General features: G+C 37.8%; 2 protein-coding genes across 2 annotated transcripts; one reads left to right on the top strand and one right to left on the bottom strand.

Annotated features, from left to right (window-relative positions):
* The first annotated feature begins 34,452 nt into the window (after positions 1-34,452).
* Positions 34,453-42,336, top strand: LOC5563640 (histidine-rich glycoprotein). The gene is made up of 3 exons (XM_021853650.1): positions 34,453-34,620; positions 34,774-35,004; positions 41,773-42,336. Exons 1-3 carry the CDS (start codon positions 34,606-34,608, stop codon positions 41,989-41,991), a joined length of 465 nt encoding a protein of 154 aa, XP_021709342.1. The 5' UTR covers positions 34,453-34,605; the 3' UTR covers positions 41,992-42,336.
* A 16,093-nt stretch (positions 42,337-58,429) lies between these two features.
* LOC5563641 lies at positions 58,430-59,519 on the bottom strand. The gene is made up of 2 exons (XM_001647845.2): positions 59,314-59,519; positions 58,430-59,234 (listed from the first exon to the last, which is right to left on the bottom strand). Exon 2 carries the CDS (start codon positions 59,222-59,224, stop codon positions 58,643-58,645), a length of 582 nt encoding a protein of 193 aa, XP_001647895.2. The 5' UTR covers positions 59,225-59,234; positions 59,314-59,519; the 3' UTR covers positions 58,430-58,642.
* Between the last annotated feature and the right edge of the window lie 1,429 nt (positions 59,520-60,948).

The following is a 60,948-nucleotide window of genomic DNA, read 5'->3' on the forward strand; positions in this document are numbered from 1 at the left end:
TTATTCATGTCTATTTTTTTTTTCAAAACACCTTTTTCTTTTTACCTTTATTTTTGTGATTAAAAAAAAACTTTGAATGGTTCGACACTACAAGTGTAGACTTGCGAAAGGTTCACTTTATTCAACAAACTTTGAAAGGTTCGTCACCTCAAGTGTCGGCATAATTTTTCTCTACATAGATATTGTTCATATCAAATGAAAATATTATATTTACATATAAGCATGATTATATCTCACAAATAATTATTTATCATGGTCTAATCGCTTATCAAAGTGACCCAAGAAACAATTGTAGGCGATTAATAAACTTGCCTGCATAACTAAAGCTTTACAGCAGCCGTGGAAGTTGAACAAAAGTATAAGTTGTACAAAGTGATGATCAAATGTTGCATATATTGTTAGCAGCACTTTTGTTCCTCACTTTCATGGCATTTTAATAGCAAGTAGAACCAAAGTTGAAGCAACGTTGGTTGATAATTTAGTATGGTTGTATAAGAGCCTCTCTATAATAATTGAAAATGTGCTGTTTCTCAAGATCCAGACTCTGTTGTTCCATATGCGACAAACAATTGAATAACAAGCTTTTACAATTTTTAGCAACACTTGTTTCGTCACTTTTCAACAATACTTAAATGGGACAAAACGGCAGTGAAAATATGTTTGCTTTGAAAAGCTTTGAATTCAACTTTTCAACCACCAGTAATATAAAAGCTCTTAAACATAGTTGTAGGTACATCCTTGTTCAAACCTTGTAGAAGTGTGGTAGTAACCATTATTACCGACTAAGATTGAAATTCTCAATCACAAGTATTTTTCAACTTCCCAAGAAACAATTACTTCTTCGAGAAAAGTTTCTGAGAGCTGTTTTACTGATTGTTTAATAATTGTTTTGATGAAATTAAAACTATTAATCAAGCTTTATTCGCCCAGAAATGGAGAATCTATTCAATAATAAACCATTTGATTAACGCAGTATTGTACTTGCTTATTCAATGACTTTACTTTGGCTATTAAACATTAATAAGGGTCAAGGGTTCCGACGTGTTTGTGTGTATAAAAATCCCAGGATATTCACTGAGAAAGTTGAAAAAACAAGCGTGAACGGAACTGTCATTTTGTATGGGACGATCCATAGCGTTTTTCAACAGCCTACTTGATGGCAAGACGAGGTTTCCGGGACCACTAGTAACGAATAATAACTAAATCGTGGAAGAATAGTTGAAAAAGTCCTTATTACTTATGATCATCGTCATTCCAAAAATAGCCTTTGTACAGTGTTAATTCAACAGTATGTTTTGATAAGGTGATTATTCATCTGTTATTAAACTATAATAAAACTGATAGCTTGAATAAGTCTTACGTTTGAGACCATTCACAAGCAATGTTCAACAAAGATGTTTACATACACCGTAGGCAAGCAAAATACTTAGACAATGTTTAAACAACATATGTACGATAATTTGTTCGATTATCTTATTATATCTTTAAATACTGCTCTTTATCTGCTGATCTATGTAACCTTGGTTAGAGCAGTGGAGAAGCGGATAAATAATTCGATACTAAAATGCTTAAAAGTTATACTAAAACCATATTCGGTCTATTCACTCCTTAGAATGCATATAACCGGTTTATACCTTCATAAGTATAATCGGTGTTTAAGATGCGCAATGCTTTAAAACGCTTTTATATTTATGCTTCCGTTACAGTTTTGTTTACTTTTCAGACCCAAACTAGAGCATAAAGAGAACCATAATCAAGTTAACGAAACAAATTGATAAAAAGACATTTATTTATTCAATATTATGCTGAACATTAGAATTTGCACTCTTCATGTAATGCAGCGTTCTCAATGGAGTTTAACATGCGCCAATAGTTGCTTGACCATGTTAAAATGCTCGATTATCTTCTTCCCGGTGCCGTTCTCAGCGCATACTACCAACTCGCCTCCATAATATTGCACTTTTCCGCTTGTAAGAAACCTTATTCCGAATTGCTGGTTGTTTTGAGAAGAAAACGGCGAACGCGTTGGTGGTTATTAATTGAGCAGGTGAAATCTCAGGCAGATCAAGGAAATTGCTGAAAAAGATAGCTAAATTTTTAATTGGTGGGCATGATGGTGGATGAAGTGATGGCTTACCTCCGGAGGGCTGAAATTTGTTTATTTTATCACTCCTTCCTGGACTCCTTATCATAGTTGTTGAAGTTTTCACAATTATCTTTAAAGGTAATACGAGAGCTGAAAGTTTTATTAATTTTGGCTAGGAAAGGCCCTATTAAACTTGTGAAAACGTTCTTTTTGCTAAAATGGCGTGAGATCCTGCAACAGAAACTATGAAAAAAATTCACCAAAGTATAAGAAAGGGTAGCCCAAAAATCATTGAAATTTATATTTTCTGAAAATGCATGGTAAAGTATAAAAAATATATTCGTGACGCATATTTGATAAGCTATGATATGCTTAAAATCTAAATATGTGAAAAATGTAATAATTGCTAATCTAACTAGTATTTCCAAAGTTCTCCGTGAATGTCACAAGTGTTGCAAAACATTGTTATGCCTGAGAAGAACTATATGGGACGCAACTTAAAGCAAGAATGAATATAAGATATCATGCACTACAATTGACCGTTCAATTCAAATGCATATTGAGCATTTTGCACCTTATTAGACTACTGTGCACAAAATTTTTGCACAGTGAACATTTGCACACCTCACACATTAGTTTAGTAGCATGCTTGGATACTAACTTTTTTCTTCTTTGTTTTGATTTTGGGTGCCAAAAACTGACCGATCCACCGGAGAATTTAATTCATTCAGTACAGAAATGCAATCCGAACATTGCCATAAACGCCACCGAAAGAATACTACAGAGCTCAGTGCAGAATGACGAGTTAACTTCGTTTCTCAACGTGGAGTACTTGGGTGAACCGTTAGAGAAAGACGTAGATCAAGTTGCTGAAAGTTCTTCCGTTAGGAGGAATGCCAAACCTCTAAACGATTATGTCCTGAATCTGCGGGAAACAGATCTGATTCTGGAGACAATTAGTTTGGATCCAGCAAACAATATCTTTTCCAAGGAAAACTTCCCAATGAGCTTTACAGCTGCTGGCTATTGGCCGTTCGAGCTTTCAAAGACCATGCAAAAGGAACAATGTAAAAGAAGTCTGGTAGTGGTATTTAGCTGGCAATACGGTGGAGATTTTTTTACATCAATCCTAATTGCTTTCTAATGAACATAACCATAAAAAAATTCATGCAATTTATTTGACTGCTTTGAATTGTTTTGAAACGTCAATAGCTTTCAAACCATACGCCTGCTAAGTTAGTGAGTGTGCAAATTGTATCCAGCACATGAATAATTTCTCTAGAATCTAAAAATTGGTGGAATGGTCAATAGGCTAATATTTTCAAAGATGAACGATCACTTCGACATCTGGTGGCTAGTAGGAGAACCGTCATAAAAGAGGTTGGGTTGAGAACGCACCGTGTGCAGCATATGAAGGAGCACACATATTACACTTTTTCTCGAAATAGTTATGTTGTAGACGATCAGAGAGCATTGAAAAACATGATAAACTTTTTTTCCTTCCAAAATGTACAGATCCGGTCAGTGCTCATGTACGATTTGTGGGATAAAATTGGAAAATTGGTGTTTGGCTACATAGGTTATAAACTTCCGGATTCTTTGTTTGTGGTTAAATTTGTTATGAAATCACGCGTATCGCATGAATAAAGGGTCGAAATGATTATGCCAATGGAAAATAGTTTAATAATTAATTGATTATGAGCTAATTTTTGGGTCAAAAAAATTGAATTTTGGACGTAAACAAACATTTTCAATGACATTTCTCTCCTTCTTCCCTAGCGACCTCTATGATGGTGGCGCATTAAATTTGCCTATACTGAAAGGCAACTTTTTCCATCCGTGAGAAGCGAGAGAATAGAGGAGAAAACTGCCAAAAAAAATGTCAACAAAGCAAGCATGGTGTGAAAAATGCTTATAATTTTGGCAAAAAATTTGTTTCCATCACAAAATAAAATAAATTGCGATTTTGAACTTTTATAAAAGTGTTGATGAATTCATATCGACAATATGAAGCGTGTACACTGTGCAAGTTATACCGCATACTGAATTCTGTGCTCCATTCCATACATGGAACATAATGATTTATTTTTTGTCCGGCACACATAACATTGTGATCCGTCTTGTTGGGTGGCTCGAGAGGGTACTTTAGTAGGTGTTTTGAGTGGGTGGCAACACTATGATTACGTGCTCAATGGACTTTCACCTTAAGCGAGCTAAAAACAATAGCAAAAAGACATCCATGCAATAACAGATTCCCGGGACAAGAATCTTAATCGAATATCTGTGAGATGTGTATTAAAAATTCCTTCGGTAATTGCCTAACGTTATGTGTTTTACGTAATATTCTTGAAACCTAATTTGAAATATTTCCATAACATTGAATGATTAGGAATTTAGCAAGCATATTCGGATTCAGGGAACCTAAATCCAGTATGAAAGGTTTTCGTTATTATTATTGTCTTTATTAAGGAGCCCCCAGCTGGTTCAGCAGGGTTGTTTTCAAAACAAACAATCATTGCATCGACAAGTGATCAGTTTCACCTCGAAATGTGGTCTTCTGATTTTATATTCTAATATTTATTTTTACCAATAAGAAAGATCAACAGTCACTCAGGTCAGAGTCGAATGGATAGGACTATCGGAATCAACTGGATCATAGCCAACGACAGGTAGAGAGGATTGTACGACATTTCCCAGAAACACATTCCCCAGACAACATTTCCCAGTACGCCATTGCCCAGAGTAAAACGTTTCCCATAATTAGACATTCCTGTGTAAAATAAAAACTGAAACGAACTATAGAAAAAAATATAAAAACAACATTCAAGGAATCTCATCAATTAAAACTAAAAATGAGACAAGGGAAGCAAACAGTATTTTGTGACTTAATTCCGATTTATTTTCGTTGGGATCTGTAATAATGATTTGGCGATTTGTTAGGTGTTGGGAGAATTCTGGGGAATGTCGTTCTGGGGTTTGACTTTCTGGGAAATGTCCTACAACCGGTAGAAAGTGTTTGAATTGGTAGGTAGTATTGTGACCGAAAATATATAAAAATCAATAAAAAGAGAACAAAAAATAATTCACAATACAGGAAAAATCCACAAAACTTTATCGATGTATAGTATCGATTTCACTATTCAAACAAAAAGATCACTTGAAGGCTTGAACGTTTTCATTGGCTGCCAGCGATTTTAGTGAAATTTACACTCTACCACTTCTTGGAATTTTCTATTCGCCAGTCTGTACATACAGTGTTTGTACTAAGGTCATGTTTGATAAAAAAAAAATCAGAACGAGAGTTAAGGTGAAACAGTTTGGAATCATCTTATAAGATTGCACTAAAACTTCAGAGGCACAACTATCACGAAGAAAGCATCCAACAATAGTGCACATTTTATTTTGGCTTTGTGCACTATCAGAAAGCTTAAAATAAGGATATCAAACACATTTGTCAACTATTTCTCCACTTTAGTGCCTTTGAAAACGTGAGTAGGGGCACAAGTCGGCCATTGTAGCGGCTATCTTTGAATTCAGAGATGTTTCACCGTAATGGGATTGCCCATAGTACTTTTTTGCGCATTAAATTTATTGGCATCGATAACGTTATAGAAAGCCTACATGGAAAACACCGAAAAATAATCAATTTCACCCGAAATTACAGTGCTTAATTTAATTTTTTGAAAATTATTTACTGCGCTCTAATGTAAGTTCACTTTGAACACCCGAATTACATGGTGCAACAAATGATAATATAAAGATTTCTATTGAGCCTAGTGATCATAGGGCAGGATTGATAAGCTTAAACGAAATACGTTCAAATTTACATAGAAGATGCTTAGATAGCGTATCATTAGATTAGTTAGAGCGTATGTATTAAATTTGTTCATGAATGGTGCATGATGTGGCACACGGGATTTTTTTAAATATGAAAACATGCCTTAGAAATGGCACAAAATTTTCAAATCACAATTTTCTTTATTTCTCTTGATGATATATTTTCAAATTGCCAAGAGGATGCCATATTTTTCAAGTGGGGAGTGCAGAGTTGATAGTTTTTTTTATCCATTACGGTTTAAGACATACCGTGTAGCCGATCATGAGGCTTATTCGCTTTGACAAGATCATAAAAATCAACACCAGAGACAGAGCAAAAGAGCACCGCAGCAGCAGCTCCAATAAAGAGCAATAAACCTCCATGTGCAAACATTGAATAGCCCAAGGTGGTGGCGGGGGTGGCGCAAACCGTACTCAGATAAACGGTGGTTAACGTCTGAGCATTAGTCTAATTCGATGCCCTATTATAATTGGACACGGTCGATGGGACGCCTTGGCGAAGACCGCACGCCAATGCAGTTTGGGTTACATAAAGCATAACGAAGAGACTGTGTTATGTTGCTCATATGACACAGCAATTTATCTCCAGTGTTTGTCACAATAAGGTGGACCATTTTTATATGGAGAAATAAACTTGTAAAAATCTTAAATGACACCTCCCAAATTTGTTAACTTGGAGTTCAAGAAGCAGCTGTCAAAAAGTGAGCGGAATCCATCAACTCTGAGCGAGGGCTAAACGAGCTTGCAGTTTGTATGAAGAATTCTAATTACATTTTATTTAGGTCCAGCATCTTTGTTTCTCAACGAAGAAAAACGGTTTCCTGCAGTCTTTTCTTCATTGATTGGAGAATCTTTGAATAAATAATGAAAATTAATAATAATTAACAAAAATCCTCAACTACAGCGCCACACGAAAATGTAATTAGATTTGTTTTGCTCATATATTTGGACAATTTTCTTCATACAAACTTCAAGCTCGTTTCGCCTCCCATTCGAATTGACAGTTTCTACTCAAGTTTTCACAATAGCTTATGTGAGTCTAAATGAACAAATTTGGGAGTATAGCTAAGGGTTTTTGTAGTTTGACTATAATGGGCCGCCCTAATGTAGCAAGTATAGTTTTCCGAAACTCCCACAGGGATTTGTAAATAGTTGAGCTGAAGATTGTGGTTTTGTGCATTAAACTGGGTTAAACAGTAATTAATCTAATTTTCCGAATGAAAATTGAGTGCACACGGGCGGCAGCTCTGATGCGGTTTCACGCTTGTTGTTGCGATCAGCTCTTGCGAACTGGCGGCGACGACGACGACTATTGTGTGAGGGCATAGCTGCGATCAATAAGACGCTTACTTACTTACAATTTACTTTACGAAATTGTTTTCATTTGATTTAGGCATTTATTTTTAACCTATATGCAGGGTGTATTTGTGATGCTCGGAAAGAATAAAAAAATAAATGACACTAGGCCACATCCTTACAAGTGCTTGTATAATTACACTTATATCATCTACTTAGGACGAACGCTCTCAAACACTTTTTTATAGATATAAAAAATCAGGGTTTATCTTCTCCTTTTTGGAGTTATGTCCCTATTGGTACAGAGCCTGCTTCTCAGCTTAGTATTGGATAAGCACTTTGAAAGTTATTAACTGAGCTTTCTTTGCCATCGTGTGTGCCACGAAGATACCCTTCGAAGTCGAGGAAATTCCCAACTCGAAAAGACAGGTGTGAATCTAACCTATCACTCTCAGAATGATTTTTCTGAATACGGTCTAACTTCATTGGAAATATTGACTTCCTGAATACTTTCTTAATAAGGTTTGATTATACTGTGTTCTATCTTATTGTTAACCTTTACGTTACCGGCCTCCGACAAGGCATTTTCAAATGGCTGCCATTTCGTCAATTCCCATTCGATTTTTTTGAAACCACCGTCAGTTTACTTTAAAAAAGTTTCAGTTATTTGTCATAAATGGAGAATGCTGAATTCGGAACCATGCCGTAGATATTCCGGATTGTAGTGGGGTCACGAGGGTGCCAAATTCGGTAAATGTGATTAGTTATTTATTTATTGCAGTTACAACACTAAAGTTTTTATGTAAAACGTGAGATAATGGTCGATTGTCATCATTTCAACATAATTTGAATAAGTGGACCGTTCCGGAACATCGTTGCCGGTTCCGCCAGAACCAGTTTGGGGACATTTCCGTATCATGTCCAAAACATACTGTGCGACGTCTCAATCTTCATGAATTGGGGAGAACATGTCAATAAAGGAACAATAAACTAAATTTCAATGGATTTGGCCACTCCAGAGCACCTGACACAGGTTCCGCCAGGGCCTCTTTGAGGACATTTCCGTTTTTTGTCGGAAACATACTGTGCGACGTATCAATCTTCGTGAATTCGAGAGAACATGTGAATAAAAGAAGAAAAAAAAACCGGTAAAAACAGATGTGGCCACTCCAGATCTCCTGGCACAGGTTCCACGAGGGCCTATTTGGGGACATTTCCATTTTATGTCCAAAACTTACTGTGCGACGTATCAATCTTCTTGAATTTGGGAGAACATGTCAATAAAGGAAGAATTAACTAAATATCCATAGATGTGGCCACTCCACAGCACCTGACACAGGTTCCGCCAGGGCCTCTTTGAGGACATTTCCGTTTTTTGTCGGAAACATACCGTGCGACGTATCAATCTTCGTGAATTCGAGAGAACATGTCAATAAAAGAAGAAAAACTCCGGTAAAAACAGATGTGGCCACTCCAGATCCTGGCACAGGTTCCACGAGGGCCTATTTGGGGACATTTCCGTTTTATGTCCAAAACATACCGTGCGGCGTCTCAATCTTCTTGAATTCAGAAGAACATGTCAATAAAGGAAGAGTAAACTAAATATCCATAGATTTGGCTACTCCAGAGCACCTGACATAGGTTCCGCCAGGGCCTCTTTGAGGACATTTCCGTTTTTTGTTGGAAACATACCGTGCGACGTATCAATCTTTGTGAATTCGAGAGAACATGTCAATAAAAGAAGAAAAAGCTCGGTACGAACAGATGTGGCCACTCCAGATCTCCTGGCACAGGTTCCACGATGGTTTCTTGGGGAACATTTCCATTTTATATCCAAAACATACCGTGCGACATCTCAATCTTAAATAATTTTAAATAACTTGTCAATAAATAAAAAATAACACGGTAATAAAAGATTTGGCCACTCCAGAGCTTCTGGCACAGGTTCCATAAGGTCTTCTTTGGGGATATTTCTACTTTTGTCTCAATCTTTGTGAATTGTAAAAAAAACATGTCAATAATGGAAGAATCAACTTATTAGCATGTGATGTGGCCACTCCATAGCTGCAAGCACAGGTTCCACCAGGGCCTCCTTGGAGATATTTCTGCTTTATATCCATAACAAATCATGTGACGTGCCAATCTTCGTGAATTCGAAAGAACATGTCAATTAATGAAGTATGAACTCGGTATCAACTAGTTAGGTCACTCCTAAGTACCTGGTACTGGTTCCGCCAAGGCTTCTTAGGGGACATTTCAGTTTCATGTCCAAAACATATTGTGTAACGTTTCAATCTTCATGAATTCGACAGAACATGTCAAATAATGAGGAATAGACCCACGGGTAAAGCATAATGAAAATTCTGAAAAGTATTCAAATAAATCTAGGATAAAATACTTACAAACTGATGTGGCTTCTCTGTCAGTCTTAGGCAGGATCTTTCTGAACAGATGTTTACCACGATTTTTGGAAAACCTGTTATGCAGATCTTCATGAATACGCCATGGCAGGAATGCACTGAGCAACTAGTTAAAACTCAGCAGAAAGCTGAGAAGACAACTAACAAGGAATCCACCAGAACTTTGTTTAGAACATCATCAGAAATCCAACAAGAATCCTAAAAAGGTTTTAGCTAGATTGTTACCAAGAATCTATTGTAAACTTTGAAGAAAATTTTCTATTAATTACTCAATAAATTTGATGATAAAAACTTAAAAAGAATTCGCTTTTAATACACCATAAAAACATTCTTATGATTTATGAAACCCCTTTGGCTTACTGACCTTTGGCATATTTACTGCTAATAATTGTTTTGACGGTATAAAAAAGAACCAAACGTCAGTTCCGTCAATCGTACTGCTTACTAATGAATGGAGGAATTCCACGTACAACAGAATAAAAGTTTTGCTTAGATGTATGTTAAGGATTTCATCAGAAATTAAACAATAATCTAGCCAGAAATTATCTAATTGGGAACCCTTTCGAGATTTCATCTATTACCCGCAAAGGGTTTTCCTACAGATTAGTGTTCGGTCCATCAATTGTGTCGCTTGCCGCCCCTACGGGGGAGAGCGATGCAATAGAAATCAGACGTGTCCGGTTCGCGCAGTGCGAAGAAAAAGTGGTGTAATCCAATCATAAATGTTTGGTCCATCGATTGTATTGCTTGCATCCGCTGGAGCGAGCGATGGGACCGACAACACCCACTAACCCAATGTACTTTTCAAGACAATTGTGGAGATGCAGAGGTATATTCAGTCTTTGAACTCTCGATTCGTGCTCCTTGAGAATGGTTCGCTAATCCCAAGCCCCATTCATTAAATCTCTGTACATCTTCGACTGCTCTGGTCAATCACGGAGTGCAACTATGAAACGGTTATCTATGCTTGAGCTCATGCTCATTGACCGCAAAGGTTTTACTTACAAATTCTTCATGCATTTTTTCTTTTTTCAATTTTTGATGCTTAAAACTCAATAAACCAGTTCATTCGCCCAAATTCAAATTGTATTGCTCTGGAGTGGACAAATCTTCTTTTATTGACATGTTCTCTCGAATTCACGAAGATTGATACGTCGCACGGAATGTTTCCAACAAAAAACGAAAATGTCCTCAAAGAGCCCAAGAAACATTTGCCTATTTTATAATCATTTATTAAGCAATTTTTCACAACTACATACTGATTAGTTGCTTTATTATATTACTTTGCAGCTGCTACGCACATATTGTTCAAGCAAATCTGGCGAAATTATTAAGCTTCTTATAATTTAGTGACTGCAATCATATATTGTAATGATGTTTATTCAGGTTTCACTCAGCTTAATAATGTTTGATGATTTAACAACGCTAGTTTAACAAACTACATTATTGCAGTTTAATTCAGCATCATGTTTAACAACATTTTAACTATTTGCAAGTGAAGCCTTTGTTCAGGCGTTGTTCACACAAATTTGGAGAAGTTATAAAGCGTGTCGTTGTATATTGACTTAATTCTACAACTTTAAAATCGCTTTATAAGCATTCATCTCAGCTTTTATTCAACTGCCACAAAATTGATTAAAAACAAATAAATGATCAAAAATAGCTAACACTTTATACATCAAATGCAGTGTATACCTTTACCATGAATTAATAACCACACTTTTAATAATTACCTGAATACTGGATTCAAACTCGAGACCTTCCCATCGTCAGCGGTATACCTTGCCATCTGCGCCATCCTTGAATTCATATATCAGCCTTCCAGTGCCCAATATAAACCTCTTGTAGCTGATTATTGATCATGCTTGAGCTTCTATTCAACAATAACTAATCAACACGTGCTATGCTGATCAACAACTGAATAAGCGCATTACTTCGGCTGCTGTTCAGTACTGATGCGAGCTGAACTCAGTCGGCTATTTATAGCGCACAGTGAGAAAATTTATTTCAATGATGGTCAAAAATAAAGTCTGAAATGATTAATCGTATTTCATAATAATTTTTAACTTGTTAAAACTTTAATTGAATTGTTCATCTAACTATACTAAAATTCATTTATTAAATGTATAATATTTCTACTAGGTTAATATTTTAATTATTTGTCGTACTTTTTCCATCTATTAAACATTATACAAATATAAAATATATTTCAATCAATAATCCTATGTCAGAAGACTAATTCAAAATATTTTCTGAACATAATTGAGTATTGTATTGAGAAAGCATCAGTTATTATTGTATCCAACATGTTTTTATATATTAGTAAGTTAGTGGCGAATTCGCCAAGGGCGAAAAGCCGCTGAAATAAAAATAAATAATAATAATATTAGTAAGTTGAACATTGCAATACATTAGTAATACAACGCAATGTTTAGATATTTTGTCAATTTTTCAAAAATTTGGCTATGGTGTGACCTCTTTTGTAAGGCTTCTTTGTTGCTGAACAATGTGTTTAGTAATCGTTATTTTGGACTTCTTTGGATGACCTGCTCGGATGATATATCTATGTTGTATTAGGATTTTATAAAATACCTATTCAGCTTTTGATCATGTTCATGTTAAACATGGAAACAGCTGAAGTGCGAAGCAACCAAAACGTTAGTTCATCTCCTGTACATCTGTTTACACAATTATATTTGTTTGGTGGAATATTGGCTCTTTAATAGAAGGAAAAATGACTTGTTAAACTCATTAGTAAAACAATCTTGACTTCTCAGCTCTTTATAGGGCATTTTTTCAGCTGTCATCATTATTCAACAATAATTAACTATGTATGTTTATTTGTGACACTTGACTGTAAGTTGGGTAACCACTTTCATGTAACTGTTGTTAAATTATTATTTATACTTCGATTATCATTAAAAATGTTATGATTAGTAACTTTTTCCGATATCAATAACGTCGCAGATGATGATCACTACATTTGGAAAATTTAAATTTTGATGTTTTTAATCCAATGTGATTCGAACTTTACCCTCGTTGATCCATTACGTCGCCATTACGTCCATTACGTTAATCCATCTATCGCATGCACGTCTTGGATTTGATTTGAAAAACATTTGAAACATTTGAAAATAACATAAAAAGACATAATATGTTTTGCTTGAATAAGAGCATACTCATGTACTGTTATTCACATTGTTTATAAGTTTTACTAATCAAGCTGGTCAACATTTTAAGTATTAGACACTAAAACTTTTGTACGATTTGTTGTTAATCAAATGTTCAATATGCTACTAAAATGATGGCTACAACCTATAGAAGCTTTTAATCAGTCAATTGTTAAACTTCTTATGTGTTGTAGAACAAAAGCTACTATATTTGCATTTTCGGAGGTTTATTCAGCTCTTATTCAAAACACAAACTGCAAGTGGAATAACAGCTTTTTTATAAGCGAAAATTAATTTTATTCAATTAATGATTCAACTAAAAATTTGTTCAGCAATGGTTGCTGCTATGCAGCTTGTATTAAACACGTAAGTATCTTAAAAGCTACCAATTGTTCCTTGGGAGGCCCTGGCGGAACCTGTGTCAGGTGCTGTGGAGTGGCCACATCTATGGATATTTAGTTTATTCTTCCTTGATTGACATGTTCTTCCAAATTCAAGAAGATTGAGACGTCGCACAGTATGTTTTGGACATAAAACGGAAATGTCCCCAAATAGGCCCTCGTGGAACCTGTGCCAGGAGATCTGGAGTAGCCACATCTGTTTTTACCGGGTTTCATCTTCTTTTATTCACATGTTCTCTCGAATTCACGAAAATTGATACATCACACGGAATGTTTCCGACAAAAAACGGAAATGTCCTCGAAGAGGCCCTGGCGGAACCTGTGTCAGGTGCTCTGGAGTGGCCAAATCCATTGAAATTTAGTTTATTCTTCCTTTATTGACATGTTCTCCCGAATTCATGAAGATTGAGACGTCGCACGGTATGTTTTGGACATGAAACGGAAATGTCCCCAAACTGGCCCTGACGGAACCGGATATGATGTTCCGGAACGGTTCACTTATTCAAATTATGTTGAAATGATGACAATCGACCATTATCTCACGTTTTACATAAAAACTTTAGTGTTTTAGCTGAAATAAATGAAAAAATAATCACATTTCCCGAATTTGGCACTCTCGTGACCCCAGTACAATCCGGAATATCTCCGGCATGGTTCCGAATTCAGCATCGTCCATTTATGACAAATAACTGAAACCTTTTTAAAGTAAACTGACGGTGGTTTCAAAAAAATCGAATGGGAATTGACGAAATGGCAGCCATTTGAAAATGCCTTGTCGGAGGCCGGTAACGTAAAGGAGCTACTATCATTCCCATTACCAAATAAAATAAAGAAAACCAAATAAAATAAAATAAAATAAAGAAATTCTCGACCAAACAAATCAAATAGTTATCTTTCATAATACACCATGTTGAAACTTATTGGCCGAAATCCTGTAACATATGGGTCTCCATGTACGCAGTGTCAATCAACGTCTTACTTGGAGGATTAGATGTAGGCACTATGCGCGTCTATCGCTTAACCACTCATTGCCATATGTGCATCATAAATCATGTCCCAACTTACAATTGCTGCAGGCACTAAATTCGCTCAAAGCAGTATTAGGAAACCGTTTCAGGTTTGAAAGCAAAGGCTAATAATTTTATTGTTTCTACTTGAGCTACCATCCAATAAGCTTGGACAGCTCTATTAAAATATATGAAAACTGGCACACCTGATCCACGATACCCAAAATAAAACGACGAAAAGAAACCATGTTTTAAGACGAAAGAAGGCACGAATTTCAAAGTTTCCCATCTCTCTCCTTTTCGATCATTAATCTGCGAAATTCGAACAAACAATTAAGCAAAGGTATCAATGCCTTGCCCACTTTTCAAAGTTCAATGTTCGCAATTGCGTAATCTGCAGCAACCGAAGCCCACTGCTGAAATTACTTAATAATAATTTTCCAACGATGCTTTACCACTGCTGCCGATCAGATCGATCCTGTTGAACCACTGACAGACTGACTGACTGCACTGCACCACTTAGCCCCTTAGTGCGTGGCTTCGACCGATCGAACATGTTAAACGATCATGTTAACATGTTGGGTGCTGGCCTGGCTGGTTGGCTGGTTGGCTGACTGGCCTCAAGTATGTGTGTACCAAGTGGTGTCCAACAAATCTGTTCCTATTTTTCCAGTTTGCAACCTGTTCCACGCGCTCGCTGCTGGCTCATTTGTCTACTTCCTGCTCTCAGCGACACATTCCCATTCGATTGCATTCCACACTGGGCCAGGGACAGAATTTGGTCAGACAAAACTCAGACGCTTTAGGAGTGCATTGCTCCCGGAGTGCATTTTTGGATTTATTATAATTTATTTATAAATTTGATGAGTAACCTAATTGAAAATTTCGCCGCAAAGGTGGTGACTAGTTGTCAAAACTGTCACTAAACCGAGGCAGTATCTAGCCCAGGCTCTTCGATTCAAGTGGGGAAGCAAAGAATGCCGCCTATCGTGATCAGTTGTTCCGAATTTGGGGGTTTTAGGCAGGAAATCTTGAACTCCATTAGGGGAATCAAGGTTTCCTTCCAAATCGCAGAGAAAGGGGACTGTGGCGTATTTCCAGAAACTTTTAAAGATCGTGAACTTCTTCTCAAACATCTTGAAGAGAAGAAGCACATTTTTTACCCTTCTTACAATCATAAAGATTACATGAAAAACTGACTTTTGATCCGAGGCCTCGCTCTACTGAGTCTAGTCCCCGATGGAGGATCAAGCATACTCCGGTCACGCCCGTTGGTCTACATCATATGCTCGCTTCAACAGACTGATTTGTCAAGTGCCGAGGTCGGTCCGACGATTCCGGCTGCCCCAACGACTCAGAGCCATGTGCCGTCCGCTGTGTTGAGTGTCGCTTCTCCTCTCGCCATTTTCGATGTAAAAGAGACATCTGCTGGACGATTGTCCTGTTTACCACGTCCCATTTCTCTCCGTCAGCACACATTCGTTGGACGATATTGCGCACATTAAGAGGGCAGGATCCGTCATCGATTGCGAAATTTTCAAAAGCAGTTTTTTCGTTCAAAACCAAGAAAATTTACAGGAAAATGTGTTCACTGTATTCTGTTCTCCAACCGAAACACAGTGAACACATTTTCATCGAATAATGTTTAGTTTTGAACAGAAAAACTGCTTTTCAAGTTTCGATGATGACGATGATTACGATGACGGAGCGTTGATCGTTAACATGATTGCCAACCCAGTGCGCATCGTACCTTTGTGCTGTGTGTACACGAATTCTCTCTGCTCTTGGAAGTTTTCTTAAAAACTACCTAAAGCAATAAAACAGTACTTTTCAGTGCTACACAAACAGTACTTTTCAGTGCTAAAATTAAAAACGGTACTTTTCAGTGCTACTTAAACAGTACTTTTCAGTACTATTTTTTCTACCATTGATCCCTTTACGATCCTTGTTTGGACCCGTGCCTTCGATTTTTCGTTGGACCCGTTGGCGAAAGCTAGCGGTGGTAATCCTTCTTGGACACCGTCTAGGGAAAAAACCTCTCGAAGGTCACGTCTTTCTCGTTTATTAACTAAACATGGTATCAACAACTAACAAAAGGAAGGGTGAATCTCTGAATTCACTACTTCCTTCCAAAAAAGTGGGTTTTAAAACTGTCACTACACGTGGCAAGAATGGAAGAAAGGACGCTTCCCCGGAATGCGAAGTTTCTTCCAAGGGTGAAATGAATAATTGTATTGAAATGAGCAATCAGTTCGATGCTCTAGACAAATTTTCCGAACACCAAATCGAAGCAGCCTCTAGCCCAGGCTCTTTGATTCAAGTGAGGAAGCAAAGAGTGCCGCCTATCGTGGTCAGTTGTTCCGAATTTGGGGGATTTAGGCAGGAGATCTTGAACTCCATTAGGGGAATCAAGGTTTCCTTCCAAATCGCAAAGAAAGGAGACTGTCTCGTTTTGCCGGAAACTCTTAAAGATCGCGAACTCCTTCTCAGATATCTTGAAGAGAAGAAGCACAATTTTTTTACTTATGACGACAAAACTGAACGTTTGTTCAAAGTCGTCTTGAAAGGTCTCTCAAGTGACTATAAGTCACCTGAAGAGATCAAAAATGGAATAAATGATTTACTTGGATTTTCCCCAGTCCAAGTAATCATTTTGAAAAAGAGAACCCAATCTGGCATTGTTCGGAAAGGGCTTTCTCAAGAATATTATTTAGTTCACTTTAACAAAAAAGAACTAAATAATATTAAAGCTTTAGAAAAAGCTAAACTTATGTTCGATGTCCGTGTGACGTGGGAACATTTCCAGAAACCTGGAGGAAATTACCAGAACCCCACTCAGTGCCGTCGGTGCCAAAAGTGGGGTCATGGTACAAAAGTGTCGCATGGATGCTAAATGCATGATTTGCGGAGGTTCTTCTCACGCTAAGGACGACTGTCCTGTGAAAGAAGATACCAGAAAGTTTCAATGCGCCAATTGCAAGGGCCCTCACAAAGCTAACTTTTGGGAATGCATTTCACGCAAAAGAGTCGTTGAGGCTCGTGCCAAGCAGATGAAGGATAATATCCGTTACGATAACGGTCGTTTCCGGTGTCATGTCTACCAAAGTCAAAGTGATATGCCTTATGACTTTGGTACCTTTTACTTGTTCGTACCTACGGAATTTCTGAGCTATAAATACTGGCTACCGTAGGCACAGAAAAGGGACTTCCCGGACTGTGGACTGATTAACATATTATTTTATTCTTTATTTGCAGGATATAAAAGTGGCGACGAGGATCATGGAAACGTGTGTTGGCGATTATCGTTTTTCTTTGAGGTGGCGAGTTTGCCAATTTTATTTATTTGATTGTGGTGAAATTACCAATTTGAGTTGAACTAAATTGTTCTTCAGAGTTGACGAAATTGTCGTATATTGTGAACATAGTTGTTCTTTTGTGAAGCGATTGCTATATTGAGATGAACGAAATTGTTCTTTAGTGTTGACGAAGTTGTCAAATTTAATGTTGAGCAGAGCAGTATGAATCCAATGATTTGAATGTTTTAGTATGAAATAAATACTTTGAAGTTACAGTTGTGGAATTTGTTGGATATATTTTCGATTGTTCGTTGTTGTAATGTGAAGGCGGCATTTTAAAGAGTTGTTAGAAAGTTTCTAAAGGGGAAAGGACTGTCATGTCTACCAAAGTCAAAGTGATATGCCTTATGACTTTGGTACCTTTTACTTGTTCGTACCTACGGAATTTCTGAGCTATAAATACTGGCTACCGTAGGCACAGAAAAGGGACTTCCCGGACTGTGGACTGATTAACATATTATTTTATTCTTTATTTACAGGATATAAAATCCGGAATTTGCCTGGTAGAGTATCGAACAATGCTCATTTTTCAGTTAACGATCGCTTGATTAGGAATCATACCCACCAGGAAGATCATAATCATGCTCATTCACAAACAAATTTTAATCCGTTGGGTATCCGTTCGAATCTTTCAATTTCGAATGTATCTACCCACGGTAAATCCTTTGCCGATATCGTAGCAGGTAATTTGAACTCTTCCCCTGTTCGTTCCATGAGTACCCATTCTACTTGTTTCAAATCAAATGGAAAAAACCCTACCGCCACAGGTAACTCCTACCCCGCTTCATCGTCTACCGAAAATTCCAATGGGAAATCATCAGATGATATGTCTGCCTCTGATTTTAATTTTCTAACTGAACAATTGAATCTAATGATTGATGCAATGTTCAAAGCCACCACTATGACTGAAGCAGTCCAAGTAGGTGTAAAATTTACAAATCAAATTGTTATTGGATTACGTTTTTCTAATGGATCCAAATAATAATTTAAATATTTTAAATTGGAATGCTCGTTCTCTGAATGGTAAAGAGGACGAGCTGTTTAATTTTCTTACAGCTAATAACGTGCATATAGCAGTTATTACCGAAACTTATTTAAAACCTGGATCCAAACTTAAAAAAGATCCTAACTTTTTTGTTTATCGTAATGATCGACTTGATGGGGCATGTGGGGGAGTTGCAATCATCATTCATAGGCGTATAAAACATCAACTGTTTTCGTCATTTGAAACTAAAGTTTTTGAAACTTTAGGTGTTTCTGTTGAAACACAGTTTGGTAAATATACTTTCATAGCTGCCTATTTGCCTTTTCAATGCTCTGGACAGCAAGTTAATTGGCTTCAAACTGACTTGCGAAAATTGACTCGCAATAAGTCAAAATTTTTTGTCATTGGTGACTTTAATGCCAAACATCGGTCATGGAATAATTCTCAAAGTAATTCCAACGGCAGAATTTTATTTGATGAGTGCTCTTCAGGATATTTCTCAATTCAATACCCTGATAGCCCTACATGTTTTTCCTCTTCTAGAAATCCATCTACGATTGACTTGGTCTTAACCGACTCTAGTCATCTTTGTAGCCAATTAGTTACTCATGCTGATTTTGATTCTGATCATGTCCCTGTTACATTTCAAATATCGCATGAAGCGATTCTCAATCCTATCAGCTCCACTTTCAATTATTTACGAGCCGACTGGAATATATATGAAACGTATGTTGACTCTAATCTTGATGTTAACATTTCTTTAGAAACTAAAATTGATATTGACAATGCTCTTGAAACTTTAACAAATTCCATTGTTGAAGCCAGGAACATTGCAATTCCAAAATGTGAAGTAAAATTTGAATCCGTGATTATAGACGATGATCTTAAACTCTTGATCCGTCTTAAAAACGTGAGGAGAAGGCAATTTCAACGCACTCGTGATCCTGCTATGAAAATTATATGGCAGGATTTGCAAAAAGAAATCAAGAAACGTTTTGCAGATTTAAGAAACAAAAATTTTGAAAATAAAATTTCTCAATTGGACCCCGGCTCTAAGCCCTTTTGGAAATTATCTAAAATCTTGAAAAAACCTCAGAAGCCTATACCGGCATTGAAAGAGGAAAACAAATTATTACTAACTAATTGCGAAAAAGCTCAAAAACTTGCTATGCAGTTTGAAAGTGCGCACAATTTTAATTTAGGACTTACTAGTCCAATTGAAAATGAAGTTACTCAGGAGTTCGAAAATATTCTCAATCAAGAGAACGTTTTCGAAAATGCCTGGGAGACTGATTTGGAAGAAGTGAGAACTATTATTAAAAAATTCAAAAATATGAAAGCTCCTGGCGATGATGGAATTTTTTACATCCTCATCAAGAAACTTCCAGAAAGTAGCTTATCATTTTTAGTTGATATATTTAACAAATGTTTTCAATTAGCATATTTTCCTGACAAATGGAAAAATGCTAAGGTTGTTCCAATTTTAAAACCAGACAAAAATCCTGCAGAAGCTTCTAGCTATCGTCCAATAAGTTTGCTTTCCTCCATCAGTAAACTTTTTGAAAAGGTTATTTTGAACAGAATGATGGCCCACATCAACGAAAATTCAATTTTTGCCAATGAACAGTTCGGATTCCGCCATGGACATTCGACCACTCATCAACTTTTACGTGTAACAAATTTGATTCGTTCCAACAAATCTGAAGGCTACTCTACTGGTCTTGCTCTTCTAGACATAGAAAAAGCATTCGACAGTGTTTGGCATGAAGGTTTGATTGTAAAATTGAAAAATTTTAATTTTCCAACATACATTGTTAGAATAATTCAAAGTTATCTGTCAAATCGTACACTTCAGGTTAATTATCAAAACTCCAGATCTGAAAGACTTCCTGTAAGAGCTGGTGTTCCCCAAGGCAGCATTTTGGGACCAATATTATACAATATTTTCACATCTGACTTACCTGAGTTACCTCAGGGATGTCAAAAATCCTTGTTTGCGGATGACACAGGCCTCTCCGCCAAAGGACGAAGCCTGCGTGTCATCTGTAGTCGATTGCAAAAAAGTTTGGATATTTTTTCTTCATACTTGCAAAAATGGAAGATTTCTCCTAATGCTTCCAAAACTCAACTTATAATATTCCCACATAAACCAAAAGCTCTTTATTTGAAACCTTCAAGTAGACATGTTGTCACGATGAGAGGGGTTCCAATAAATTGGTCAGATGAAGTTAAGTATCTAGGACTCATGCTAGATAGGAATTTAACTTTCAAAAATCACATTGAGGGCATTCAAGCCAAATGTAACAAATATGTAAAATGTCTCTATCCCCTTATTAATAGAAAATCAAAACTTTGTCTTAAGAACAAGCTTTTGATATTCAAACAAATTTTCAGGCCAGCCTTGTTGTATGCTGTACCAATATGGACTAGCTGTTGTAATACCAGGAAGAAAGCTCTGCAGAGAATTCAAAATAAAATTTTGAAAATGATTCTGAGGCTTCCTCCCTGGTATAGTACCAATGAGTTACATAGGATATCCAATGTTGAAACATTGGAACAAATGTCAAATAAAATAATCAATAATTTCAGGCAAAAATCGTTACAATCTTCTATTGCCACGATTAATGCGTTATATGTTTAGGTTAAGTTAGGTTAAGTATATTAAAATTTTTTTTTCTCTTATAAGCAGGTGAAATCAACTCACCTGTAAAAAATCTGAACTGCTACGGCAAATGAAATGTAATATGTTGTTAACAAAATGTTAATAAAATCTTAGATTTGTTTTACCAAATTAGGATGATAGTGTTGTCTAATAACACAGAACACCTAGATATAAGAAATAATGAATGTAATGTTTGGAATGATACTAATAAAGAAATAAAAAAAAAAAAAAAAATGATTGCCAACGACGGATGTCATCTCGGCACGCTCATGCTCGAAGCGCAGACATTCGAAGACCACGTGCTCAGGGGTTTCGTCAATATCGCCGCACCAGGTGCATAACGACGATCTTGCGTGTCCAAACCTATTCAGGTATTTTTTGAAGCAGCCATGACCAGACAAAAACTGCGTCAAGTGGAAATTCACTTCTCCGTGTTTTCTGTTTACCCACATCGACAGGCACGGAATTAGTCGGTGGGTCCATCTGCCGTTCTTAGCGCTATCCCACTGCTGTTGCCATTTCCTCATGGTTTCATCTCTGGCTCTATTCCGAATTCCTCGCGTGCCTCAGTCCCTGTAGCACTCGCTGTCCTCTTCGAGTTGAAGGTTTATAGGGGTCATTCCTGCAATCACACAGACTACCTCCGATGATATCGTACGACACGCATGGCCATCAGTCTGAACGTACTGTTCAGCCAAGCGTGGTTCCTCTTCGTCTGCAGTGCTGTCACGCACACGGGGCCAGCGTATTTATGTGAGTATCGACGTACACACGCTCGCCAGTAGTCGCTTCTTGCTGCTGCTGATCGCTGAGTTGTTGGGCATGATCCGGGATAGAGCCGGCCCTCTCACATGCATAATCGACATGGCTGTTGAAGCTCAGCCGATCATCAATCATCACTCCCAGGTGTCTGACTTCCCCACAGAATTTGATGTAATTTTACATGATGTGTCATGTAAATTTCCGACAAATCTGGCGTCCCTTTTATGCGCACGATTTTACGCTGAAATTTACATGGATTTTTCTTTCTGTGCCGCTTTAAGTCGATGGTACACTGTCCAACCGAGATTCTCGCATGCTGCACTGCCTTTTGATTGATTATCATCACAACTTCGGATTGTGATGGGCTAGCACAAGCTTCTTCCCTCGCATCCATTCTTCTACGGCATCTACTGCTTCTGTAGCAAGGATCTCTACTTCTTCTAGTGATTCACCGATGACTACGAGCACCACGTCATCCGCGAAGCCGACGATCTTCACACCCCGGGGGAAGCTCAGCTTCAACACTCCGTCATATATAGCGTTCCAGAGGGTCGGGCCAAGAATTTAACCCTGTGGGACGCCCGCCGTGGCTGTTGTGCACCTTGTCCCAGCGTCTGTTTCGTAGATCAGTGTACGGTTTTGAAAGTAGCTCCTCAAAATCTTACAAAGATACTCGGGGACCTCCAATCTGTGCAACGATTCGGCAATCGCAGCTGGCACTGTTGAAGGCATTTTTTACGGCCGTTTTCTCCCTCCGTGTATTTCGTAAGCCTGTTTAGGATTACTCGCTCCAGCACTATGCCAACTGTGTCCAGCAGACATATCGGTCTATATGCTGAAGAATCTCCAGGAGGCTTGCCTGGTTTAGGCAGCAGCACCAGCTTTTGTCGCTTCCAAATGTCGAGGAAGCTATCCTCCTCGATACATTTTTGCAGCACGATCCTGAACATATCCGGGTTTTCTTGGATTGCTGCTTTCAGAGCTACGTTGGTTTTTAAGGCTTTCGTTACCGCGACCAGCTCATCGTTCGTTACCTGGGCTTCTTCTTCGTCGTCATTCTGAGCTCGGTAAGGTGTGGACGGCCAGCTCGTCGGTTCGTGCTGGGGAAATAGCGCTTCAATGATGCGCTTCATCTTCTCCGGACACCTATCGGGTGGTACAGCTGGGCCCCTCAACTTCGCCACTGCAAATCTGTAGGCGTCACCCCACGGGTTTGAATTGGCGTTGCGGCATAGCTCCTCCAGACAGGCTTCCTTGCTGAGCCTGATTTCCCGGTTGAGAGCGTTTTTTTTCGCCTTGTACGCTGGTCTTCGATCCGCTCTTTCAGCGTCGTTGCGGTCTCTCTGCATCCTTCGTCTAGCCCGAAAGCAGCTCGCTCGCAGATCGGCAATCGTCGAGTTACTGGTGACTGGGCGGCGACCATGTCACGGTTTACCTTCTCTCAGCATGGTTGCATCGCACGCTCGTGTTAATGCCGCTGTCAACTCATTCGCAGTAAAGTGTTGAGCGTTGCGCTCCATCCTCAACGCCTCAACGGACACCTCCTTGTCAACCTACGACGTTTTCCACCTCCGCTCCATCGATGGAATCACACGCGCTTCCAACTGCCGTCCGCTACTGATATTGTACCGAAGCGCTAGGTGGTCACTGTGCGTATACTCCTCGCTCACTCGCCAGTTCAAACTTCCTGACAGCCCAGGGCTACAGAAAGTTACGTCAATAATTGACCCTCGGCCATCCCGACAGTAGTCACCACCAGCACGGTAGCATCGTTGGCAACATCTATGTTTAGCCTTGCTTAGGCCTCCAGTAGACTGCTCCTACTTGAGTTGGTGAAACGACTGCCCCATTCTATGGCCCACGCGTTGAAATCGACGGCTATGACGACTGGTCTGCGGTCTGTGAGCTCTTCAGTCAGCTTGTTGAACTGGTCAATAGACCATCGTGGGGGTGCGTAGCAGCTACAGAAGAAGACTCTGTTAATTTTGGCTATAACAAAGCCTTCATCCGCACGATGTACCACTTCTTGAAAAGGATATCTTCCCACCGTCCATATCGCCACTGATTTTGCGTTGCCTGCTATCCAGTTCCTATCGCCGGTCGGGACACGGTATGGCTCCGATATGATAGCCACATCGCTCTTGTACTCCGCCACAGATTGCCTCAGCAAGTGTTGTGCTGTGTTACAATGGTTGAGGTTAATTTGAATTATCTACTAAAGTTTAGTTATTCTGATACAAGGTTCCAAATGAATGATGAATAATAATCACCTAAAACCTGTATGGAAATGTAAGAAGGGTTAAGTCTCACCATCGGTGGATTAAGTCAGATTTTTTACTTATGACGAAAAAACTGGACATTTGCTCAAAGTCTGAAATATCTCTCAAGTGATTATAAGTCACAAGTCAGTCCAAGTAATCATTATGAAAAAGAGAACTCAATCTGGCATTCATCGGAAAGTGCTTTCTTAAGAATACTATTTAATTCACTTTAATAAAAGTGATCTAAATAATATTAAAGCTTCAGACAAACCAAGACTTATATTCGATGTCAGTGTGAAATTGGAACTTTTCCAGAAACCTGAGGGAAATTTCCAGAACCCCACTCAGTGCTATCGATACCAAAAGAGGTAAATGGTACAAAACATTGCCGCATGGATGCTAAATGCATGATTTGCGGAGGATATTCTTAAGCTAAGGACGTCTGTTCTGTAAATGGCGATACCGTAAAACGAGATAACTTTGATAATGCGGGACCCACAACGTAATAAACGAAATAACTTAATTTCTGTTAATCAGTTAAGCAAAACAACTGCAAAAGTAAAGAGTATAAGTATGACACTTCATGTCAAAGCTGTTTTGTTGGAATCCCGTGAATTTAAGGCTTTTTATCGCAATATTAAAAGTTGATGGGATTTGATCATTTTTTAAATGTAAGCCGTAACAATCGGTTCAACGATCACTATTTGATGAAGTAATACTGAGTTCGTCAATCATCCTTGTCTGCCCTGTTATAGAAGAACATGAATTCGGTCTCAAACCTATAATCGAGAAGCATATTTATAAATTTGGGTCATTTTTGTAATCAAAGTCAGAAATTTTCATATCATGTTAAACGCCTACAAGTATGCAATGCCCTACATACTTTAGGCTCCAAACATTACGCATTTCTTTCACCACTGAACTATCGCAGAAGTTTTTACAAATGCGGAAATGCTAATAAAAGTGCGCGATTGCATCAAATCGAGTCGGTGTCTTCAGCGGGGTTATTCCTGGAAGTCCAAACAAAAACCCCGCTGAAGACATTCGATGCAATCCCGCACTTTTATTCACATTTTCGCACTTATGAAGCCGCACTTCGCAGTCCAGTAGCAAAAGAAATACTCAATATTATTCGTTCGATTTTATTCGAAGTACACATTTTTATATTTTAAAAACGATTGATTAATGTTAAACTCAGTGTCGAAACATGAGTGTCGATCGATATCTATTCGGAAATGTTATTTCATCGTAATCTGTCATGAAACGGACTACTTTCCTGCACTGAATGATGCAGTGTGGTAATAGTCATTACGCAACTGAAATCAGTGCTGTGATGATTGATTACGCAACGCTTTCTCATTACGCAACTGTTTTGAGTTGCGTAATAAATCATTACACAACATTTTTCAGAAATTGTAAAAGAGTGGTGAATGCATTCCAATTTGGTTTATGGTAACCTCAAGTGGTCTTCTACGAAACTGCAAAAAAAAATGTTGTACGCAACTCATTGCATAACTCGATTTTTACAGTACTCGTCGTAGAAATCATCGTTCTGCAATTTGTTGCGTAAACTACTATTATGCAAATTCTTATGGACTTGAAATGGTGTTTGTCGTGTTTATTTCAACTCTAAACTTTTTTGTATGATATTTGTTCCATAAATGCTGCACTTACTGTTAATCCACATTTCTTATTAATATTCTCCTTTCCAGTGCTAACTTCAATAATGTCAATCAGTAGTTTGGTTGTGGATTAAGATGTGTTTATATGCCTATTATCAAAGTTACTTCAAAACGGAAAATGAATCGTTATGCAATCTTTCAACTGCAATCGATAACTAAGATACCAGTACTTGTTTTAAAAATAGAAAATAAAAATCATGTAATTAGAATGCAGCAATATTCAAATTTTGTTTCAAAAAACTATCAAAGTTACCCCGTTTTACGGTACCAAAAAGTTTGTATGCGCAAATTGCGGGGGCCATCATAAGTCTAACTTTTTAGATTGCCCTTCTCGTAAATATAAAGTAGATTAAAATAGAATTACAATTGACTGCCATTTACTTGCGATTTGATGACATATTTCAGTGAAACATTTCAACCAAATCGCTATACAAAAACCGACTGTTCGTAATATGAGTTTGTTCGGAATTTGAGATAAAACGGTAATTTGGATTTTGAAACAAAAAAAGAAAATCAATTTTTTTTTCGGAGTCTAATCACTCCTCATGACACGATGCCACGAAGCCCACATTAATTGACTTTCTATGTGATATCCTTATGATTGCCTACCCTCTAGTCTAGCTCCATCTCGTCGCTGTTGAACTGGGGAACAAAGTTACCAATTGAGCCGACATAGAAGTTCTTCGCATATATGCAGTCGGGGTTGGTGTGCCACTCTCGGTCTTCTCATCGCGTGTCATGCAGCTCAGCGCTGACAGACTCTCGTGTCTTGTCCGCATTTGGGGTTTTTAGGGAAGACCCCACACAATGCAATGGGAACTGAGGGGGCACGTCTAACAGCTACGTCGGCAATGCTTCTTTCTCCTCACGCAAAGCCATGTGAAGAGTTTTGTTTGCGCGGATTGCGTTTCTGAATAGGAATTCTCCGGATGGGTTCGACGCTTCCTTTTCTTACGTTATCACTGCACTAATTTGTTTTGCACTCAATTTTGTGTTGCATCACATGCACAACAATTCGATTTGCAAGGCTGGCACCGAACGGTGTGCCAAATTCCTTTTCGTTTAAATTCCCTGCTAATTATTATTACGCTTATAGACAAAAGTTTTTATCAACTGCCGAAAGGAAATATGGTACTTTCATTTTTTTTTTTTTGAGTCTCTTTATTAGTATTATTATAACATTACATTCATTTCTTATATCTATAGGTATTCTGTGTTATTAGACAACACTATCATCCTAATTTGGTAAAACAAATTTAAGATTTTATTAACATTTTGTTAACAACATATTACATTTCATTTGCCGTAGCAGTTCAGATTTTTTACAGGTGAGTTGATTTCACCTGCTTTAAGAGAAAAAACGCTTTGGATTTACTTAACCTAACTTAACCTAAACATATAACGCATTAATCGTGGCAATAGAAGATTGTAACGATTTTTGCCTGAAATTATTAATTATTTTATTTGATATTTGTTCCAATGTTTCAACATTGGATATTCTATGTAACTCATTTATACTGTACCAGGGAGGAAGCTTCAGAATTATTTTATTTTGAATTCTCTGCAGAGCTTTCTTTCTGGTATTACAACAGCTAGTCAATATTGGTACAGCATACAACATGACTGACCTGAAAATTTGTTTGATTATCAAAAGCTTGTTCTTAAGACAAAGTTTTAATTTTCTATTAATAAGGGGATAGAGACATTTTACATATTTGTTACATTTGGCTTGAATGTGATTTTTGAAAGTTAAATTCTTATCTAGCATGAGCGCTAGATACTAAACTTCATCTGACCAATTTATTGGAACCCCTCTCATCGTGACAACATGTCTACTTGAAGGTTTCAAATAAAGAGCTTTGGGTTTATGTGGGAATATTATTAGTTGAGTTTTGGAAGCATTAGGAGAAATCTTCTATTTTTGCAAGTATGAAGAAAAAATATCCAAACTTTTTTGTAATCGACTATAGATGACACGCAGACTTCGTCGTTTGGCGGAGAGGTCTGTGTCACCCGCAAACAAGGATTTTTGACATCCCTGGGGTAAATCAGGTAAGTTAGATGTGAGAATATTGTATAATATTGGTCCCAAAATGCTGCCTTGAGAAACACCAGCTCTTACAGGAAGTCTTTCAGATCTGGAGTTCTGATAATTAACCTGAAGTGTACGATTTGACAGATAACTTTGAATTATTCTTACAATGTATGTTGGAAAATTAAAGTTCTTTAATTTTACAATCAAACCTTCATGCCAAACACTGTCGAATGATTTTTCTATGTCTAGAAGAGCAAGACCAGTAGAATAGCCTTCAGATTTGTTGGAACGGATCAAATTTGTTACACGTAAAAGTTGATGAGTGGTCGAATGTCCATGGCTGTTCATTGGCAAAAATTGAATTTTCAATGATGTGGGCCATCATTCTGTTCAAAACGACCTTTTCAAAAAGTTTACTGATAGAGGAAAGCAAGCTGATTGGACGATAGCTAGAAGCTCCTGCAGGATTTTTGTCTGGTTTCAAAATTGAAACAACCTTAGCATTTTTCCATTTGTTAGGAAAATATGCTAATTTAAAAGATTTGTTAAATATATCAACTAAAATTGATAAGCTACTTTCTGGAAGTTTCTTGAAGAGGATGTAGAAAATTCCATCATCGCCTGGAGCTTTCATATTTTTGAATTTTTAAATAATAGTTCTCACTTCTTCCAAATCCGTCTCACAGGCATTTTCGAAAACGTTCTCTTGATTGAGAATATTTTCGAAGTCCTGAGTAACTTGATTTTCAATTGGACTAGTAAGTCCTAAATTAAAATTGTGCGCACTTTCAAACTGCATAGCAAGTTTTTGAGCTTTTTCGCAATTAGTTAGTAATAATTTGTTTTCCTCTTTCAATGCTGGTATTGGCTTCTGAGGTTTTTTCAAGATTTTAGATAATTTCCAAAAGGGTTTAGAGCCAGGGTCCAATTGAGAAATCTTATTTTCAAAATTTTTGTTCCCGCTACAGCACCCTCTCGAGCCACCCAACAAGGCCAAGCACAATGTTATGTGCGTCGGCCAAAAATAAATCATCATGTTCCATGTATACCTCCACCTACAGAATTATGTAGGCTGTATTACTTGCACACGTTTCATACAAAGGTATTATTGTCGGTATGAAATCATCAACAGCTTCATAAAAGCTCAAAATCACAATTTATTTCATTTGTTAGTGAAAACATGTTTTTTGACCAAAATTATAAGCATTTTTCACACCATGCGTGTGTTGTTTACTTTTTTGGCAGTTTTCTCTAGTGATCCTATATAGAGAGATACGCGGAAGTAAAATGGAAATATTTGGCAACAGACCAGCAGTGCTGATTTTGCTCGGCGTCGAGAACAATATTGTAACACGGACATGACTTCCTCATCGCTAAAAATTTTATTTTGTTTCGTTATAGATTTTTGAGCTACACATATTCAAACTAATAAACAGCCCAAAAAATCAACAACTAAAAATCGCATTGAAAAAAATTAAAAAAAATAATATTTCATTTACTTTGCTTCATGCAAAATAAATGAAATAATTTCAAGTGGATAACATTACTCCTCAAGAAAAGTTCAAAACAAACATAACGCATGTTCGTTTGGCTCACACTTTGACAGCTCTCGCTGCTCGATTGGCTCACACTTTGACAGAAATGTCAGCTTCCGCGAATCTCTCTTATAAAGGATTTCTAGTTTTCTCCTCTCTTCTCTCGCTTCTCACGGACGGAGAAAGTTGCCATCAGTATGCATTTGAATTCTTCAGTCAATTGTACTGTATAATATCAAATATTCATTTTTGCTGTTTAATTGCGTTCTACATTGTTTTTCTCACGCTTAAAAATATTTAGCAACACTTGTGACATTGTGTACACCTTTTGAGTGTTTTGAAATTGTAGATTACGAGGTTGAAACAAGCGTATGAATATCCAAACAATTTTAAATCCAAACATAAAAACTGACATCACTTCCTATCAACGAAAGCTGCTCCTCCCATTCATAAACAATGTTGGCTCAGTGAATTCTCGTTTCGGTTTTGTTTTTCGAGCACAAATCGATGAATTTAAGTGATTGATTACTCCAAGGAGCACGGCGCGAGGAAAGTTTAAGTGTTTCAACTATCGCATCAGATTTTTGAATAGCTACGGTGAGTAGATAAACTATTAAAAGTGAGTTTTAGAACGGGCACCGAAATACCAACAAACAACAACACGGTGCGCGAAGAAGAAGTGAATCGGCAGTGAGTGATATTTTACAACACAAATCACGGCAATGACTACGTGTTTGCATTCAAAAACTGCTAATTTGTGACAAACACATTATGGAATGCTTTCAGTTAAGAAACCGCCCCTCTACAATAAGGTTAGTAACTTCAAATAATCAATTTTTGTGATCTCCAAAACACTGTGAGAAGTGTGGGAGGAGGGTGCGGGAAGTGAGGGGGGAAGTAGGGTGCCATATTAGAGGTCATTTTGATACTCATGGAGATATGTCCTTAAGATCATCGTCTATAATCACGGATTCACATTTTGGAATTGCAATGCTCCTGGCTTCAACAATGGAATTTGTTAAAGTTTCCAGAGCATTGTCAATATCAAGTTTAGTTTGTAAAGAAATGTTAACATCAGTATTAGAGTCAATACACGTTTCATATGTACACCCGATTCTGTTTTTGCACGGATTTTTTTTTACACGGCCGTGCAAAAAAAGTTTCCATACATTTTTTTCCGCCAAAACCTTATTTTTGCATGAAACGTCGAGAAATTGTGTTACTTTTTTTGCACGGTTTTTGAAATTTTGAACTGAAAACTTTTTTTGCACGGTACGCATCCCCCGTGCAAAAACAGAATCGGGTGTATTCCAGTCGGCCCGAAAATAATTGAATTGAATTGATTGAGAATCGCTTCATGGGATATTTGAAACGTAACAGGGACATGATTAGAATCAAAATCAACATGAGTAATCAGTTGGCCAAAAAGATGACTAGAGTCGATTAAGACCAAATCAATCGTAGATGGATTTCTAGAAGAGGAAAAACATGTAGGGCTATCAGGGTATTGAATTGAGAAATATCCTGAAGAGCACTCATCAAATAAAATTCTGCCGTTGGAATTACTTTGAGAAATATTCCATGATCGATGTTTGGCATTAAAGTCACCTATGACAAAAAAAAATTTGACTTTTTGCGAGTCAATTTTTGCAAGTCAGTTTGGAGCAAATTAACTTGCTGTCCAGAGCATTGAAAAGGCAAATAGGCAGCTATGAAAGAATATTTTCCAAACTGTGTTTCAACTGAAACACCTAAAGTTTCAAAAACTTTAGTTTCAAATGGCGAAAACATTTGATGTTTTATACGCCTATGAATGATGATTGCATCCCCCACATGCCCCATCAAGTTAATCATTACGATAAACAAAAACAGTTGGGATTTTTTTTGAGTTTAGATCCAGGTTTCAAATACGTTTCAGTAATAACTGCCATATGCACGTTATTAGCTGTAAGAAAATTAAACAGCTCGTCCTCTTTATCATTCAGAGAACGAGCATTCCAATTTAAAATATTTATTTTTTCCAATTTAAAATATTTATTATTTGTATCCATTAGAAAAACGTAATCCAATAACAATTTGATTAGTAAATTTTACACCTACTTGAACTGCTTCAGTCATAGTGGTGGCTTTGAACATTGCATCAATCATTAGATTCAATTGTTCAGTTAGAAAATTAAAATCAGAGGCAGACATATCACTTGAAGTTGGTACATTATCTGATGATTTTTCGTTAGGATTTTCGGTAGACGAAGAGGCGGTGTAGAAGTTTCCTGAGGCGGCAGGGTTTTTTCCATTTGATTTGAAACAATTAGAACGGGTACTCATAGTATGTAAAGGGGAGGAGTTCAAATTACCTGCTACGATATTGGTAAAGGATTTTCCTTGGGTGGATACATTCGAAATTAAAAGATTCAAACGGCTACCCGACGGATTAAAATTAATTTGTGAATGAGCATGATTATGATCTTCCTGATAAGTATGCTTCCTAAACAAGCGATCGTTAACTGAAAAATGAGTATTGTTCGATACTCTACCAGGCAAATTTCGGAAAAGATCGGTATGGTAACGGATATTATCTTTCATCTGCCTGGCACGAGCCTCAATGACTCTCCTTCGCGAAGGGCAATCCAAAAATTGGACTTATGATTGTTCCAGCAATTTGAGCATATAAACTTGGTGGTATCTTCCTTCACTGGACAAACGTCCTTAGCGTGAGAAGAACCTCCGCAAATCATGCATTTAGCATCCATGCGACAATTTTTTGTACCATGACCCCACTTTTGGCACCGACGGCACTGAGTGGAGTTCTGGTAATTTCCTCCATGTTCCCATGTCACACGGACAACGAATTGCTTTTTCTAAAGCTTTCATATTATTTAGTTCTTTTTTTGTTAAAGTGGACTAAATAATATTCTTGAGAAAGACCTTTCCGAACAATGCAAAATTGGGTTCTGTTTTTCATAATGATTACTTGGACTGGTGAAAATCCAAGTAAATCATTAATTTCATTTTTGATCTCTTCAGGTGACTTATAGTCACTTGAGAGACCTTTCAAGACAACTTTGAACAAACCTTCAGTTTTGTCGTCATAAGTAACAAAAATTGTTCTTTTTCTCTTCAAGATGTTTGAGAAGAAGTTCGCGATCCTTAAGAGTTTCCGGCAAAACGCGACAGTCTTCTTTCTTTGCGATTTGGAAGGAAACCTTGATTCCCCTAATGGAGTTCAAGATATCCTGCCTAAATCCCCCACATTCGGAAAGACTTACCACGATAGGCGACACTCTTCGCTTCCTCACTTGAATCAAAGAGCCTGGGCTAGAGGCTGCTTCGATTTGATGTTCGGAAAATTTGTCTAGAGCATCGAACTGATTACTCATTTCGATACAATTATTCATTTCACCCTTGGAAGAAAGTTCGCATTCCGGGGAAACGTCCTTTCTTCCATTCTTGCCACGTTTAGTGACAGTTTTAAATCCCACTTTTTTGGAAGGAAGTTGTGAATTCAGAGATTTACCCTTCCTTTTGTTAGTAGTCGCAACCACGTTTAGTGAATAAACGAAAGAAGACGAGACCTCCTGAGAGGTTTTTTTTTCCCAAGACGGTGTCCAAGAAGGATTACCACCGCTAGCTTTCGCCAACGGGTCCAACGAAAAATCGAAGGCACGGGTCCAAACAAGGATCGTAAAGGGACCAATAGTAGAAAAAATAGTACTGAAAAGTACTATTTTAGTAGCACTGAAAAGTACCGTTTTTAATTTTAGCATTGAAAAGTACTGTTTTTGTAGCACTGAAAAGTACTGTTTTATTACTTTAGGTAGTTTTTGAAAAAAAAAAAAACTTCCAAGAGCAGAGAGAATTCGTGTAGTAAGGTACGATGCGCACTGAAAGAGCACTTAAATAATGCGAACCATACTCGGTGGTAAATTGAACAATGGCATCTGGCAGCGTCGCATGAACCACTATAACTCGTGAGAGAGAGATAAATAGAAAAATGGATATCGCTAAGCGTATAAACCGGGTCCAATGCAGAAGGCGTAGATTCAACGCAACAGCAATGAATTGTTGTCGATTAAGTATCAGTTATTGAAATTTGCTAAAACTTCGTATATCGTACGGCAGGCACAATGATTCTATGTACCCAGGGAAGTCAAGGAAATATCGAGTACGAAAAGATTCTGAACCAACTGGAAATCAAACCCAGCCATCATTAGCATGTATTTGCTTTGAAGCCGCGGACTTTAGCACTAGACTAAGGAACACGCCTTTTCCAAGGTTTTAAAATATTTTATCGGGGATTTTTTTCTTTTTTCATACTCTTTGAATGGGTTGAAATGCGTAAAAAAACGTGATTTTCATGAGGGTTAGTATGAAAATAGCTAAAGAGTGGAAGAAATTAAAATTTCACCGACGAAATATTTCAAAACTTTTCGTATATGAAAATATAACCAAAATACTAAACTGTAGCAAGAAAAATCTGATGCACTTTCGCCTTTATAATATATTGGTTCAGACATCCCGACATATCTTGCATAGTGTCCGATTTCATTGCTGGAAAAATTTTGACAAAACAAACGTTTCGAAAACAACTTGGAATTGTAGAAGTTAGACTTTAATCTTGATAGCGCGTAATTTTTCGGAAAATGTATGGTCCTGAAAGGTTCCATTAAATTAAAGAACGATTAATGCACCAATCACACTTCTCCTCAAAAATGAGGGCGTTTAACTTCTCACACGCTGCTGGGGTTTCGCGAAAGCCTCTCTTTTTCCTTTCCTTCGATGGAAAGACGCTGTTCGGGGGATTACTCGCCGTTTCTGCCGTTGACGCCACGCCACTACCGTCCACTACCTTCAAAGAAATCTATGTTGGGCACCCGCCAAATCGGAAAAAGTTCGCGCGCACATTCGCTTCTTCTGCTGCCGTATATTGGTCGTGTTCCGCGGAGGGGGCCACTGGTATAAAGCACTAAACATTGGCAACTTTTCAATCATACTACCGTCATCAACCGATCGGTGTGAAGAGCGTTTTTATTTTTGGACCAAATCGTGCTATCAGAAGTTGAAGGTGTTCCTTAGTGATATTTAGTGAAGAAGTTTGAAGCAACCAATCGACATGTTCCGAGCAATTGTGAGTGCTTTAAAGTGTAATCTGTGGTATCAAATGTGCAGTTCTGAATGCGTCACGCAAAGGACTCGTGTGATTCACGCACAGCAGATACCGAACAAAGTGCGATGTGAATTCTCGTGAATTATCTATATCCGTTGTTGTTGTTGTTCGCAGATCTTTGTGACACTGTTTGCCGTGTGCTTCGCCGGTTACATCCACCACCGGCAGGACGACGATGAGGTGGCTGAAACCGAGCACCATCACAACATCGAGCACAAGCATGCCACCTCGCACCAGAGCTTCAAGATCCACCACTTCCACGCGGTGCCGGTGTACGTCAAGAAGGAGGACCAGCAGTTCCTGAAGCACCCGGTGGAGGTGTCCGGCATCAAGCACAACCTGAAGGTGGGTTTATTTTTCTGTGGCAAGAGAAGTGGTTCTGTCATTGGGAGTGTGACTACAAGCTTTGAGGACATGTCTACAAAAGTGATAAATCGAAACTCTTCGATTCGGGTTACATAAAACCTAATTGCTCTGCACAAACAAGTTTCTATTCAGAAACTTAAAAACTGTAGATACATAATTCATCCTAAGGTTTTGAAGTTTGAGAAGTTATTCGGCCATATTCAACTTTGAATAGTTGAACGTTGTGGAAATCTTCAAGGATTGGTACATCCCGTAAGTCTGTTCAAAGGAAACGTTATGAAAAAAACCTTTCATCCTTAGAATTTATGTCCAGTGAACCTTTATGAAAATGTCTATGAATTGTGGCAACATAGTGTAGAATTCAGAAATTCTCCAAAATTTTTCTCCACAAGTGTTGAAAAACTCCCTCTAGGACTTTGTGAAGGCTTTATGCCAATATGAAAAATTGCTTTAGGATAATATGTAACGTTCGCCAAAAGCTTAGGAATATTTCTCTATAAGCAGTGGAAGTATTTTTTTGAAGCTTGGGAAAATTTTCTTAATAAGATTGGGGAAGCAACGTGTCTTCTAGAGACATCAGAAAGCTTCTTCCTACACTTTATGCAGAAGAACATGGAAGTTTTCTCCAGGAGTTTAGGAAACCTTCCTCCAGAAGTTCTAGAAAAGTAATTTTAGGAAGCTTTATCTTGAAGAGGCTTAGGAAAACTAATACCAGAAGGTTTGATTAGCTTCTTTCAGAAGCTTTTCTCTAAAAGCTAGGAAAACTTTCTCTAAAACTTTGTATAGATTTTTTTCAAAATATGTTAATCAAGGCATAAAAAAATAGATTCAGAAAGTTTTGGAAAGCATCTCACAGAATGTTAATTTTTTCTCACTAGGTGCTTGGAAAAACTTTATTTATAAAGTTTTGAAAAAGTTACCCCAGAAGACTATGAGACTTCCTTGCTTGAGCTTTGGAAAGCTTTCTTCTGAACCTCCTGAACTTTGGTAAGGCTTTCTACAGAAGAATGGACATTGGCATTTGCAAAATGATTAGAATTATCCAGGGGCTTGTAGAAGGTTTTTACAAAGCTTTAAGAAAGCTTTTTGTAAAGATGTTGGAAAATCTCTTCCAAAGTATTATGAAAGCTTCCATCGAAAGACTCAGAAATCTTATGCATAGGCATAGACTTGGTGCTTAGCGAATCTTCCTTCAACTAGTTTAGAGAGCTTTCCATTGAACTGTGAGAAAGCTTCCGATAGAAGAATAGGAAAGTTTTGTCCAGAATATTGAAAAGGAAAATCGTTCCCCAGAGTCTTGAGAAAACATCCCCCCGAACATTGAAAAGCCCTCTAAATAATGAAAAAATTGCCTTTACAGAGTCGAATGAATTGTATGTTAAAGCCTCTCTAATAAATAAGATGCCTTAACATGATTGAGAAAGGTTCGTCTAGAAGCTTACAAAAAAATCCTCCAGGGCTCAGATAATGAAAAAGATTGAAAAAGCTTCCCTCATATAATTGACAAATCTGCCATCGAAAGAATAGTTAAAGTTTCTGCCATCAGTTCTTCCTTCTAAGAAATTAAAAAACTTTCCATAAAACCTTTAGTTTCCACGGAAAATTGAGGAAACTCCACTGCGAGGGAACAGAAGAACTACTATCGGACGGTTTTCTCAGTCTGGTAGTCGAAAAACGATGTTTTTTTATGTCCCCGACGTTTCTGTCGATGGGTTTTGGCCTTTTTCAAGGGGTGTAAGGCCAAAACCCAACGGCCGAAATGTCGGGAACGTAAAAAAATCGTTTTTCGACTACCACACTTAGAAAGACATACGAAAGAATTATTTTTGTTTGGTGAAAATCATGTTTATATTTCTAAATATAGAAGTTTGAAAATCCACTTTATTTCGGTTATTGTGATAATCCAAGTGATTATTTTTTATGAAACTTTGTACATTATTTCATGAAACATATGTGAACATGTGGTGAAAAAATGGATATGATCTAACTTGTACATATTTTATACGACGTACGCAAAGTGGTGGATCACCTGTGCTACCATGGGAAGGAAAGGGTTAAGAAACTTTTTTAGGAACTATGGAAAACATATGCACGTTTCCTCAAAAACATTGAGAAGACTTTAACCAGATGGTTGAAAGTTTTCATCCAGCGGCTAGGAGAAAGTTTTTACAGAACATTAAGAAATATTTCTGGCAGATGTTCCATCACGTTGCTCCCGGTGGTTAGTGAACCTTCTTCCAAAGCATTTTGAAAGCTTCTCACTGAACTTTAGGACAGCTTTCGATAGAAGAATAGAAAAGTTTTTTCCAGGAGATTAAAAAGAACTCCTCCCAAAAGTTTGAAAATAGTTATCCAGAGACTTAACAGAACTTCCTCCAGATCATTGAAAAGCATTCTGAAGAATGGAGAAGTTTCCTTCAGATGATTGAGAATGCTTCCTCCAGAAGCCTAAGAAAAGTCCCTCGAGGGGCTCGGAAGAGGTTTCTACAAAACTTTACACAAAAGAATTTCTTGCATGAAATGTTGTACGCAATCTCCATACCATAGGCATTCTGTAATTTAAAAAATGGATGGATAAATGTAGTGAATGCGATGGAAGTCATTTTTGTAACATGAAACTCGATGTCACAATGTTGACTATAAAAATATCATGCAGAGGGATTTTTTCGAACTAATGTTTGTTACATATGTTTACGTACTGCTATATATTGTCAAATCTTGGTTTGTACGACAGGTGCTTTTGGTATCCAGTAAATTAATGAGTAAAGCTTTTTATAGAAAATTTTAACAGCAACATTTTGAAGATTGTCAATGTAATCGATTTTTTCAGAAGAAAGAAAGTAAGAACATGAGAAATTACATCCAGATAGTTTCAGAACTCCCTCCTACAGCTTGGAAAAGCTTCACCCAGAAGTACTCCTCCTGAAGTTTTGAGAAATTTTCTCCAGAATTTGGAAATGTTTCACCTAAACTCTCAAGACAATCTTTTTTCAGAAGCTCAAGTAAACTTTTTCATTGGTTTGAGACAGCTTCATTTAGAGTTTTGGGAATGCCAATTGCAGCTGAAAGATAAAATGAAAGGTTTTTCCTGGTTGAATGCCTCCAGAAGCCTAAATTTGTCAGGAAACTTGGGAAATATGTGGCCTTCCCGCAGAAACTTGCAAAAGTTATCTGCAGAAGCTTGTAAAAAATAAAAAAAAAATAAAAACTTGGGAAAACATTCTTTAGAAAGTTAGGAACGCTACCTACAGAAGCTTACGAAACCATCTTCTACAAGCTTAGAAAAGTTATCAGAAGATCCTTGGGAACGCTTTCTGCAGAGGAATAGGAAATAATCCTCCAGAAGGTTTGAAAAACTTTCTTTACAAAGTTTAGTTAAACTTCCTTCCGGGGTTTATGAAACTTTTTTCCTGAGGAGGAAAACTTTTCTTCGAAACTTATCCCATATCCCAAAATGTATTCTAAATATGCCTCCAGAAACTTGGGAAAACTTCTCTCAGATAGTTTGAAAAGGCTGTCTCAGAAGCCTTCCTACAGAGGGCTAGGAAAGCTTCATCTAGAACTTTGGAAACGCCTTGTACAGAAAAAAGGCAGATGTTCTTCGAAATCATCATCTTTCTCGGGGATACGACTGTGATGATTATGTTGTAGGTTATGGCCTTCAGTCTATTATGCTCAAAAGCGGATTTTAAGTTTTTATCTGACGTTTCGGACACATTTATTGTGCCTTTTTCAAGGAATTAACTGTGTACCGTTTTCTCGCTAACATGCCCACAGCATAGGCAGCATAAGTCAACATACATAATTTTGCCCGTTCTGGTCTTAACACGGGCGTAGAATCCGAAAAAACGATCCGGGTCGCAGAACTTAGATAAAGTTGCCTGTTTATCGCCACTTTTGTTCTTATCAATAAGATTAATTCCTTGAAAAAGGCACAATAAATGTGTCCGAAACGTCTGATGAAAACTTAAAATCCGTTTTTGAGCATAATAGACTGAAGATCATAACCTACATCACGAAATCATCATTTATAAGCATTAGAAAAGTTTCTACAGAAGTTTCTGTGTACAAATATAGTGCAATTATAGAGCTGAGATGCCTAATATTAGCCGTATATAGCCCTACACACTTCGAACAAATTACCGACTTCGGTAATTCGTTTACCGAAATCTCAACAGCTGAGCTGTCGGTAATTGATTCGGTAAACAAAAAAATTACCGAAACGTCTGTAAACTGGAGTAGGAGCGGCAGCTGTCAAATTTACTGACTAATCGGTAACATTTACCGAAAAAGGTGTGTGGTTTGTAATACGTTTTACCGAAAAACTGTATTTTCATTATCAAATATTACCAATAGATTTATATTTTTCAATCTGGTTCTACATGCTTATTTAGAATGAAAAACGTGAAAGTATCAAGGTTTCTATTTTATTTTCGTATCTCTCTTGATGTCACTGATTAAAAATTCGCTTATTCCGCCTCTCAGGTTCCATAACCGCTCAGTTGATTGCTTGTGGTTGATTCTGTTGATGCTCCCGTAGCAATCCAGAACTAAAACCACCCATCTGCTTACCACCTGAAACATAATGTTGTGTTTATGTGAAGAAGGATACTGATTTTATTTCTCTTACCTTACCTGACTACATGTCCGCTTGTGTTTTGCACATTATTTCCTTCGTAAATGACGTACAAACACCATCAGCACTCGAATTATTATGAAACAGACACATTTGCCTCAAGCACAAGAGCTTGCAAGAGTAATATGGCGGATTTGACGTTTCTTTCTGCCAGTTTACCAAACTCGGTAATCAACGAGTATATTCACCGAACATCAATAAATAATTTCACCGACTTTGGTAATTTAGCTGATTTACAGACTGATCGGTAAAATATTTCACCGTGTTCGTTAAACGTGTTGGAAATCGCTGACGTATTGGTTTTTAATTCACAGATGTCGGTAATCAGGCTAAGAAATACCGATTAATCTGTAAATTTCTTGATCACCGATTTATTCCGGTAATTTATTTTACCGAACACTGGTGGTCTGTTTAAGTGTGTATAAGATCAAAAAGGCTAATTAGCGGGTAGTGGTTACTTGGAATAAATGGCTCTCTCCAGAGCATTGAGATAATTTCTGTAGTAGAATAGGATATCTCCAGAAGAGTGGCATATCTTCATCCAGAATAGTGAGAAAATTTCCTCCAGAATGTTCCTTCAGTAACTTGATCAAAATTTTTGGGAGAACCATCCGTAATACAAAAGTAAAGTTTTTTTAAAGTACACTTCGAAAGCTTCCTCCAGTAGAAAAAAAATCTCTAGAAGCTTGATGACACTTCTCTAGAAAATTGGGAAATCTTAGGGAACCTTCCTGAGGCTTAGAAAAGCTTCTTCCAGAACTTTGGAAAAACTTTTTACCAAAAAAGACGGAATGTTTTCTGCAGCAGATTAGAAAAGCTATCTCCGAAATATTGAGAGGTCTCTAGAAACATTGTAAAATTTTATTCAGAAGCATGTAAAAGCTAGGAAATATACATTCAGAACTTTGCGAAAACAGCCTTCAGAACTATAATAAAGTTTTTTTTCCAGAAAAGTTATTCACGATGTTTTAGAAAAAATCTTCTGAGAAATTAGGGAAGCTCCAAGAGATTAGCTCCAAACAATGAAGAACTTTGGTAAAGGTTTCTGCAGATCAATGGGCAGAATTAAAAAAAATCCCTTAAGGATCGAGAGACTTGCTTCAGAAAAATGTAATCCTCCAGAAAATTATGAGATTTGGTGAAGATTTGCTCCAAATCATTAAGAAAGGTTTTATCAGTAGATTGCGAAATCATCATCCATTAGCATTAGAAAAGTTTTTAAAGCAGCATGGAAAATCTTCTTCCTTCAAATTTTCCTCCAGAATGTTTGGAAGTTTTCCTTCAGAATTATCTTTTCAGATGCATAATAAAGTTACACCCAAAACTTTGAGAAAATATCTGTAATATAAAAGTACAGTTCTTTAAAGTATACTTGGAAAGCTTCCTTCAGAAGAAAAGTTCCCTCTAGAAGATTAAACTTGTCTAAAAGAAATATAATAAATCTTCGAGCTGTTTAGTAGAATACCTATAAGTAGATGAAAAAACCGAATTTAGTACTATACCATTTAATTTCACTAGAGTTTGTATCCTTTGACAGATACGCGAGAGTCTAGTACACGACACTGAAGACGGCCTTACAGTTGAGGTCGAAATATGCGTATCTGTCAAAGGATACAAACTCTAGTGGAATTAAATAGTATAGTACTAAATTCGGTTTTTTCATCTTCTTAAAAATATTAGGAAATATTAGGGAACCTTCCTCCTTCCAGAATATTGGGAAAGCTTTTTACAAAAGAGACGGAATGCTTTCTGCAGTAGATTAGAAAAACTATCTCCATAATATTAAGGGTCTCCAGAAATATTGTAAAGCTTCATCCAGATGCATGGAAAAGCTAGGAAAGGTCCATTCAGAACTTTGAAAAAAACAGTCTTCAGAATTGTAAAAAAAATTCGGAAAAGTTATTCTCGATGTTTTAGAAAAAAAAATCTTCTGGGAAATTAGAGAAATAGGAAAAACTTACCTCAAAAGATTAGGTAAACTTTCTTTAAAATACTGGGAAAAAGTGTCACAATTACGGTTTTATTTCAATGTCTTCCATAGATGCCTTGACAAGCTTTAAGTACTCTAAGTAATTGGACATCATTCTAACCTCCATTTCCACCATTCGCAGATCGTCCACCCGGAAACCGAGCACAACCACGCCCACGGTCTGACCCTGGAGAACCACAGCGAGTTCGACAGCAAGCTGCACGGTGGCTACGGACACGATCTGGGCCACGCCGGTTCGGAGCACGTTGCTGCCCAGGAATACGGTGGCCACCACCAGCACCAGGAGTACGAACACCACCAGCACCACTACGGACAGCTGGAGGAACAGGACGAGAACTAAGTCTGCCCAAGGTCGTCGTGGCTCAGCTGCCCCAAGGGGGGAACCACCACCACCGACTGGATATGTTGTGTATACTTGTGATATAGTCAATTTTTCTACTATTTAATAATGCGGGTTCCACCGATGCCTCGTCCTTCCGCCAGTCCGCCAAGAGTCGAGCCATTCAGGGGGTTGCAGCGAGGGAACTTGATTCGAGTGCAGGAATAACTCCCGCTAGATGCAACCATTACAATCTTATTTAAATTATCAAAAACCATGACATCATCCGTTGTTAACTATTGTTTCCATACTTGTTATGAATCTCACCTATGAAGACTTAATAAAACATCATTTAATTATTTAAAATACAGTTTCTCCGTTATAATTTTAATCTTGGAGTGTTGAATGTGAACAGCACTCTAGTGAAATAGTCCTTCATATAGCTGTAACCCACTAAGTACTTATAATCCAATGTTTCCCAACAGGTTTCCGCAGCCCACTAAAGGTCCATGCTTTTCGCAGAGGTCGTGGTTCCATTTCGAAGATTTTTTTTCTTGCTTAATAACCTATAAATTCAGCACATTACTATATACCTAGATTTCTTCTTCTTTTGCCGTCCTTTTCTTTTTCTAATTTTTCCTGGCATTACGTCCCAACTAGAACAGATCCATCTTCTTAGGTTACCCAAGAAACATTTTTTTCTTTAAGAAAAGTTGCTCAGAGCTGTTTTATTACACTATTGTTTGCTTAATAAAAGAATTAGTTGAAATAAAACTATTATTAAAGCCTTATTCACCCAGAAATGGAGAATCTATTCAACAACAACCATTTTAATAACGTTATATAATACATGTTTATTCAATGATCTTACCTTGGCAGTTCGACGATAGTGACATTATATGTGGCAACTACAACGTTTATTAAGCATTTTAACCACCAGGTTACCACAGAATATACAGAAATTATTACTTATGATTACGAGTATAGAAAATAGTACGCTTTGTTCAGCATTAGCTCAACGGAAAAAACATGCTGAACGCAGTCTGTTTTGGTGCTTTTTTCGACTAAAATGGATATCATATTTATTTATAGAATTGATTGTATAAACTCACCAAAAGAGGTTTCTTTAATGTTTCTTCAACATTTTTTTATGCTAGAAATACCAAAAATATTTATATTTATTTGTACAATTTATTACACACTCAAACTTAATTAGTAGGTACATAGCTAGAATTTGACACAATGGTATTAAATTTCAATTAATTAAACATTATTGTGATGCCGGGCCTCGAACGCAGGACCTTCCGATTAACAGGTGCATGCATCTCCACTGCTCCAACCAAGGTTACATAAATCAGCAAGTTTAAAGCAGTACTTGAAGATACAATAAGATAATCGAACATTTCATTAAAAAAATGTGTTGTTTAAACATCGTCTAAGTATTTTGTATGCCTTCGGTGTATACACACCATTGTTGAACATTGTTTGTGAAAAGGTCTCAAACGCAACTTATCAAAGCTATCAGCTTCATTACAGTTTTATAATAGACGAATAATCGCTCTATAAAACATGCGGTTGAATTAAAACTGTACATAGGCTTTTATTCTGGATGACGGTGATCATAGGTAATAATGACTTCTACAACTTTTCTTCAACAATTTAGTAATTATTCGTTATACAACCCTGTTTGACAAACGCTGAATAAGCATTTCTGGATGTTTGATGGATAATTGGTGGTTTTAATGTTGAATACGCATTGTAGAATCTGCTGTAATGTTACTACTGTTGAATAGCCTAGTTAAGTTCATTGAATAAACATGTACCAAATTACGTTAATAAAACGGGTGTTATTGAATAGATTCTTCATTTATGGGCGAATAACGCCTGAATAATAGTTTCATTTTCATTTTACCTAAGACAATTAATAAACAACTGAGAGCTTAATAAAACAGCTATGAGAAACTGTTCTTAAACACCAGTTTTTTGGGAAGTTAGTTAATACTTGTATATTGAAGAGCTTTCTGATTACGAGCAATAGTGGTTGATACAATGAGTCGAATGCATTTAAAAGCAAATTTATATTTATCTTCACAGTTCTGAGCCATGTAAGTATTGCAGAAAAAGTGACAAAACAAGTGTTGGTAAATATTGGAAAAGCTTGTCAATCAGCTTTTTGTCACGTATGGAACAACAGTTCTGAATGGATAGAAACAGCTCATCTTCAAGTATTATACAGCAGCTATTAAACAACCACATTAAACTATCAATCAACATTATTTCAACCTTGGTTTAACTAGCTTTTGAAATAACATGAAAATGAGGAACTAAAGTGCTTCTTAGAATGTATGCAACATTTGATCATCACTTTATACAGCATATACTTTTGTTCAACAGTCACAGCTGTTATAAAGCACTAGTTAAGCAGACATGTTTATTAATTGCCCAAAATTGTTTCTTGGGTAGTGCTCTTATGAGCACTCCGACAGTTATTAGTTGAGAACTTTCTTTGGGCAAGGACCATTTTTGCACTTGTGTTTTGTGGCAAGCACGAAGACACACTATGCCCTGTAAAGCCGAAAAAAATTCCAATTCAAAAAGATCCTCGACCAATGGGATTCGATCCCACGACTCTAAGCATGGCCATGATGCATAGCTACACGTTTAACGTTCATATTTATATGGTTCATATTCTAATGATTAGGGCAACTTCTCGAGTGATCCACATTTTTGGAATATGTTGAAAATTGCAGCTTGCACCGGTGTTGCAAATGATGTTTCAATTTTATTTTATACCAGCTTTCTGGCCTATTTTTTTTTAATTAGGCTGGTCCGTTTTTGGTCGGATTTAGACCAAGATTTGAGCTGTTCCAAATCTGATTTGATACATGTTTGTTTACCAGTTCGGATTTTTCTCCCTGAGCTTGGCAGTCTAGGAAGTGAAGGTGCAAAAATGTAAGATGATTCAAGAAGGAAAGCGATCATCAGGTTATTTCTCCGGGGAATCCTTTAGGAATTCCTGCAGAATACAAGGATTCCAAGGATCCCACCACAAATTTCTTCGCGAATAAATCTGAAGATTCCTCTTCAGGAGTTTTCAGAAGCTCCTCTACGAATTCTACCGAAGTTTCTCCGATGTGTCTAACAGGATTTCCACCAGGAATTCCTCCTTGGATTTCTTCCAGGAATTCATCCGGGGATTTGCTCTAAGAATTTCTCCGGGGATTTCCTCCAGGAATTTCTTTCGGGGGTTTCCTCCAGGAGTTTCTACGGGGATTTAATTATGAAATTCCTCCAGGCATTTTCTCCAGAAATTCTTTCGGGGATATTTTCAGAGAATTTATCCGGGAATTTCCTCCATGAACTTATCTGGGGATTTGCACTAGCTATTTCTTTGGGGATTTTGTCCTCCTGGGAATTCCTTTACAAATTTTTCAGGAATACACCTCAGGAATTCCCGCTGAAAATTTGCTCTAGAAATTCCTCCGGGGATTTTCTCCAGAAACTCCTTGGATTTTTTTTCCAAGACATTCTGCGGGGGTTTCCTCTAAGAACTCCACCGACGAAATTATTCAGGAATTCTTCGAGGGATTTCCAAAAATTCCTCCGGAAATTTAGTCCAGGATCTCTTCTGGAAATATCGTCCAGATATTAAGTAAGAAATGCCTTCGCGGATTGGCTCTATAAATTCCTTCGGGATTTTGTCCGGAGAATTGTTCCTCCAGATGTTTCTCTGGGGATTTACAGCAGATTTGCTTCATCAGATATATCCGGGGATATCCCCCAAGAACTCCTCCGAGGATTTTCTTCAGGAATTTCGTCCAGGAATTTCGGTGATTTTCTACAGAAATACCTCCGGAGATTATTTCCAAGAATCCCTCCGAGGATTTCCCCTCAAGATTTACTCCGGGGATTTTCTCCTGCAATTTCTCAGAGGATTTCCAAAAGCAATTCCTGCGGAGATTTCGTCCAGGAATTCTCCCAGAGATTTAATTATGGAATTCCTCCGGGGATTTTTTCAGAGAATTCATCCGGAGATATCCTATAGAAATTTCTTTGGAATATACACCAGGAATTCCTTAGGAGATTTCCACCATGAATTCCTCCGATAATGTCCTCCAGGAATTCCTCCTGGAATTTCAAAAATTGCCCCAGAGATTATTACCAAGAACTACTCAGGGGATTTTCATCCAGGAATTCTTCAGGGGATTTCATCCATCATTTCCTCTGGGGATTTCGGGCACAAATTCTTTTGGAGATTTCTTCCGGCGATTTCATATAAAAAATCCTCTGGGGATTTTTTCGAGGAGTTCATCCGAAGACTTCCTACAAAAATTTCTCTGGGGATTTAATCTGAATTTCAAGGATTCTTTCGGAGATATTTCCCAAAAGCTCCTTCGGAGATTTTATCCACAAATACCTCTGAGGATTTCGTTCAGAAATTATTCTGGGGCTTTCTTCTAGAAATTGATCCGGGGATTTCCTCTAGAAATTGTTCCGGTGATTTCCTTCAGAAATTCTTCCAGAGATTTGGTCGAATAATTTCTCCAGAAACCCCTCTGGCGATTTGCTACAGAGATTTTCCAGGAATTCCTCAGGGGATTTCCAATGGAAATTCTTGCGGAGATTTAATCGAGAAATTCTTCCAGGCTTTCCACCAGAAATTACTCAGAGGATTTTCTCCAGTAGCACCTCCGGGTATTTCCTTCAGGAAGTCCTCTGGGAATTTGCTCCAAGAACTCCTCCGGTGTTTTCCTCCTAAAATTCCTTCGAGGATTTCGTCGAATTTGTCTGGAGATTTCCACCATAAATTTCTCCGGAGATAATTACCAAGAATTCTTCCGAGAATTTCTTCCATGCACTCCTCCTGGGATTTCGTCCCGACATTTTCCCGGGGATTTTATTAAGAAATTCCTCCTGGAATGTTTTTTCAGAGAATTCATCCGAAGATTTCCTCCAGGATTTTCTCTGGAGATTTGTACCAGGAGTTTCTCCGGAGATTTCCTCCGAGGATTTACTCCAAGAATTCTTCCGGGGATTTCATCTAGTAATTTCTCTGGAAATGTCCACCGGGGATTTTTCCAGCAATTCCACTGGATTTGATCCAGCAATACCTCGGTAGTTCCTTTGGAGTTCCATCGAAAATTCCTTAGGATTTCCTCCATAGTTTCTCCGGAGTTGCTCAAGCATTTACCTTGGAGTTCCAGAGTCCTTCACCGCATCTTCCGAAGTTTTAGATTTTTTAAGAAATTCTTTCGGAGTTCCTCCAAAAATTTCCACAGAGCTCCTTCAGAATTTCTTCCAGGAATTCTTCTGAAGGTTCTCAAGGAAACCCTTCAGAAATCCTCCGAGAAATCCTTATGAGCTCCATCTTCAGATAATTCCTTCAAACTTTCTTCGTGATTCTTCCAGCAGCTCATCAGAAGTTCCTCCAAGGATTCTTCCGGGGTTTCTCAAGGCATTCTTCCGGGGCTCCTTCAAGATTTTCTCTGGGATTTTCTTCAAATTTACTCCGGAAATCCTCCAGAGTTTATCTGGCAGTTACTCCAGCAATTTCACCGAAGATCTTCTGGAGGTCTACCGGGAATTTGTCAGCAGTTCTTCCTTCTTCGCAGTTGTTTCTTGCAATAAACTTAAGAATTCTGCTGGTTGTTTTCCATATTTGTTTGATTCTGTTGATCACATTTGAAATGGATCGAACAAAAAATACAACAACCGGTGCATCCGCGTGCGGTTTGGTCTATTTTTACTGGTCTATTTAATTTTGACAGGTCCATTTTTGGCACAAATTTGGATCAGAAAATGGACCACCGGCGAAGTTGCCCTTAGTGAGTTAAACGCAGTAACAAATGCATTGAAATTTTGTTTTGTCTCCAATTCCGAACATCACTCATATTCCGAACAATCGACTTTTTAGACTGTGCATTTAGAAGTTGTGATAATATCAATTATTACCTTTGAAATCGACACTGTAACTCCTTTTCTGAAGAATTCAGTGTTGATAGACTCACACTCAAAATCTCAATCAATACGCTCTCCCGTGAGAGCAAATTCATTAGAGATCTGCTTCGCAAATCTCACGCTTGAGATTTTAATGCAAAATCAACTCAATCAACTCAAACCGTAAAAAATGATTCAGTCGCAAAACCCGGCAAAAACGCGTGAAACCCGAATGTTGTTGTTTACGTTAGAAAGGATTAACATAATTTTACCAGACTAACAAGAAATTATTGCCGTGTGGAAGTAAACTGTGGAGATACGAGACAATGAGTAAAAAAGGTAAGCCAACTCATCCATGATATTTTGACTGCTGAGTTGCATGATTGACAACTCACGCATGAAAAATCTCAAGCGTGAGTTGTGAGAAATTGAGTTTTTCACAACACTGGAAGAATTTATTAAGGGGACACGGGAGACCGTGTTATTTTCCCTATCTTTCGTCTCACTCTATCAATAATCATCAAAACTTTGTGGAAGCAAATCTCGAGTTTTAGTGAACCGATGAAGCTGAAAATTTATCGGGTTGTACACTACATATATAGAATCATAGTGATACATTTTTGCATCGATATATGGAGTGGTTCTTGGGATTTGCTTTTTGAAATGAATAGGGTGATTATGATGACGTCCCGTGCGGCCTTAAAGAAAACCTCGGATGAATTCCCGGAGGCACTCCTGGAGCAATCCATGGAAGAAACATCAGAAAAAAATGGAGCAATCCCTAGAATACTCCCAGGAAGAATCCTTGAAAGATTCCCTGGAAAAAAATTGCAGGATTCTCTGGAGGGATACCCGGGGAAATCTACACGCAAAAAAATTGTGCGGTAAAATCTACCATTTTAGGGGGTTAACTTAAGCGCTTGCACCGGCAATTTTCAGAAGACCAGAAATACGCCAGAAATATTTTACCATGTCTGTAGTCGAAATCAGATTGTTGTAAATTATTTCTGTCAAATGTATCAGTAATGTGGTGGGATGTACCGTAAACATAGTAAATTGGTCTGAAATTCCATGGTAGTTTCAAGAATGGGCATAGTCAGCTAAAATTGTTATTTTTACCACAGAATTTTTTCCCGTGTATGGAGGAATTCCTGAAGAAAACCCTGGAATAATTCTGTAGAAATTCCTGAAGACATCTCTAAAGGAATCCCTGTATTAATTTCCTGGAGAAGTCTCTGCAAAAATCCAGTTAGTGTCTCTGAAGGATTACCTAGGTAAATTGCTAATGGAATTTCTGAATAAATTGCTGGAAGGATCTGAAGATTGCCTGGGTAAATTGGTGTACCTGTTAAATTTGCTCTGAGGGGCCTTCCTTAGCCGAGTGGTTAGAGCTCTCAACTACAAAGCAAAGCCATGCTGAATGTGTCTGGGTTCGGATCCCGGTCGGTCCAGAATCTTTTCGTAATGGAAATTTCCTTGACTTTCCTGGGCATAGAGTATCATTGTACCTGCCACACTATATACGAAAGTGGAAATGGCTAATTTGGCAAAGAAAACTCTCAGTTAATAACTGTGGAATGTCTCATTGAACACAAACTGAGCTTGTTATAGATTCCTCTGAAGGATTACTCGGGTAAATCGCTAAAGCAATCCTGAAGGCATCTCTGGAGGAATTCCTAGAGTAATGCTTAGAGAAATCCCTGGAAGAATCACTATAGCGATTTTGCTAAAGAATCCCTAGAAAAATTCCTGCAGAAAGCATGATGTATCCCTGTAGAGATTTATTCAGGAGAATTCTGTGAAAAATTCCTGGAGAAATCTCTGGAGCAATCCATGAAGAAATTTTTCTGGAGGAATCCATGTAGAGATTTGCCTGACGGAATCCATAAAGAGATTTTCCTAATGTAATCCCGGGAGAAATTCTATTTGAGAACAAACATTTGACGGCAATCACAGTTTTAGGACCGGTTCGTCCAACAATTTCTCAATGGATTCCTCTAGAAAGAACTTTTGATCGCAATTATATGTTTTAGATCATTTCCCATAGGTCCCAATCCTAATACTCCAGAGATGGCTGTAGGGATTTCATTAGCAATTTCTTCAGGAAGTCTTCCAGAGCCTCCTCCAGTGATTCCTACTGGAAAATCTGTACAGGGCTACTTCTAGAGATTTTCCAGGTTCTAGATAGAAAAATCTCCAGGAATTCCTCCAGGCATTACTTTAGGGAATTATTAAGAAAACCACTGCATAGATTCCATCAAGAAAAGCTTTACATGGATCCCTCCAGTAAAATCTCTTCATAGATCCTTCTGGAGATTTCTCCGAAAATTCCTCCAAGGATTATAACCACCACCAAAATCTCTACAGGGATTTCAGAAGGGATTCTTCCAGCAAAATCTCGACAGTGATTGCTTTTTTTTTTCAGGTATTTGTCCAAGGATTACTCTAGAAATTTCTTCAGGGATTCCTCCAGAGATGCCCCTACAGATGATTCCAGGGATTCTGTCAAAAATTAACCCAAGTAATCCATCAGAGATTCCTACAGATTTTTTTTCCCAGAGTCTTCTCCAGAAAAATCTCTACAGGGATTCTGTGGGATACACCCTAAAATATTGTAGAATCTGTAGGCTTTTCGGTCTTATGGACCAACCACCCTGAACTGCTTGCGATTTGGACACCAGCAAAACAACTGTAAGGGTGCTAAAAGGTGTGAGAGATGTACTCAGCGACATGAAGACGAATTTGTGTGCGAAAGTGCAGTGATCTGCGCGCACTGTAAAAGCAGTGATCACAAATCCACGGATGACAAGTGTCCTGAACGGAAGCGCCAACTGGACATCAAGAAGTTGATGGCCATGCGGAATCTCACGTACCCAGAAGCAAGTCAGCAAATACCAATCCTAACCAGAAACATGTACGAGCCACTGAGCACCGACGTCAGCGATTTTCCAGATTTAGCCGAAAGTTTTGCAGCTGTGACGAAAGGGAGATACACATGGAAGGACCCGATGAAGGAACAGTGGATTAAAACTAATGAGGAGAGAAAAGCAATCCAGGCAGCGGTCAAGTTGCATAAGGATAAACCGAAACCGAACAACAAACGGCCGAGGGTAGATAAAAAGGAAACAGCAGCGACAGCAACAACAGAACAGCGAAATGCCATGATTAACGATCGCCTGAATCCATCGGCTGACGGTACAGCACTAAATAATCCGCACAACGTGTCAGAGAAAGAACGCTGGGAGGAAATGTTGAAGGAAGCCCGTAAGGAGGCCCAAAACACAACCCAAAAAACTCTACAGGAAACAATGATGAGTTTTTACTCCGATTTCATCGGTATGTTAGGACCACAAGAAGACATTAAAAGAATGTTCAAAAAGTGTACAGAAAAACACTTTAACCTTGCGAACACTGTGGTTTTGAACCGGCACGGAAACGATACTCAACAGTAAATAAAAATGGCGCCATCAAAGTTTAAGATATTTCAAGCAAACATACAAAGCCTTTTCAAGAATAAAGCAGAAGTGCATCGCATACTCACAGCAAATAACTATACAGCAGCTTTTCTATCCGAAACGTGGACGAATTCAAACATGGAGGATAGTAACAGATATAGAATACCTAAGTTCCACTTTGTCCCACAGTCCAGGGACGACAACTATGGAGGAGCAGGAATCTACTTGAACGTGGACTGGAACTATACCCGGATCGCGGCTCCAGTAGTTTCACAATACACACAGGTAGTAATAATAAAAGTAATTCAGTATGATCTAGTATTATGTTCATTGTATATAAGTCCATCGATCCCCGTGGTGGATTATAATAACGACATCAATAAAATCTTTGCAACCTTGGAGAATTATAAGAAGGTAGTGATTGGTGGAGATTTTAACTCGCATCACATAACGTGGGGTGATGCTACCTGCGATCGACGAGGACAAGCGCTCATGGATACAATTAACCTCAGCAATTTCCTCATTTTGAATGATGGATCTTGCACATTCGTACCTGTGCAACTTAACCGGCGTTCATCCGCAATAGATCTAACATTGTGTTCATCTGATCTTTTTGGATGTGTCGATTGGAAGGTTTTGGACTACGGAGTTGGTGGAGACCATTTAGGAATTGAAATCGAGCTGAATCGTATAGATGTACGTTACCGCAAATTTTTCTTCGACGCGAAGAAAATTGCTGAGGACGTTGGTCAATTGGAACCCTCCCAATTTGACAATGTGAGTGAAATCGGAGTATGCGTAAAGAGGATACGAAAGAAGCATCGCAAGAAAGACACCAAAGAGCCAAAATTTTGGTGGTCACAGGAAGTGGATGAGGCTTGGCGCGATAAAACAGCAGCGAGAAGGGAGTTCAACCGCGTTTCTACCCAAGACAATTTATTGGAGTTCAAACGGAAAGCCGCCGTTTTTCAGCGAAAGAAAAGAGAGGAGATTAGAAAGAAGTTTGAAGAGCTGCCGGAGGAAGTCGGACCTTTCACAGATTCGAAGGAATTATGGTACAAGGTTGGAAAGCTAACCGGAAAGCGCATTCATAGGAGGGAAAACAATACGCTGTATGAAGATGAAACGTCGGCCCAAACATTCTTGGACGTACACTTTGGGAAACATGATCCGAGGATTACCGCACCGAATACACCATGTGGAAATGACGACCTGCTGTGCATCGAGAAGTGGACGAATATTCTCAACAGTAAAAAGAAAACATCAGCACCAGGAGAAGACGGTCTGTCGGACGAGATGCTCCGCCTCCTCAGACCAGATGTGGTAAACAAATTAATTGAGCTGCTGAACGGAATGTGGAGACGAAGCTGCTTAGATGAATCGTTGAAGAGGATAAAAATCGTTGCAATACCTAAACCTGGCAGAGATCAGAGTCTACCTACCAGCAAAAGGCCCATATCGTTGGTACCAACCCTAACAAAAATAGCCAATACGGTAGTTCAAGAAAAGCTCTGTAGATACCTGGAAGAGCATAAGACGTTACCGGAAACTTCATTTGGTTTCCGCAAACATCTCTCCACACAGACTTGCATATCGTACGTCGTCAACTGGATAAAGCAAAGTAAAAGAGAAGGCTGCGTTACTGCAATGGTGTGCATTGATCTCACAAATGCATTCAACGCAGTTCAAATCGATACACTAGAGGAAATGCTTTCAAACATTAGAATTCCTCAAGAAATTTTGTCCTGGATATCGTCATTTTTGCGGAACAGACAGATATGCCTACACATGAAGAATAAAACCATCACACGAACAGTCAATGATGGATTACCACAAGGAGATGTACTTTCTCCAACATTGTTCAACGTTTATACGTTAGACTTGCACAAAATCGAAAAAGACGGAGTCATACTTGTGCAGTATGCTGACGATTTCGGCATATTGATAAAGGCTAAGAGTTTGGGTAGGCTAAATGAAGTAGCACAAGAGTACGTTGATGAATTCACGGAAATGGCGAGAACGTTGAACTTTGAGATCAACGCGGAAAAAACCAAAACACTACTGTTTCAAAACAATGACAAACATCTCAACCTGAAGATAAACAAAACAGCTGTCGAATCAGTCCGAAACCATAAGTATCTGGGAATTGTGATGGACAGATATCTCAGTTTCGGTGTGCACATCAAGGACGTACGTGGTTAAATATGGTCAAAGTACTGAGCGGTATCAAAACCGGAGCTCACCCAGAAACACTTATTCGCATATACAAGGCTCTCTTCCGGAGTGTATTAGAATACGGATGTGCAATTCACGGTAACGCGAAAGCTAGTAACCGGCGGATACTCTCGGTTGTTAACAACCAATGCCTAAGAAAGATAACGGGTTCAACGCGCACGACTCCTTTGAACACGTTAGTAGCTCTGAGTGGCCAAGAACCAATCGATCTCAGGCAGCAATATGTGTCTGCGATGGAAATAGTCCGTTGCTTCGCCAGAGATAATATAATTGCTAAACAGTTGCAGCGGATAGGCACAACGGGAAATCAAGATCAAGACTGGGAACAGCTGTTTTTGAAACACCGTGAAACTTTCCACAGTATCTGTAAGGAAAAGTCGCTGAGAATCAACGTAGACGTAGATGTGGCGCCCCACATAGATGGCCTGGTCGACTCCAAGACTAACACTAATCCAGTGAAACTCAAGCAGATGGCTCTTTTCATCATGAATGGTAAATTCAGAGGACGAGGTCGAATATTTACCGATGCGTCCAAGGAAAGTAATGTGTGCGGGATAGGAATATTCATCGAAGGCTCCAAACAACGATTTCACTATAGACTGGTCACTGAAACTAGCATTACGTCAGCTGAACTGATCGCAATAGAAAAGGCTACTAGTCTTATTGACGCATTGCAATTGGAAAACTTCGTCATTTATACTGACTCTAGATCAGCATGCATAATTCTGCAAAATGCGTTGGAGGATAAAAGAGGTGAGGATATAGTTATAGATATCCTTACAATTTGCTCAAAATGGAACACTTCCATTCAATGGATACCAAGTCACGTTGGAATATTGGGCAACGAAGTTGCCGACCAATTAGCAAAAGCAGGACTATCATCGAGCAATACAATCGACAACAAATTACTCCAAAAGGATGCCCATCTGCACTTCAAACGGCAATTCTCGCATAACTTCTGATCTCGCCCTAAAAGCCATTGGTAACCATGTGTGTAGCTCGTTGTTTCTGAGTATTTGAATGGATTTTCATGCTATTTAACAACGCTATGGGGAAGAAATGATCATTATCTACCTGCCCGTGATGTTGATTTGGATGCTTATTCATTCTTCTGCTCAGAAACAACGAGCTACACAGGTGGCTACCAATGGCTTTTAGGGCGTTATCTCAGAGTATGCGAGAATTGGACCTACAGACAGCAGAACGGTATCATACGTATTCGCTAGAAAAAGGCAAAACGTTTTACCAAATACAGCAGACCTTCTCTTCCACCCCATGGTACAACAAAATCCAGTTCAATGGTCGAGAGGTCAGACTCATAAACAGATTGATGTCTGGCCACGATTACTCGAGATTCTGGCTAGCAAGGATGAAGATTGTTTCGGATGCTGATTGCGATTGGTGTCAAGTAGCAGAAACTGCAGAACACGTCATTCTACATTGTCCAAAGTACGCAGAATGAATTATAGCTTCGATAATAAATTTGGATCACTATCGGATGCATTCAAATCAAAAGACCTACAAATCTACAAAGAAATTGCTGAGTTTGTACGCCTCATTAAGATGAATCTGTAAATCACTTCCGGCTCCCGGATAACAATTAGGCAGGGAATATAGTCGACCCGACTGGTCCTATCACCAGAACTGCTAAGTCTGGCAGTTCGAAGCAGAGAGAAGAAGAAGACAACTGCGTGTCGATTAAACACATACATAAATACACCCTCACCCGAGTACACTCGATCGACTTCACGAGCCCAGAATACTGCACAGATTCATTTAGAGATTTTTCTTTCAATATATTCAGGAATTTCTTCACAGGTTACCCCAGAACCATCTCTACATGAATTCCTCTAAAAATTGTTCCGGGGATTTCTTTAGGAATTCGTTCAGAGTTTCCCAGGATATCCCTCCAGAAAGTCCTGCAAAAATTTACCCAGGGGTTCTTCCAGTGATTCCTGCTCAATGGATTACTCTAAATTCTCCTCCTCCAAAATTCTAGAGGGATTTCTCCATATTTGTTTCTAGAGGAATTTCTTCAGAAGAGGAATCCCAGGATTTTTTTTTTTCAGAGGAATCCCTGGAGAAATTCTTGGTTTAATTTCTGGTGAAATCCATGTTGGAATTTTTAGAGGAATGCTTGGCGGAATCTTTGGAGAAATTTTTGGAGACGCAGATTAAGAAGAGAGATAAATTTCTGGGGAAATTTGTAAAGGATTACCATGAAAAATCCTTGTAATAATTCATGAAATAATGTTTGTATGATTCCTGATTATAGAATCTCCGTAGCGATCCCAGAAGAAATCTCCTGAATGTATCAAAAGAGGACTTCCAGGGGAAATCCCTACAACTATTTTTGGAGGAATCCATGGGATTTTACTACATCCCTGAAGGAACTTTAAGCATAGGTCTTGGAGTTATTTATTGAAGGTTTTCTTGGTGCCCTAACGGAGCCGGTCCTAAAATCTGGCAGCGATAAAAAAAAATCCTTGAAGAATCTCTGGCAAAATCTCTGGATCTCAAGGGATTCGAGACATCGCTGTAGCGGTTACTGTAGACGTAGAGATTATCCTGGAGGAATTTCTGGATAAATATCTGAATGAATATTCGAAGGTATTCCTAGAGAAACTCATTAAAAATGTCGGGACAAATTCCTGGAGATATTTCGAGAGGAATTAATATAAGAAATTTTCTTGAAGGAATTTCATTATTATTCCCTATTTGAACCGGTCTCAAAATTGCGATCGCGTTCAAAAGTTCTAAATCGTCAGCGATAAAACTTCTTTTTACTTACAGTGGCTCAATTTCATTTTCGTACGGGGCACTGTTTTCATATCAAGTTGGTATAAAACTATTAAATGGTGCATGGACTTCGATATACTTTATCAATAATGAAGGTTATAGGTGTCATCTATTGTTTGGCAATGACAAACTGTATTCATTTGCTTAAATCTTTGGAATAATGGAAAAGTATTGAGATTGTGTCTATAATTGACCCAATTCCATATTCGTACACCTAACAAAAAAGAAATATACAGCATTCAAAACTAATTTTCAATGGACTAGATGACTACTTAAGCTCTTTGTTGTGTTGTTCAGATGCAGTAGAATACATTTGGAAAATTTATAAACGGATATATTTGAAACTTAAGTAAATTTAAGAAAAATACCAGTTTTCCCATGTTTTTTGCTAAAATATTCTGTAAGTCGAACAATAAATTGCATTTTTTTCATCATCACTTGCTTAAGAATGATAATTGCGAATATTGCACAAGTTTCAAAAAATTATAATCAGTTTTAGAGTAGCTAAGAGTGGATATCGACAACTTATACTTTTGAATCTTAGGTAATATAATATTTATAACAAATCCAAAACCAAAAATTTTAGTCAATTTCTGTATGTTTGGCTCCTAAATGTATATACATAATCCATAGTTAATGTTCCTATCAAAACATTGCGTAATTATCATTTTTAATTTACATTTTACTACCAAACATGATTATAGAGATTTATAGAATAAATATTATTGCCATAACCGCAACACAAACGTGTTTTTAAAAGGATGAAAACAACAGGATATATTCTATTAAATAGTGTATCAATGCTTTCTGCTCATTCAAGTTATTTTGTATTTTTCTTATAAAATCAATAAATTGCAAAATAGGGTGCTATTTTGAATATAATTTAAATATTATTTCAAAGATAATTGAATATTACGATGACATCAATTATGTGGAGGTGTGTACAAGGTAGTTTAGGGTACTTTATTGTAAAACGAAGTTCGTAGTTCAAATTATTTTTACAGACAAATTCGAAATTAACATTTACCTGTTGTTTAGAATGAAAATTTGGTTTACATTGATTAAAAATATAATTTTAGAAGAGTTTTGAACTTATGGCACAACAATTTTCTGAACTCAAAAGGAATAAAAACAGTTTATGATTTCTGTAAAGTGTATATATTTCAACTAAATTTCTATCAGAGCTTACGAGTATAATCTATAGATTGGATCCAATGACAAAAATAAACGTAATTATTCGAATTATTGGATTTTATAGCAAAAATCATTGGAAAACTGGCATTTCTCATAATTTTACCTAAATTTTATATATGTCCACTAATAAATTGTCCAAATGTATTTCACTACATCTGAACATCATAATAAAGTACTTCAGTAATCATATAGAGCTTCTAAATTTAGTTTTGAACGTTGTGCGTTTGAATTTTGGTAGGTGTACGAATATGGAATTGGGTGAATTTTAGACATCAACTCAATACTTTTCTATTAATCCAAAGATGAATGTAAATGGAAACATTTTGTGATTGGCAAACAATAGATGACACCTATTACCTTCAATGTGGATAAAGTATTTGTAGCTCAATACTTCATTTAATAGTTTTTTACTAACTTGATGTGGAATCAGTATCCTGTACGAATATGAAATTGGGCCACTGTATATGTAAAAAACAAGGATTAACATTTGTCGAATGATGCCGATTGGTATGATATTATAAATTTCCTAATTTGACTGTATCGATAATGGTTCCGGGTACATATTTGAATATAATAATTTTCGAGAATTCCTTCTGTACCTCCCAAACAATTAGCCGTAGCGATAAACGTGCAGTTTTCCAGCAAGACCAAGCTGTGGGTCATAAGTGCAAATCCCACAGGTCGAGCATTTTGTCGTGTTGGAAAAACCAATTCAACTAATCCAGATATACTTCTTAAACAGGGGTTTCAATACACATTCAGCGTAGAGTTTTAGAGATAATGCGAGATGTAAGGAATTATTGTCATCAAACAATTAATGATTTCATACAACGGCCTTCTAACTGCCATATAAATAAATGCTTCTGATGATTTATGCCTATGAAGCAGATTTTCAATTTATTAATTCGTAATTTCAAGCTTTCATATTTCAAGGTATTTTTTTTATTTTGGAAAGAATAATCTAGTTAAAGAATATATATCATATATATACTCGCATCGATATAAATAAATAGTATAATGCATCTACCGCTAGAAATCGATCTGCCCCCCTCTTAAATATCCTTATCTTCCTTTTTTCGATCGACCAGCCGCTGCTCTAGCATGTCCAACCGATCGTTCATCGCTTTCAGCGAATCCTTGATCCCGGACTGAATCTCACTGTAGCGCTGCATCGCAATGACCAGACTCTTCTCCAGCAGATCGTTAGCCTGCTTCTGCTCGACCGTTCCGATGGTCATGGTTTTCAGCTGGTCGCTAACGTCCGGCAAGTTGCGGAAGTATTCCGCTCCCAGCGTCGGTTCCAGGGCTTTTATCTTCTGCAGTGTTTCGAAGGTCCCGGCCAAGTCGTTCGCAATCGTGTTGATGTAGGTTTCCTTGGCCTTGATATCTTGTTTCTCGTCAAGATAGGCAGGATCTAGATAGGCTTCCAGCTCTTCCTTCCGTTGGAATGTTTTCAAGATGTTGTCCCGGGCACTTCCATCCGCTAAGTGTCCGGTGCTGGCCGAAGGGAGAAATGATGTCGCCGATAGAACGGCATCTGTTAGGTTTTCGCCATGGGCGTCGGTTGTTGGTAGCGGTCCCAGCAGCTGGTTCAAGTTGTCGATTCGCTGGGAGATTACGTCTAACGATTCCATACTTATATATCTGGAATATTTTGGATGCAACCCCTTATTCACTTGGATGACATCATTCGTAGGAACATCGAACTGGAACTGTAACTTACCTGCCTGGTTCACTGCTAATCTACGGCTCGCTAAGGAACTTATTGTTTTTAATATGGTCCAGAATCAAGATTCCGGTTATTTTGATGGAATTTAATGAAAATTTTGCAGTTGCACCCCAAATAAGATAAAAAATTGAAGCACTTTCGAAAACTGCAAATTTTTAGTTCGGTCTGTGTTTATAATTTTGACAGCTAGTGTAAATGTGACTGAAAGTGCTAGAATTTCCGTTTAAATGGCAGAAGAGGGTTTAAGAAATCAAATGCACGGAGAAGCAAAACAACTCAAAATCAAAATAAAAAGTACCTAAAGGCGTTAAAAACCAAATCTCGAAAACTTATTCAAACAGTCTCAAGTCAGAAAAGTTAAAAAACTTACTTTATCAATCCTACACTCAGGCAAATGGACTATCGATAAACATTAACCCCTTATGAAAATTCGCCACAAGGAATCGGGTTGAAATTCATAACTTTGCCTTATGAAACCGAAATTTGAAAACAAAAATAGTTTCCGCGGCAGCCTGGAATCGAACCAAGGACCTTGTGATCGATAGGCTCGTGTGTACATCCCGCGCCTATCAACGCCTTGATGTGGAGTGATGCTAAAACGATACATAAAGCGTTCGTATTGCGATAATCGTTTCATCTTTCATAAGGCAAAATGTATGAATTTCGATAGTCCAGTTCGCTGCGTGTACGTGTTCGGCAGACGAAATTCTACACGCAGCGAACTGGACTGCTGCTTTTCAACCTAAAATAAACAAAGCGTTACAACAAAAATAGTTTATCAATATCCCTCTTTTGAAACCCGAATTGCAAATTTTTGACATTTCTTTGTCAACAAGAAAAAAACCAAGCTTACTTAGATCCCACCATAAAAATTATAGTGATGGCAAGAAATGTCAGAAAGGGGTGATTCAAAGTTTATAGCAAGCCAGCGTAAAAAGCTGGATTAGAACTAACTTGGAGGTGATGATTTCCCAATAGCGTCCTAAAATGTTTAATGAAATCTTGTTTTCATTTAATAACACAAAAGAGCATGTTACTGCAACTACTTTAGCATTTTTTCCCGCTCAAATAACGGATATATCATATAAAAACTTTAATTTAAAAATTTGATCCATAAATGAACCTTGACACTTGAGTTCATGTTTGACGTTCACTTAGTCGACAAAAATTCCACAGGAGTTCAACTTTTTAACATCGGGGTTGTTCCTTTCTGTCATATCGGAAGGGACACGGAAAACAAAATACACCCAAAATTTGAGTTAAAACCAAGGGATGTGACAAAATTAAAATAAAAACTTTAAAAAAAAATTTTTGGTCTTAAACCATCGGAAAACATTAGAAAATTGAGTAAACATATGTTTTAGCGTTAGCGTTAGCGTTAGCGTAGCGTTAGCGTAGTTACGGTATACTTCGTAGATTGGATAAAATTGAGTAAACATATGTTTTTGACCTAAACTTAAGCGTTTGGCACTAAAATTGGGACAGGGCTTTAGGATCCTATTTGGAGGTTAAAATCTCCTCCAAACACTAGCGATTTTGCGGTGGGATGTTGACGTTTGATCACGAATCGAGGTCCACACAGCGAATGCTCGCTATATAAAAATTTCATTAAATATTCTAGGACCCTAC

This window comes from Aedes aegypti, chromosome 3 (assembly GCF_002204515.2).
Source record: "Aedes aegypti strain LVP_AGWG chromosome 3, AaegL5.0 Primary Assembly, whole genome shotgun sequence".
NCBI lineage: Eukaryota > Metazoa > Arthropoda > Insecta > Diptera > Culicidae > Aedes > Aedes aegypti.

Bases quoted from the DNA above. Each gene is read 5' to 3' on its own strand.
- LOC5563641 (XM_001647845.2), bottom strand. From the start codon at position 59,224: ATGGAATCGTTAGACGTAATCTCCCAGCGAATCGACAACTTGAACCAG.
- LOC5563640 (XM_021853650.1), top strand. The intron at 35,005-41,772 runs GTGGGTTTATTT...CACCATTCGCAG, and splicing joins GCATCAAGCACAACCTGAAG to ATCGTCCACCCGGAAACCGA.